Consider the following 72,089-nt stretch of genomic DNA (forward strand, 5'->3'; position numbering starts at 1 on the left):
CGCAGCTGGTATGGGACCTTGGTGCTCAGCCTGTCTGATGAAGTAGCAGCTTCCTGCTTAACAGCCTCTAAATCAGTGCAGATGCCCACAGGTGCTGTGAGAATGGTGACCCCGAAGAACCAGGTTTGGAGGCAGAGGCTCTGCGACTGTGCAAATCCATCACGTTGTGCTCCCCTTCTCCCATGAATGGGTCTCCGATTTGACAAGCACTGTTGTGGGCCTATGCTGTTATTTAATTCCTGGTTGCTCTTTGACTCCATTTGGAGAATATTAATGAGAGAGAGAGAGAGAGAGAGAGAGAGAGAGAGAATTTCTACCATAGTTTGATCCAGGCACCTGAGTTTGGTAATATTTGGATTCTGAGGGCCTTAATCGCAGAGTATTCTAGACTAAAAGGTTTTCAAGTTGTTTAAAGTGATAGAATCTTTATGCATCTGGTGGTTAGAACTCTGGGATGCTGTTCACCACCCTCCAGTGGTGGGGCAGCCTTCATGGCAGAGAATCCCTGGACTACGGTAGAACAGTGGAATGGACCCTTCATCTAGAGATGACAATCTGAGTACTGTCTGCCTTCTGCCACGACTGCTGAATTTGAGGACCAATCTTGCTGTAGAATACACTCTAAAGCTGGAAGAGAAAAATGCAACCAGTCTCAGAACTAAAATTCCTTAAAAACTTCAAAAAATATTGTGACATTGGCAAAATCATATTAAAACAACAGGACGTAAATACCTAAGATAAAATATTTCTTAATCCCATTGCCTATTTAAACAATCCCCCTAGCTACCTAAAATGTGAGGCATTCATAACCATCCAAATTATAAATGTATTAGTAAATATTCCCCTGACTCTAGGAAATGGCTGTGTAACCTTAGAGAACAAACAAAATATCTTAGCACATCGTTACAAGTCTGTTCAATTAAGGAAATAAACCAACGCCTGGATTAACTGGATCCCTGGCTAATTTGAACCGCTATAATTTTGTTTAACAGAAAATACAGAAATGGCAAGGAACATACATTCATGAAGGGATTTAATTGTGAGAGCAATTCCCAGGGCATTTTCTGGGGTCAGTACAGACCCTTGCACCCCTGTAGGTACTGGAACAATCTGGTCTATGATATAAGTGAGGAGCCTGGCGGGCCTTCAGTTTTCTTGGACAGACTTCGCTTGACTTTGCCAAGGCAGGAAAGTAAACCAAGAAGAAATTGTATCAGCAGGAAGGATTGGGGAAGAATGCTGCAAAAATGTTTTCTGAGGGTTCCACATTAATTGCCTGGAAAAATCAACACCTCAGGTGCTCGAGTTAGTGAATAGGGTTTTATTGCAAAACAGCCTGTATGTATATGTGAAAGAGTGAGTCAGAGGCTTGACAAGGATGCAGTGACTGCACATTCCAGCACATACTTTTATGGAAGCTAGAGTTTACTGCAAGAAGCTCAAAGAATCCATCCTCAGCAGCGCATCCTGGGAGGTGTTAGCTGGGGGATGTTTGATGACGGTCGTGTCTATAGTCCTCCCCCAAGCACACTCAGGTGGGGGCAAAGGATTTCTGCCTGTTGAGGAGGAGGTTCAGGGAGGTCAGGAAAAGCCCTGAGTCACCACTCGGCTAACCTATTTTTAAAAATTAATTATTTGGTGGTGGTGTTATAAAAATTTGAAATTCACAGAAAATTAAGAAACCCACTATAATGCTTTGAAAATTGTAACAAACCCTCACCTAGATTTTTCCAATGGTTATCATCTTGCTATACCACCTCCATATCACTTTCTCTATGTAAACACACCACCTTTGCGCCGACCAATCAAGCCATTCGTAAGTAGTCTGCACACATCACAGCACTTTGCTCCCAAATACTCCCGCATTTATCTCCCAGGCAAAAGAGAACTCTCATACGCCACCTGTTAACAAATATCAGAATATTAATAGAATATTATTAATAGAATATTAATATTATATTAATTAATTATATATATTATAATATATTATATTATATAATTATATTATATAATATATAATATAATATAATATAATATAATATAATATATATTAATTATATATATTATAATATTATATTAATATTATATTAATATTAATATTAATAGAATATTAATATTAATATAATAATATTAATAGAATATTAATATTAATATAATAATATTAATAGAATATTATTACCCAACAGGCAAATATTTCCAATTGTCCCAACAATGTTCTGTTTAACGTTTTGAGTATCTGGGGAGGATGTCAAAAGGCAATGATCTTTTTTCTCTCTCTTCTTTCTGTTTCATTGGTAAGGATGCATTCAGCTTAAAATACCCCTGTGATTCTTGATGGCTAAGAATAGCAGTTCTCAAACTTTCTGATCTCTTACTGTATAAAAATCACCAAGGAGCCCTAAGTAGTTTTGTTTATTCGGGGTTATATTTATTGATATCTGCTTAAAATAGAGAAAAATTGTAAATATTTACTAGCTCGTTTAATAGTAACAACAATATAACCATTGCAGGTTATCTTAAATAACACAATTGAACAAAAAGGACTATATTTTTAAAAAAATGAATGTGTAGAGCGGCTCCCTCTTTTTTTGTGTGTGCAAATCTCTTTTGTTGGTTGCTTAGAAGTCAGTGGTAATCTCATCCCTGCTCTGGCATTCAATCTGCTGCAATACACTGTTTTGCTTAAAGTCTAGTTGGTAGGAGCTCATATAGGTATGAAAAAGGGAGACTTTATTAGCTGTTTTGGATAAACTGTTCTTATTCCTTGATACTTCACCAAAGCTTAACAAGTGGTTAATGCAATATGGAATGTGAGTGGTCTGCCTAGAGCCAGCTGGTCGCAGAGAGATTATTGACTTCACGTGGGAAAGATTTCACAACACAAGGCCAGGTGACGGTGAGGGTGCCTTACTAAAGCTGGGTACCGTGAAATAAGGAAGGGTTCAGCATAAAAAAAGCAACAGGAGAGCTGGGCTGGCTACTTTAGTTCACAGGGAAATCAGGAAAAAGGGGGCCTTGGGGACAGGTTCAGGGGGTGAGCCCAGGGTGAGCTGCCGCTGCCCGTTGCTTCCCTAGTTGCAAGTCTCGTGGGGTCCCTTAGAGTTTAGGAGATGCATGCCTCTGAGGGAAGTAGAACGTGAAGGGAGGGGCACAGGCATGCTCCCCAGAGGGAGAGTATGCGCTGGGTCCTTTGTCTTGAGGCTTTCATCTCTCTCTTGGAGGCAGGAATCTTAAGGGAGGTCTCAGGGGGAGGGTTTCAGCAGAATATTCATCCGTTTTCTGGATGTGCTCTGTCAGGGCTGTAGTCTCTATTGATTGGTCGGCACTGGGGCAGGGGGTCATTGGTCATTGCAGCTGGTCCTGGTATCATCCACCGGGTTTAGCTGCTTTTCTGGGTCTGGAGCTGAAATACAATGGAGGCCTAGGTGCTATCTCTTGGGAGGTGACTTCTGTATCTGCTGTAAATTGCTTGGCCAGTTTGTTCAGCTCTCTCAGTTCCCCTATTCCACTTGTCCTGCCTTACTGGCCTGTCTCATTATCAATGAACTTTTTTTGCTCTATGAAATTGGAACTTATTGGTCTATCTTGAATTTCAGGAATCTTTATTCATGAATATGCATGGAACTATATTCTTTTTCCTGCATTGGTTATTTGGAAGATGTGAGTCACTGAATCTTGCACATTTTCCAAATGTTGATTTATTTCATTTAAAAAATCACACTTATTAATCACCAGCCTCACCAGAAATGTCTCTAAGTATTGGAAAGCTATCAAGCTCATGGCAGATACACGTTTTCTAATATTCTTATTTTTTTTGAAAGCTCAAATTTTACCATTGGCACCAAGCACTGATGACAGTTTCTCTTTATTTCTTTAAAAATATTTTTTATTGATTTCAGAGAGGAAGAGAGAGATAGAAACATCAATGATGAGAGAGAATATTGATCAGCTGCTTCCTGCACGCCCCTCACTGGGGATGGAGCCTGCAACCCGGCATGTGCCCTTGACCAGAATTGAACCCAGGACCCTTCAGTCCTCAGGCTGAAGCTCTATCCACTGGGCCAAACTGGCTAGGGTGACAACTTCTCTTTCAATGACAGTCTCACTTTGTTCATTTTCAAGAAAATGTCTGCCAAGTACTCAAATCTAAATAAGCATAGTATGGCCAAAACTGGTTTGGCTCAGTGGATGGAGCGTCGGCCTGTGGACTGGAGGGTCCCAGGTTCGATTCCGGTCAAGGGCATGTGCCTGGGTTTCGGGCTCATCCCCAGTGGGGGATGTGCAGGAGGCAGCTGATCGATGTTTCTAACTATCTCTCTCCCTTCTTCTCTGTGAAAAATCAATAAAATATATTTTTAAAAAAATAAAAATAAAAAATAAATAAGCATAGTATGATGGCTAGTGTTTTTTTTCCCAAATAAAAATAGTGCTGCATGAACTGTGTAGATAGTTCAGCTCAAGCTCAGCCACACAGATACTTTTCCTTGGGATAACCATTGAACAGAAGTGCTTTATGTATACTCCGCGTTTTGTCTCACTGGATATCCTAAAGACGTACTCTGAGGGCAAACTTTAATGACATTACTACTCTGTTTCTCCTCCTTCACCAAGCATATACCAAAGAGAAACTGCCATTTTTATTCCCTTACGTCTATGGAGTAGCATTTCCTGCTAATTTTTTTTTTTTATTGATTTTAAGTCATCAGAAGTTTTGTCCACCATTGTTATTGCACCATCACTGCAAGTGTTAACATAGTTAGTCCAGGATAAAGTATGAGATTTTTAAAAATTATTCAACACTTTGAGTATTTCAATGCCACTTGTGTTTGCTGAGTATTTCAATGCCACTTGTGTTTGCTGCCAAACACTCATAAAACATCTTTGATCATTAGTTGGTGCTAACAATACCAGGCAACTTCAAGCAAAATGACAAGTTTAGCCATATATATAGGTTCATCTATAACAAGACAAAAGTGCAATTCTGCACATGACATGCTAATTCAATTTTTATGTTTACACTAAATGATTAGTCAAGTTTTGGAAAGTGGCAGTGTCAAGGAATGGATGACCTCTGAAATGAATATGCTTTACTCTGGGTTCTTGTCATCTGAGTCTCACCTCCTTATTACAACTAATTAAGATGCCTCATAACTACCAACTCAAGATCAATTTCACCCCTGAATATTTGAACAATGTTTCTTTCTCAGTAGCCAATCATTCAATGATGATGGAGCATCTACTAGGAAACCTGCAAACTGCTGGGTGCTTTGGGAGATAATATGTCCTCAAATAGCTTAGAATTTCGACAAGAATAATGCACTTAAAATCTTGCCACCAATCTAATAGAGCAGTGGTTCTCAACCTTCCTAACGCCGCGACCCTTTAATACAGTTCCTCATGTTGTGGTGACCTCCAACCATAAAATTATTTTCGTTGCTACTTCATAACTGTAATTTTGCTACTGTTATGAATTGTAATGTAAATATCTGATATGCAGGATGTATTTTCATTGTTACAAATTGAACATAATTAAAGCATAGTGATTAATCACAAAAACAATATGTAATTATATATGTGTTTTCCGATGGTTTTAGGCGACCCCTGTGAAAGGGTCGTTCGACCCCCAAGGGGGTCGCGACCCACAGGTTGAGAACCGCTGGAAAGAGTGTATGTTAAATATGAGATGAATGGCATACACTTTAAACACTAGGCCAGTTCAGAGGAGGGAGGGATGTTTTCCAGCTGGTGTGACCCAGCTGTTGTGATTAATCAGCATGAGGGTGCCCAGGGGGGTGGTAGCTGGGTCTGTTTTTTGAGGCCTTTCCTGCTTGCTTAGCCATTCCAGGAGTGAAGAAACTGACTCCAGTGTAAAAATCCCAGTCGGGTTTCTTTTCTAGAAACATGTTGGCAAGTGGACTCCTCATTGTAATTCAATGAACAGCAGCTTGGAACAACTGTCACTGTGTCCTGTTTCTTTTTTTTTTCCTTCTTCTTTTTTTAATTAGTTTCTCCTAGGTGTGAATTAGATCATTTGGGAAACTGCAAAAATTCCTTAAGGTCACAAAAGAACCATTCTGATGTGCATATTACAAAAAGTCTCCTTATTAATTGCGTACTTGGGGGAAAATCTGGATTCTCACACTTCATATGCAATTTATGGCAATGGAAAGTAAGATCTGGATTTGAATGTCAATTATGTCATTTGCTAGCTGTGTGAACTTGGGGAAGTCAATCTCTCTGATTTTTCCTCAATATTTCCCTCTACAGATATTTGTTTTTACTTCTGAGTGTGTAATTTTTTTTTTTAATCCTCACCTGAGGATATTTTTTCCATTGATTTCCAGAGAGAGAGAGAGAGAGTGTGTAAGGGAGGGAGGAGGGGGAGAGAGAGAGAAAAACATCGATGAGAGAGAGACACCTTCTCTCAATTAGTCGCCTCCTGCATGTGCTCTTACCCTTACCAGGGCTGGGGATTGAACCTACAACCAAAGTACTTGTCCTTGACTGGGAATTGAACCTGAGACACCTGGGTCTGTGGGCCAAGGCTGTCCTTGATTGTGTCTCCCTTGCTGTCATTGGGCTTCCCTATGAACTCCTTCTCGTATAGAGTCTTCACCTTGCAGTTTGTTCAGCTATAATTCAGTGTTATTGTAATAAAATCCTGTTGGCGTGGTGGTAAGCGATGGGGTAAGGAAGCATTCTGTAATATTATGGTTAAAGCTCAGACTTTTAGTGGGTCTGTGATTCTGGGCTGTGACTTTCACCAGTGTTTCTTATTTTATTTATTTATTTATTTATTTTTACCACTCCTTAAGTAAGACAGGAAATATAGAGGCATCTGGAGTTGAGAATTTCAGTTCAGTTAGTGGGATAAAACTGGAGTGTTTTCCCCTGGAGAGTAGGACTTCATTATGAAGCTTGCTTTGGGTATATTTCGTAATGGTTTATTTTCCTCTCCTCCTGTTAGAGCCAGGAAGGGATTTTTCTTGACTCTTCACAGTGTAAAACTGGTGGAATACCTGGAGGTAAAATACATGGAAGTGTAGCAGGTCTTTCTATGGCTATGCACCCTAGAGTTTCTCACTCTCAGGCTGGTGCACACTCAGCCTTGAGCAATTCAATAACATTACCTTTAAAGTATTTATTTCTACTAGTTTATGACTTCAGCAGCTTCTGTTCCAGGTTAGCAGATGTTGGCAGATGTTGGCAACTGAGTCTCTGAATCTGCCTTTCATTCCTGATTTCAGGTGATGAAGATGATATTGTTATATTTTACCTAGTTGTGAATAACAGGAAAGGAGCAAAGGGGAGGCCAAGCACTATAGGCATATCATTTGGGCAGCTTTGCCAGGAAGCTGCAGTTTTACACTCCCCAGGGGGCCACTGGTCCATTCACCCCACAGATCCCTGGGAGAAGGGACTGGGCAGGGAGGAGAATAGACACATGCCCAATAAAATTGGGGTGATGTCAGGAATGTATTTGTGTCTCAGTCACACCTGGGAAGAGGTCATTGGACAGAATAGGTGTGGCCACTGCAAGGGTGCAAACTTTGAGATATTTAGTCCCCTAAACAAAAGCAATAGCTCTCTTAATTTCTCTTAGTTCTCTTGTGCTCCTATGTGATTGGCTCTTGGCATGTCGTGCTTGACTCCTGGCTTCCAGGACTCTCATGGTCCTGCTCCCTTGTATTCTCCCATGTGGACACCCTCCCGCCCATCCCCGTCCCCCCCCTCCCCTCCACACACACACATTGTAGATTGCAACTAGCCTGATGCTGAACTGGACCCAGATGTAACATGGAATGGAAATTATGGACACTGGCTTTGCTTTTAGCCTACTGAAACCCCAGTTACATTTCTTCCAGGATATTGAAGAATATGAGTCAACAGACATGAGGAAATACAGAGGGTGAGGTCATGAACAAAGGAGCTCTGTCCTCCTGGAGGTGGGGGCTCGACATGTTGGCTTGTGGAAGCATTCTGGTTCCCCAAACTGAGGGATCTCTATACTCCCTTCATTTGGGTTTTTATTGAGGCTCATTTGAGAGACATGATAGATTAAATTATTGGCCATTGGTGATTAATTCAAATATAAGCCCTATTACTCTGCCTGGAAATCAGGGGTGGGACTGAAATCAGGGGTTTGGTTCTCCTGGCAACCACCTACCCTCACCTTTAAGAATTTCCAAGTGTCACCTTATTAACATAAACTCAGCTGTGGTTGAAAGAGGCTTGTTATGAATACCAAGATACTCATTTCACCTTTATGGCTCTGAAGCTATTTCAGGAACAGAACAAGAGACAAAATATTATACAAAAAAAGCTCCCATTGCTTTTATCACTCAGGAAATTCCAACGGTTTTGGGAGCTATGAGCCAGGAACCATGGATAATAACCAAATACATATTTTTATAAATCACAATATCACACATAGTTAACGTTAAAAAAGAAGGATATAATTTGTCATGTACTGAATTGTGTTTCCCCCTAATCCTCAATGAGACTATATTTGGAGATAAAGCCTTTAAGGAGGTGATAATAGTTAAATGATGTCATAGGGCTGAGCCCTGATCCAATAGGACTGATGTCCTTGTAGAAGAGGCAATGACACCAGCGATCTTTCTGTCTCTCCCTTTCTGTCTCTCTATGTCTGTCTCTGTCTCTGTCTCTGTCTCTCTCTCTCTCTCAAGCAGGCACAGAGAGAAGGCCATGTGAGAACACAATGATAAGGTGGCCATCTGCAAGCTAGGAAGACAGGCCTCACCAAAAACCACGACAGATTTTGGACTTTTAGCCTCTAGAACTGTGAGAAAATAAATGTCTGTTGTTTAAGGCACCTGTACTATGATATTTTGTTATGGCAACCCCAGCAGACTAATACATCTATGCTGCTATATAGTCTGTAAATCATTCTTCCAATGGCTGCAATATTGTCCATTTTATTAGAGTTTTGCAGAAGATCATTGCATAAAATGCTAGTCATGGAGATAAGGGACAACGTAATATATAAAAATATATATGGCTAATATGCTAATTATCTGTCCAGGTAATGATGTCATGTAGCACTGCCCAGCTTCCTCTTCCCAGCGACTGGCCTCCTTGCAGTTTCTTCAGCCCAGGAACATGACTTGCTCTATAGCCCGGTGCAAACATTTCACACTTTAACCAAATGTCTGTGAAGCGTTTTCCCATGCCTCATCTCATTTGATCCTCACAGAAGTCCTGGAGTAGGTAGATAGGAGACTCAGTGGAATCCTATTTTCTTTTCAGTAGCCAGAAAATGGAGATTTAGAAAGCTTAGAAATTTGACCTGACTGAAAAGAAGTAAGAAATGGTGGACCTTGAAGATGACTTCAGGTTTTCTCACTGCACAGAATATAGTCAAACACTGCTGCAGTTAATTATTTTACCCTTTGTTCTCCCTGCATGATCTACAATAATAATCTGCTTCGTGTTGATATTTACTGCTGTGTTGCTGACAATTGTGTTGCTGAAAGAAAAGTTGGGGTGCTTCACTGGGCTGGAAAAGTTTAGCTAAACCAGAAAGCAGGTCTAATTAAGCAAGTTTATTCTATATATATAAAAAGCTAAGTTGACTCACACATGCATGATACATATAAAGCTCTTACTAGCGCCAATTGCACACATGTGGTTTTTTTTTTGTTTGTTTGTTTGTTTTTAAATATATTTTATTGATTTTTTACAGAGAGGAAGGGAGAGAGATAGAGAGTTAGAAACATCGATGAGAGAGAAACATCGATCAGCCGCCTCCTGCACACCTCCCACCGGGGATGTGCCCGCAACCAAGGTACATGCCCTTGACCGGAATCGAACCCGAGACCCTTCAGTCCGCAGGCCGACGCCCTATCCACTGAGCCAAACCGGTTTCGGCCACACATGTGTTTTGATCTGCCATTGTCGATCATGAATTTGGTTGACACTTTTATTATAGAGAAAGGGCGAATAGTGATATTTAAGTATTTCTTCTAATTAGTTTCCTTTCAATGTGCATGAATTCATGCACCGGGCCACTAGTAAACAAATAAACAAACAAGTTGTGCTCTGTGGTCAAGCAGGTTTGAAAATCACTGGGCCAAGCAGAATTAAGAAGTCTTCATTGCTTTATGGCATTCTGGAACCTATACTAAGACTCATTGTCAACCTTCAGGAGTCTGCACTGCTGTAGAGCATTTCTCTGAACTAATATTCTATGGCACATGGTTGTAAAAACTTTGTATTTTGCATGAACTATTTTTCTATTCAACATCTAAACTACTTTTGTTAATACACTGTGATGAAGGAATAAATTATTATTCTCTCTTTGCAGGGTAAATTTGGGTTGGAGTTTGTAATAAGTAGTGAAGCTATATGAAACCCATCTAAGGGTTTTTATACTTAACTGGGCTTTCCAAGATTATCATTTACTGGATATCTGCTATTTTCCATGAGCTTACAAAAGGTCCTGAATAAAGTGAGAAATAGAGGCTTTAAGACTTCCGTGAAATACTTTTGATATTGAAACAGTTTAATTTAGATATGTTCATTGGGAGATTGTAAGGGAGAGTGATATGGGCTTAACACTAGAAGGAGAAAAATAATGTAGTGTTGCTCAACAATCTGAATCCAAGAATTTGTTTGTGAATGGTGGTGTTATTTTTTTTAGTGTTTTTTTTTTTAGAATTTGTGTATTTGGAGGTGGATAACAAGGGGCAAAGGAAGGGTTGTTGTGAGGTCTATGGTAGGGGTTAATGTGTCACAGACCTATATTCCTTTCCCTTAGTTTTCTGTTAGGTGATGGGCACTTCGACCGAACAGCGGAATGACCGGTGGAACGACTGGTCACTATGATGTGCACTGACCATTAGGGGGCAGATGTTTAAAGCAGGAGCTGCCCTCAGCCTGCAGGCCCCAGGACAGCCAAGGAGGGTGCCAGTGGAGGCCCCCGATTGCCCCGCCAGTCACCCCGCAGAGGGAGGCAACCGGCGGCAGCTGTGGGGCAATCCGGGCGTGGGGCCAGCTGGTGAGTGGGTGGCACCAGGACAACCCAGGCGGGTGCCAGCGGAGTCCCCCAGATCACCCCACTGGTTGCCCCACAGATCAGCCCTGATCACAGGCCAGGCCTAGGGACCCTACCCATGCACGATTTTCATGCATCGGGCCTCTAGTGAGATTATAATGCAGCTGAAAAATTTCTATCACCTAGTGAGGTAATAGTACAACACATTACATTTGCCTGTAGTAATTGTACAGTAGCATGCTGTTCAGGTTTATAGCCCAGGAGCAATAGACTATACACCATACAGCCTAGGTATGCAGTAGGCTATACCATCTAGGTTTGTTTAAGTGTATTTTGTGATGTTCACACAACAACAAAATTGCTTGAGGATGCATTTCTCAGAATGTATCCCCTCATTCTGGTGACACTGGTTGTATATACTAGCAATGAATAGACTGGGGTTCTGTTTCTTTTTAATTAGGAAACTTTTAACCATAAGTAGCTACAAAAATAGTTTCTGTTTCAGTCTTATCCAATTCTCTTCTTGCATTGTCAAGATTTTGATAACTCTCCTTAATGTGAAGGAAATGATCAATAACTAATATGCACAATCAATCAAGCTTCACTTGCACTACTAGGTCTTTTTTGTTGTTAATCCTCATCTAGGGATATTTTCCCCCATTGATTTTTAGAGAGTAGAAGGGAGGGGAAGAGACACACAGAGAGAAACATAGATGTGAGAGAGAGACATTGATTGGTTGCTTCCTGCACATGCCCCGACCAGGCTGGGGATTGAGCTGGCAACCGAGGTACATGCCCTTGACTGGAATCAAACCCACCACCCTTCAGTCTGAAGGCTGATGCTCTTATCACTGAGCAAAACCATCCAGGGCTAATTACCAGGTCTTTTTAATAGACTTCAAGAGCACTCTCTATAAACCTGGGCTCACTTCTTCATTACTGTGGGATGACTCCCTCTGACCCAATGTGTTGAGTGTCCTGCACTTATATTTGCATACATATTGGTGTTCTTCTCCACTTCTTTTATAGTCTACTAGAGGCTCGGTGCATGAAATTTGTGCACAGGAGGAGGGGGGGGTCCCTCAACCAGCCCTGCACCCTCTTGCAATCTGGGACCGCTGGCTCCTAACCGCTTGCCTGCCTGCCTGCCTGATCACCCTTAACCACTCTGCCTGCCTGATTGCCCCTAACCACTCTGCCTGCCTGCCTGATCACCCCTAACTGCTCACCTGCCTACCCGATCACCCCTAACCACCTCTGCCTCGGTCCCCACTGCCATGGCTTTGTCTGGAAGGACATCCGGAATGATGTCCGGAAGGTCATTTGGCTGTCTGGTCTAATTAGGATATTATACTTTTATTATTATAGATTGCTCCTAAGCTATAAACCTGAACAGCATGTTACTGTACTAATTACTCCTCATGTGCCTTTTAGCTTGTCAGAAATATGAATCCCATGTTTCCTAGACATAGTTTATAGTGCCCATCCACCACACTCTGTTCTAAAGGACAATGCCTCAGCCCAGGTCTGAAAGGTAGCAAGCATGTTTTGTCCCAGGTACCCTCATCCCTCTAACCACAACTGTGTATTTGGGAACATGGCTCAAAGCAGATAGATGGGACACAAAACTTGGCTCTCCTCATACCACACACCTCAGTAAGTCACTGTTATTCTTATGTTGCACTATCACAACCTCCCTTTCAGATGGAGTAGTCTAGGGATTTAGTGTTGTTGCCTCACGGACATTCAGTCTACATTTGTACTGCCCCAAACAGCTATTCATTTTTAAAAATAAAAGGTCAATGAATTTCTCCATTGAATTGAGCAACTTTGAACTACTTACTGTAGGTTTTTTATTTTTACTTTTACAGCTAGTTGAATTGGGGCAAAATTATGGAGATGAAAAATCTTGTATTTATTCCTTCTCAGATCCTTTGTTTGAATTCCCCTATCTTTTCTGCATCTCTCCTCCACAGGCCCTAATACCTGCGTGTCATTAAAGTTACACACACACTTAGTTTTCATGTGTTTTCAAGTTTATCTAACCCCCTCAAGATACTAGTGTATCTTATTCTGATCAAGGAAAGAAGCTGAGCTGTTGATCAGTTTTACTCAGGAGTCAACAGGTTTCATTTCTCCCATTCCAGGATAATTTTCCACAAGAAAAAGAAAGGAAATAATAGTGCATAGCCTGAACAGGAAAGCGAATCAAGGAAGGAAGAAGACAGGTACCTGGCAAGTGCCACCAATGTGGCCAAGTGCTAGGTATGGCCCTCTTTTGTATTTATTCGCTTCCAGGCACATTGTGATTTGACTACCTTACAGGGTATGTACTAGACTCACAGAGATGAAAGGGCTTTTCCAAGGATACCCAGGTAGGAAGTGGAGGTGCTAGGATTTTAGACATCAAAGTTGTCTTTTGAGATTTGGGTGTGCTTGACATCATACCAGCTGGGCAACTGACCTACTCTGCATATGTACTCATGTTGGTGCTGGAGGCTTGAGGGGCTGTGATCAAAAGGTGCTTTTCGGATGTGCTGTCCTACTTTCTGATGGCAGTTATGGGAGATGAGATGGGAAAGGGTTAACAGATGGTTTGCAGTTCCTTCGAGAACCCTGCTGACTTTTGTACAGGAAAATAATAAAGTTCCAATTTGGGAGCAAATTTGCTACTGTGACACTAATACAGCTCCAGGCTATTAGAGGATTAGATGAGCACAAAGCTTTATGCGCCATCAGCTGTGGCACTGGAGGGTGATTCAGCATGTCGGCTGCTGGGAGCAGAGCTGCTAATTGGAACAGGAGAGAGAAGGAGCCCTGGTTTGGCAGATTGGGTTTAAATGGGTGGATTGTCTGACGGAGACCTTTTCTGTTTTCTTTGGCTTTGGTTCAATGCTTATAGCCAGACTGTCCTGCTCCCAGCTGGACTTTGCTTGCCTTGAAATGCTTAATGTCTTTTTTTTTTTTTTTTGTCAGTATGTAGCTCCAGATTTCACAAGGGCTTGGGTGAGTGAGAGGCAAGGGTAATATAGCCAACCATCATCATTTGACTGTGAATTCTCTGGAACCCCATTTTACTTCCCAGCTAATTTTCTTCTGCTCTCAGCATTGTCCGAGGTCCCTTCCTGCCCAGCCATAGAGCAGACACTGACTGCAGGTCCATTTTCAGTGCAGTCCAATTCAGCAAGTGTTTATTAGGCACTGAGAGCGAAGGAAGAAGCAGAGGAGGTGGTAGCTGAGGATCTGATTTCAAGAACCACTTTTATTACTTGGGTAAATGACTTGATTGCTCAACCTTAGCTTTGCCTTTTGTAAAATGGAAATTATGAAAAATAATATTCACATGGCACATTAGTCTTTAGCATCTAAGAGACTCTATACAACCAAGTGACAAAAACTCATAGAAACAAATATTCTCTCAATGTTTATGAAATTTATTAAGGGCCAAAACTTCTATGAAGCCTTAAAAAAATTTTCTCAGGCAGAAAGCGTCTCCTCCATTAGTTTCCTGAGCATGAGATCTCTGACGGCCACCTCTCATGTCCTCACGTGGATGGAGATTACAGACTGAGCAGTGTGAGATGGGGAAAGTTACTTTTTCTCCCAGAGACTCAATGTCCTTGTCTTTAAAACTCAGACATGTCATACAAGTTACTGTGAGGAGTAGAAGTGATGCCTTCTATAGAACCTGGCACATAGAAGGCCATAATAAATGCCCTTCTTGCTCTTCCATGCCTTTATTTTTATTCTTCTTATCCCTTTCCTCTCTATTATGTCCAGTAAGAATGGTTTACAAAATACTTCGTGAAAATATTATTTGTTTAGCAAGTTTCTTCCCTTAATTAAAAAATATATTTTTATTGATTTCAGAGAGGGAGGGAGACAGAGATAGAAACATCAATGATGAGAGAAAATCATTGATTGGCCGCCTTCTACAAGCCTCCTACCGGGGATCGACCCTGCAACCTGGGCATGTGCCTTGCCTGGGAATCAAACCCTGACCTCCTGGGTCATAGGTTGATGCTCAACCACTGAGAAGCACAGGGCATAATTTCTTCAAAAATTAAAGTTAACATAAATTTTTATATCATTTATGAGGTCAGTTAGGACGACAAAGAGTCAAACAAACAGTAGCCTTCTCTACCTCTGATTTTCAGTCCCCAGATCAATTCTAGCAACTCTCTCTTATGATGGTTACCTCTTGCATTTATTAGTACTTGCTGATTTTTTCATTTTAGACAAAACCTATTGATTTCCTACTGTAGAAAAAATTTTCCCTATTTTTCCATACACACCCCTGTATGAGTTTCCTGTGGCTGCTGTGACAAGTTTCCACAAACTTAGTGGCTTGAAACAACAGAAAACATGAATTCTTTCAAAGTTCCGGAAGCCAGAAGGCCAAAGTCAGTATTGCTGGGCCCAAATCAAGGTGTTGATAAGGTTGTTTTTCTCCAGAGGCTCTAGGGGAGAATCCATTCCTTGTCTCTCTCAGCTACTGGCGGCTGTGACATTCCTTGGCTCGTGGCCACATCACTCTGGTCTTTGCCTGTCTTTGTATTATGCTTTCTCCTCTGTGGGCATCTGTCTAGTCCAGTGGTGGCGAACCTTTTGAGCTCGGCGTGTCAGCATTTTGAAAAACCCTAACTTAACTCTGGTGCCGTGTCACATATAGAAATTTTTTGATATTTGCAACCGTAGTAAAACAAAGACTTATATTTTTGATATTTATTTTATATATTTAAATGCCATTTAACAAAGAAACATCAACCAAAAAAATGGGTTCGCGTGTCACCTCTGACACACGTGTCATAGGTTCGCCATCACGGGGTCTGTCTCCCTTTCATAAGGAGATGTGTGATTACATTTAAGGCCGACCAGGTCATCCAGGATAATCTCATCTCAGAAATTTTAATGTAATCTCATCAGCAAAGACCCCCTCCCCTTTTTTTTCAAATGAGATAACACAGGTTTCAGGGAGTAAGGCCTGATACCTTGGGGGGCATTTTCAGCCTTCTTTATGTTCTGCATTCATTATGGATTTATTGGATGCTTTTGTTCAATTAGTATTTTGTGTTGGAATTCTTATGATTATGTTAATATTGTTCACAGTTGAACCATGCAGTATACGATGATGGCATTTTACAGCTTGTGTAACGTGTGTCTTCTTTGGAGCGAATGTTTTTCATTTGTGCATTTTGTTCGTTTTCTAGGTGCCTTTCATCAAATCAGCCTCAGTCTTTGCAACAGAATCATAAAACTCCTGTCAATATAGATAAGTGCATCATGAATCTACCATGTTCCTTCTGTTCAATCGAATGCTCTTTCCAGGAGCCTTTCTCCTTCTGCTCCAGTCTGGACTGGCTGCTCTCTCCCGTGGCACCGCTGTCATACCAAGGCTTTTCTCCGCCATTGTCCTCGCCTTTCCTTGATCTCTTGCCTGTATTAGAGCAAGGGATCTCCTGGACCCCATGTCTCATCTCTTCATGGTTTTCTCCCTTGTCTTGGTAAACTCAAACTTACCAAGTTAAATGGTTTTCTGGGTGCATGAGATATGGCATTTTGGACACCCTTTATTTCTGAAAATATCTTTATTCCACCTTCATCTATGATTGACAGTTTGGGTGTAGAATCAATATTTTACCAAACAAATCCCAGAATTCTCTGAAAGCTTGTTACCTACATCACTCCTGGTACTAGCTCCTATATCAGCCAGGCTTTAGTCAGAAAACAGAAACCATAGTATTTATTTTAAAGAGATAATTTAATATAAGGAAAGTTAGATGGTTGCTGGAGAACTGAAGAAACGAAAAGGGAACACTAAGGTAACACAAAGATAATAACTGCAGGAAGCAGTGAGCATACTTAGGGCAACAAAAAACAAGATTGGGGTAATTAGAATCCAGAAACTTGAAAGAGGAGCCTCATGATCCTAAGATCCAGACCTCAGAGGAGGAGTTGTTACCGGCTAGTGAGGAGACGTGAGGTTGGTTCTAGAGTTCCAGAAAAATAACTTATTCAAAGCCTAGAGTGTAGCCAACTGCCACAGCCAGGGGAAGGGCTGTTACAGAGATGATGACGATAAAAATAGAAAGAAACAGGAAAGAGCATGTCCTTGTCCCGCCTTCAGACTTCCCTTCGGGCCACCTATTGACAGTCTCTAATAGGAAGCCGGCCAGTGAAGGAGAGATGTTTGGCAGAGTCCCAGCTGGGTGGATTGGGGCTGAGAGGCAATTGCTTAATGAATGGCATGGTTGTCTTCCAACTCCTAGTGTTGTTAGAAGTTTTAGAATCCTTCTCTGTAACCTGGGTATTATAAAATTTTACATGAGTTACCATGGGGTGGATTTTCCTCTTAATGATTGAATTAGGTTATTGGTGGGTCCTTTAGATCTGGAAACTTCTACTTTGGTAACTTTCACCCCTCCATTTTGTTTCTTTACCTAGGATTCCTACTGTATATATCATTTGCCTCTTGGAGTGATTGTCTAATTTTATTATAACCTTGCCTTGTATTTCTTAACTCTTCTTGTTCTGCATATTGTGAGATTTCCCCCTCAAATTTCCATTCTCTTTTAATTTTTGAAATCTCTGCAAAAGCATATTTTTAAATTTTCAAGACCTCTTTGTGAATTATGTTCTTTAAGTAACATTCTATTCATGTTTCATAGACCTTTTTAAAAAATAAATATATTTATATTGATTTCAGAGAGGAAGGGAGAGGGAGAGATAGAAACATTAATGATGAGAGAGCATCATGATCAGTTGCCTCCTACACACCTCACATGGGGATCGGGCCCACAACCTGGGCATCTGCCCTGACTGGGAATTGAACCAAGACCTCCTCCTAGCTTATAGTCGAGGCTCAACCACTGAGCCATTCAGGCTGGGCTTGTTTCATAGATGTTGATCCTGTTTCATTCTCTCTTATATCTATTATGCTACATTAAATATGTTTAATTTTTTTCTTCCACATTTATTGTCTTTATTTTATGTTATAGGTTTTTTTCAAATCTTGGATACCTATTGTTCATCCTCACAGGTAAATGGAATATTTGTGTGTCAGAGGGAAGGTGGGATCAGGGCTCTTTGACTGCTGGATCTCATTATAGGGTGCTCAAGTAAGACTCTGGAAAATTTACAGGTGATTGACCATCAATCTCTATAGGTGTTTTTGCTTCCCCCTCTTGGGCCTGTCAGGCTCCTCAATGAGGAGAGCTTTAGTTTCCAGCCTTTTCCACTTTTCTGGGAGTTAACTAGGGAAAGGTAGAGATATGGTGCCCCCGTTCCTTTTTTCAGACCTTTATCTAATGCCCCTGTGTTCTATGCAGTATCTCAACCCTGCCTGTAGCTGTACCTAGTACTCCTGTTCCCAGAGCTTCGTTGTTTAACCTATTTAGAGAATAATCTCCCATTATGTCTGCCAGGGTAGGCTCTGGCAACATCTGGCTGTACAGGCTGGGGAAGAAGACCTTAGAGATCATCTGCTCCTTACATGGATTTCCAACTGGTTCTTCTCCTTCCATCCTTCATCCTCACTCTGGCCTTTGGAGGTTCCTGCTGCTGCCACCTGCTGAGGCTCTCTGAGCATCCTTCTCCCTCAGGAAGACGTGAGAGCACATCCCTATGTCACCCAGTCAGAAATGAAAACTGTCAGGGACAGCAACAACATGACACAGGCCTGTTTTGATTAGAAAGGATGTTGTGGGAAGTTTACTACGTGCTTGTGTTATTGCAACAAGAAGGATTTAGATAGAAGCACCCCCAGGGTCTCCTCTGGCTTCACTTCATACTCACTCAGGACAGGAGGGTGTTGGCAGATCCTTGGTCATCATGCACTACCCTCCTCGTCCTTCCTTAAAGACCCGGATGACCCTCACATCTACCACAAAGCCTTCCTGACTGTCCTCTTTCACATTTTCATCTTCTTTCTAGTTCTAACTCTCCAGGGTGCTGACCCCTGTGCTTCCCTGGGTCCTCTTCTCACCTTGTGTCTAGTATGATTCGTTCATCTTTTTAGGTATTTTGCCCCACATGGATGGTGGGTGCTTTGGGGGTGGCGGCACTGAACTGTACTTGTTCATACCCCCACCCCATTCTGTGCAGAGTGTCTTCTTACACACACACACACACACACACACACACACCCCACATTCACACTTACAAAAATCCACCCATCACCTTCAAACAGCAGTTATTTGATTATGAATGAATGACTGAATTACTGAGGGAAATATTAATGTCATATATATATAGCTTTTTATACTTATAAAAAACCTCCACAGGCTTTAGGTCACCTTATTTTCATGACATGGGGAAGGAGTATGCATTTACTTTTTTGGTAGCTGAAAACACTGATGCTCCGAGAGGTGAGATGATGTGCAGGACCTTGCAAGCTGACCTTTCTGAGAGTCACATACTCTTTATATTTTGTACACAAATATTCAGAGCAGCTTTTCCCAAAGTGGAAACAATCAAAATATCTATCCATCTGCAGGAGAATGGACAAGCAAATTGTGGTAAATCCATGCAATGGAGTGCTACCCTGAAACAAAAAGAAATAAACTACTGGCTAAATCTCAAACTAAGTGCACCAAGTGCAAAAAGCCAGACAAAAAGGAGTAGGCACCATAGGATTCCATTTATACAAAATTCTTGGAAATGCCAACTCATGTATAGCGACAGGAGATCATATAGTTGCTTGGGGTGGGAATGAGAGGCAGATATTCTTTGGTACAAACTATAGCCGACTCTCTCACAAAAGGAGGGCTGGCCGGGCACACACAGGCTCCCTTGCAGAGGAGAGGCCGTCGGACCCCACTTCCTCTCAGACGAATGTGGGATTGTTTTGTCATAAAAATACCAGTGCAGTCATAAAACATGTCTTTGTGGGGGAAAAAGTTCCCAGGCCCAGGAATGCATGTGCATATGTGAGACAAGCTAGGACAGGTGTCCCTCCCCGCCCCAGCCTGGCCAGTGTGGCCAGGTGTGATCCATGCTGACCTCCAGCACGAGGGAGCCCCGAAAGGCCAGGGCATCTGATACCCGCAATATCAGCCCCAGAGCAGTGTTCCTACAGGCTCTGCATTCCCTGGGTCAAGAGCTCCCCCCCTCTCCCTGCACCCCCCTCCAAAAACATGTGTATTTCAGCAGAAATTTAATCCCTGGGGTTCCGACTCCTTCACACTTACATCAGTTACCATGGCATTTCTGAAGGGACATGCGATCCCGCGGGAGCCTCCAGGGACTAAGCTCAGCTTGGTCTCCCTTCTCGTCTAGTGACCTTAAACAAAAAAAGAGGAAGTCACGTTTCGTTTCCAGACGATCTTGACAAAGTCTTGCCTTCAGATGGGCCTGGATTGAATCTTTTTCTCTCATGGATTCTTTTGCCACATTGTCCTCTTGCCTTGCCTGATGGAGGCAGCTGTGAGCCCTCAGGGGGAGCAGAGAAGTTGAGTTCTGAATGGATCTTATCTTTCAGTTCCTTGCTCCCGCTTCTAGAGATGAGGAAACTGATGTCCAGGGAGGAATACTTTCCTAGGATACCACAGTAATGAATAGAGATTCCCATTTTTTTTTTTTTTTGAGGACCTAAACTGCCATACATCGTGCTCAATGTTGTACATTCATTAACATTTATCTGTTCAGTAATTCATTAGTAAGTCATTGTTATCCCCATTTTAGGGATGGGAGAAATGAGGCCTAGTGAGATGAGGCAATTTGTCTAAGGTCACACAATACCCTGGGCAGGATGGAGATTAGAACTATGTACCCACATGCGCTGCCTTTAACAAGTGTACTATTTGGCTCCTGCAGGAGTGGGGGCTAGGGACAAAGACCCAGGGCTTCCAACACCTGTCTCCTAATGTCTTTTGTGATTTTGGCCTTAAGAATATTTTACATAACCACTAGGCTTCAGTATGTATGTCTAGTGCCTAAACACTTGAATTTATTTTTGCCTGATTTTGGTGTTCTGAGAGCTTATGCCAGCTGATGTTGAGTAGGTTTTCAACACAGCTGTTTCCTTTCTACCCCATCTTAGCCCTTCCATAGCTTCTCTCTCTGTCTTCCATCTCTTGCTGGCACCTGGTTCCCTCATCCTTTTAGAAAAAGTTTTCAAGAAAGGACCTATTATCGCTGATTAATAACTCAGTATGAACTCAAACCAATTGGGGCCTCTTGTAGGGGTGTTTGTCTTATTGCTGATGGTGGAATTGAGAGCTTTTAAGAGAGAAGGAAAGAAAGCAAGGAAGTGACAATCACAGGCATGTATTTTGAGTCAGATATTGTGCTAGTTCTATTATATAACTTTACTTATAAAATGCTTCCCCTTCCCCTGCTCCCTTTGTATTGAAGCATAGAGAGGCGAAGTAACTTGCCCCAGTCAACAGGTAATGACTTTTGTTTGTGGGGTTCTTTCCACTATACCATCAGCTAGAAGGGGAGGGTTTTGAGGGTGATAAGGTCAGGAGGGAGGGGCTTCTCTGTGTCGTTGGATCATTTGTGAGAGGCTGACCTCTACTGGAGCACCTAGCACTTGAACACCAAAAGGAAGAAATACTTTTCTTAGCCTCAAATGATCTTTTAGTACATTTTGGAGAGGAATCTATTTCACATAGGTATGCCAAGTCCTACTACCTATGAAACACTCGACTAAATATCAAGGTAAAACAAATAGAAATTGATTGGCCTGTGTAAGTCACAGTAGGAACATAGCCATCCTATACCCAGTGTGTTCAGCATCACCAGGGAGGCGTTTCCAAATAGTTCAAAGGGCAGTGTTGTCTTCCTGAGGGACTGGGGTCTCAGGACTCCACTAGCAAGGCGCAGGCCTTCTCTAGCTATATTCTATTCATATCACATTCCATGTTTCATGGTATGCACATCTGCCTCCTGTGTCATTATTTCTGTCCCATTGCCCATTTTTTTATTGATTCTTTAAACAGCCACGTTCATTGAGAGTCACATAGAGTGGGTTTGAAACACAGAGAAGTGACTCTTATGAATGTTTTATTTACTTATCTATTATTCTTATCAGTGGCCTTCTCGGCTGGCTCTGGTTACCTTTTTCACTTAGCTGGCCAACTGAGAATTAGATGAAGGATGGAAATAAACTGGCAGATTGCCTTTAGCTGCTAGACAAGGGTTCTTTCTTTCCATGGCTTAGTTTCACAAAGGGTTTGTGGGCATTGGGCATTTTGGTACAAAGCAGCAAAAGGTTGCAGCCCAGAAGGGTGAATGAAGGGGTCAGTGTCCTTGGCTTCATGCAGCTGTTTTTTAATGCGATGAAGTCACTTATACCTCTTATTGTTTCTTTTCTGCACTTGAAAAAATTATCTTGAATCATGGTAGATTATTATTGCTTTACATTTTATTTGAGAATAAGTTCTAACTTATTGGAGAATGAGCCTAAGGGAGTTGCACAGCACACAGCCTGGGTGGCATCATTTAGCAGCTCAGGATCATGTATAAATCCCTTGCAGATAAAAGAAACAATTTTCAATTAATTTATAATGCTTTTATTGTGCTTCTCTTAATGTAAAGTATTTCATGCAGAAATTTAAGAATTACAGATAAATTTAAAAGATAAATACATAGCCCTGACCAGTTTGGCTCAGTGGATAGAGCGTCAGCCTGTGGACTGAAGGGTCCCAGGCTCGATTCCGGTCATGGGCATGTACCTGGGTTGCGGGCACATCCCCAGTAGGGGGTGTGCAAGAGGCAGCTGATCGATGTTTCTCTCTCATCAATGTTTCTAACTCTCTATCCCTCTCCCTTCCTCTCTGAAAAAAAATCAATAAAAAAATAAATAAATATATCCTATCTAATAAAAGAGAAACATGGTAATTAGCGTACGACCGCTACTCTTCCCATTGGCTAATCAGGGCAATATGCAAATTAACTGCCAGCCAAGATGGCGGCCGGCAGCCAAGCAGCTTAAAGCGAACATGAGGCTTGCTTGCTTGAGTGACAGAGGACTCCAACGTTACCCGCCTGCCACTGCAGGCCTCTGAGCTGCAACTCTAAGCAACTATGTTACAAATATAGAAGCTAAACAAAACCCCAGAAACCTGCTTTAGTCTGCCAGGCTTCAGCCAGCAGGATCGCAACATTGTTTCAAATACAGAAGGTAAACAAAGGCCAGAAACCTGCTTTCAGCAGCGGAGGCCTAAAAGCTGGAGCCAAGCCTCAAAGCTAAAGATGGCCCAGAATAAAAAAAGAAAAAAGAAAAAAAGGAGTGGTTGGGAGCTTCAGTCACCCGCCAGCCTGAAAACAGCCCTCAGCCCCTCACCCAGACTGGCCAGGCACCCCAGTGGGGACCCCCACCCTGATCCAGGACACGCTTCAGGGCAAACCAGCCAGCCCCAAACCGTGCACCAGGCCTCTATCCTATATAGTAAAAGGGTAATATGCCTCCCAGCACCAGGATCAGCGGAGCCGCGAGGCCTCCCCGCACCGGGATCAGTGTGACCAGGGGCAGCGCCCAAACCCCCTGATCGCCCTGAGGCTCTGTGTGTGACAGGGGGCAGGGCCACAACCTCCCTATCCGCCCTGCTCTGTTCGTGACAGGGGAAGGCGCCCCAACCCCCTGATTGGCCCTGCTCTGTGCATGACAGGGGGTGGCACCGCAACCTCCCCATTGCCCCTGCCTTGAGTGTGACGGGGCGGTTCCCCAACCCCCCAATCGGCCCTACCCTGAGCGTGACTGAGGGTGGCATCGCAACCTCCCAATCCGCCCTGCTCTGTGCATGACAGGGGGCGGTGCCCCAACTCCCCAATCGGCCCTGCTCTGAGCCCGACCAGGGGCTGCACCTAGGGATTGGGCCTGCCCTCTGCCACCCGGGAGCAGGCCTAAGCCAGCAGGTCATTATCTCCCAAGGGGTCCCAGACTGCGGGAGGGCACAGGCTGGGCCGAGGGACCTCCCCTTCCCCCCCCCGAGTGCACAAATTTTTGTGCACCGGGCCTCTAGTGTGTATATATATATATATATATATATATATATATATATATATGATAAATACACAGAACACACTTGAGTCTTGTCACCCAAAGGTATCCACTGATAACAGTTTATATTATCCTTTGGGCTTTTCAAATGCATATCCTATAAAATAAAAGGCTAATATGCAAATCGACCAAATGGCCAAATGACCAGTCGCTATGATGTGCACTGACCACCAGGGGGCAGATGCTCAATGCAGGAGCTGCCCTCTGGTGGTCAGTGTGCTCCCACAGAGGGAGCACCACTCAGCCAGAAGCTGGGCTCATGGCTGGTGTGCATATCAGTGGTGGCACTTAGGACCCCTTGGGGGATGTCCAACTGCCGGCTTAGGCCCGCTTCCCGACACTCGGACATCCCCTGAGGGGTCCAGAACTGCGAGAGAGCACAGGCCAGGCTGAGGAACCCGTCCCCCCACCCCCCGAGTGCATGAATTTTGGGCACCGGGCCTCTAGTTTTAACATAAGCAGTATTATGCTGTTCACAAGATGTTTTCAATTCCTTTTTCTCTCAAAAATATATCTAAATATTTTTCTATGTCATAATCTTCTAGAATATAATATTTCTTTGTTGCATGTATTTTGTAATACTTTGTTGTAATTTATTTAATTACTAGAAGCCTGATGCACAAAATTAATACAAGAGTAGGCCTTTGCAGCTGCGGCTGCCTCAATCCAGTGACTGCAGCCCTGGCTTTGTCCCGGAATGATGTCTGGTCTAATTAGCATATTACACTTTTATTATTATAGATCCCTTTTTTTAGGAATATGTAACTTATCTCCAACATTTTGTCATTTTAAACACTTCTGTCCTAAATATCTTTGCTGTCAAGTCTTTGTGCAAATTCATAATTTATTCTTTAGGATCAAAGTCTAAGGGTACTAAAATTTTAAAGGTTTTGATATTTGTTGTCTTATTGACCCCAAGAGAGTTGTGCCAGTGTGTACCCTGCCCAATGAGTAATACCTGGACAACTGGAGATGATAGATTATTTTAAAACTTTGCCAATTTAAGAGATTAAAATAGTGTCACATATGTATTTAAATTTGTTTCATTTTTACTGAATTGAAGTTTTTGGATTTTTACAATATATGCTCACTGATTTTTTAATGTAAAAATGCCCTTTATTTTAATTTGTATATATAGGGTGTCCCTCCAAGAATGTATATATACTTTGAATAAGTATAAAGGTGGTGCTTATTAAATACATTTCATTTTCAAAATGTAGTAGAATCAGCTGTTAAAGTGTAAATACATTTTTTTTGGGACACCCTGTATTTACATATTGAAGTATATAAGGCATGGGCCCTGGGAACAGCCCAAGCTCTATCATTTTTGGTAATGTTTAGAATTAGAGGTATAAGGCCTACCCCAAGACTATATGAATATTAATTCCTACTTTTTCCAGATACTTTTAGGTACAATTTCTGCATTTCTACATTTAAAAACCTACCTTAGTGGCTGCATTGGTTATTCTCCATTTTTCCTTCTAGATCCCCTTTCTATCCTCTCCCAGCTGCTCTGTGCCTCAAGAGGCTGCAGAAATGGGCTGCCTCACCTTCAGGCTTTTGGTTGGTGTGGCCAAAGGCCGGAAGTGAAAGGAAAGGGGGAGCTAGAGTATTAGATTACAGAGAGTAGCATGTGCTAGGCTGTAGAGTTTGCATTTAATTCTATACCTAGTGGGGGACTGAGCAGGATTTTCAGTACAGGAGAAGCTGATTGAAGTTGCAAATTAAGACAGCTGATTTGATGACTCTTGGCAGGTCTGGGAAAGGCTGACAGCAGGAAGCCATGGAGACTGTTAGGACTGCAACAATGCAGCTGAATTTGTATCTGGTGACTGCAAGGGAGGAAAATAATAAGAAAACTGATTTAATAGTCATTTCTAAAGAAAATGGACTGGTCTTGGGAGTGAATATTTTAAGTAAGAAACTAAATAGTAACACTGCTCATCTATAACGTCTAGTCCTGACGTTACGCCTTTCTGGAGTGACATCTTGTGTGAATATTTTAAGTAAGAAACTAAATAGTAACACTACTCATCTATAACGTCTAGTCCTGCCTTTCTGGAGTGACATCTTGTGTGGATCTTTGTAGAGTGAGCCTACCTGACGGCTGATAAAGAGAACAGTCTTGTTTGTCATCATGTGACAAAAACCAAACAATGGTTCTGCATTTTATCTTTTGTTTGGTTCCAGGCCATAGAATATCATAAGTTCTTGAAAGTATATACTTAAAATGACAACAACTAGCATCTTTTTTTTTTCTTGGCATATACATATTATCTCATTTGATATTTTTATTCCTATTTGGCCTAAACATTATTGAATAGTCAGTTGAAAATCCTAGCAGAAGGCAGACTGAAATAACCAGGAGTATGGGCACAGGCCTGGCAGAGCTGGCTCCAAGCCAAGTGGTGTAGCGATGTATGTTTTTCCTCTATAGGCTTTCCAGCCTGCTCATGCGTTGTACTTTGGTAAGTGATTATCCTCTAAATATTTTCCTTGAAAATATTATTTCATATAGGCAAAGTATATAAGAAGGTGACAAAGATAGAGAATTTAGTTACTTTGAGATTTATGGTAGGTTTGGCCTTCTTTACCACCGACACTACTTTCTCTCAGACATTTACCAATATATAGTTTTGGTAAATGTCTAAAAATTTGACTAGTTACATCGGTAGTGGCTTTAGATAGTATGTAATCCAATCCTTTTATTTTGCCTACAAGGAACCCAAAATTCAGACCCCCCTTTCCATCCCTTTGGTATCCTCACACTGGGAATCTTTGGTTTCTGTGAATAACCTCCATTAAGTACTATTTGAATAACTAGAAGGTGCTGAGTAAAATGGGACAACCCTCATCATGAGCCCCAAGGCTCTCTTCCAGCCAGTTCTTCTCCAATTTGAAAACACCTAGTAGATTTTATATTTGCTTTTATTACTGGGGGTATTGATTAATTTTTAAATTTATTTATTTATTTACTTATTTATTTATTTATCCATTTATTTATTTACTAGAGGCCTGGTGCATGAGAATTCATGCACTGGCGGGGGGTCCCTCAGCCTGACCTGCTCACAGTCTGGGAGCCCTCAGGGGCAGGAAGTGACCTGGCCATCAGGGGAAGATGACACCCCATCACACCTCTGCTGCTGCCACTGCCGGCAGTGCAAGCCTCGGCTAGCCCTGGTTACCTGAGTCTTGGGCAGCCACCATTTGAGGCTTGCCTGCGCCTCGGGCCAGCCCTGGGTGGTTGAGGGCGGGTCTTGCTGCATTGTGCTCCTGCAGCCCCCCTCCCCCCGAGCAGGGCTGAAAGGACTGGGGGAATCTAAGGGGGTTGAGGGGACTGGGCGCTGCCATCTTGTGGCTATGGTCGCCACCATCTTTGTGATGGTGTGATGGTCAATTTGCATATTCTGTCTTTATTAGATAGGATTTACTTACTTTATTGTTGACAGTATTACAGATGTCTCCAATTTCACCCCTGTATCCCCCTCCCTCCACCCAGCCCTACCCCCACCTCCAGGTCTTTACCACCCTATTGCCTGTGCCCATGGGCTATGCATATCCTATATAATAAAGAGGTAATATGCAAATTGACCATCACACCTTCACACAAGTTGGCCACCCCCATGTGGTCAAAGATGGCCACCACAAGATGTCCAGCAGGGGAGGGCAAGTTGTGGGCAATCAGGCCTGCAGGGGAGGGCAGTTAGGGATGACTGGGCTGGCAGAGGAGGGAAGTTGGGGGCAAACAGGCCTGCAGGGGAGGGCAGTTGGGGGTGACCAGGCCTGAAGGGGAGGGCAGTTAGGAGCAACCTGTGGGATCAGGCCTTAACTGGCAGTCAGGCATCCCCTGAGGGGTTCCAGATTGGAGAGAGTGCAGGCTGGGCTGAGAGAACCCCCCCCCCCCCGCTCTGCCCAGTGCACAAATTTTGTGCACTGGGCCTCTAGTAAGTATATAAGTTCTTTGGTTTATTATTCCTCATTCCCCACCCTACATGGGGGTATGTCAGTCTATTCCATGCCTCCATGTTTTGGGTCTTATTTTGTTGGTCAATTTGTTTTGTTCATTTAATTCCACAAATAAGTGAGCTCATGTGATCTTTCTCATTTGATGAGGATTAGAGCATGTTGGGGCTATGTAGGGAATCAGTGATCTTTGCTCAGTGGTGTTCAATAGAGGAAGTGGAGGAAGAAGTACAACTGTGACCTTTTGTGACAAAAAGGCAAGATTCATCTGGAAAGGTCTCTCCAAGTAGCAGAAAATCTGCAGGATTCACTCTTTTGTAATGGAAAGTGCTTGCAGGACTGGAATGCTATTCACGTTCCCATGGTTTTAAATTTTCCACTTGGTATATTTCTTCATTCTCCATTATGACATTTTCTGTCATAAATGTCTTTTGGACTCAGAGAAATGTATTTTATATGTATGTATCTATAGCTACATCATCATTTCTAAAGGAAATAAAATGACAGGGGGAAGCAGCTCTGAAACTTTGGGGGAATTTTTAAGAACAGTGAAAGGAAATCTCTAAACACAATTCCTAAAGTGTTCTGTGGGAAGTAATCTTGGAAAAACCGTTCCCTGGCCAAATACATTTGGAGTCATGTGCTCCAGCCTCTTCTTGGAGACTTATAATGTCCATTAAGGGCTCCGAAACTTTCTGCAGGAAAATAAAACAAAACACAAATTCTGTCTCAATTCTTTTAACTCAATGTTTCTAAACAAATTTGACTTAGGTTACTTTTTTGCATCTCAGTATTCCAATAAAACCAGTGTTTTGTGAAACATACCTTGGGAGAGTGTCCTTAGGAGAGTTTTCCCAAACCTCTCTGGAAACCTTGGGTCTTCCTGAAGGAGAGCCTTCCGGAGCCTGAGGCACACTGAATTGTGGTGTCTCTTCTCTCTTCTGCTGTCCAGGTGGACATTGGGCCTTGCCTTGAAGGAGAAGTCCGTCAACCATACAGCTTGGAGTTGGAGGGGAAGTGTCTTAATGGGGAAAGGTCAGACTTGGGGCCTGCTGGCAGGGGCTACACTTGCATTGGTATAACTGGGCAGGCCTTCTCTTCCCTTCTTCTTGGCTGACTTCCCGAAGGAGCGTGGATGCAGCCACTTCCCCAGCCAGGAGGGAGCTTGTCTCTTCTCTGCTGGAGGCCACAGAGAAGTGGAATCTGCATGCATGGAATCCGTCCTACACATACAGCACTCTTCTAGGCACCCAGGGGCCACTGGAGGAGACAGCCTCACTCCTACCTCACCGAGCTAACAATCTAGTTGAGGAGAGGAGGCATATATACATATGATGCGTTAGAAAATACAAGATTATGATTGTGTGCTTTGTATGTCCATTTTAAGGTATGGCAGGCATTTAGAGAAGAAGAGGATGTCAGTGAGCTGGAGTGATTAGGCTCAAAGACTTGCTTTGGGTGGGAAAAGAAGCTATAAGAATGGATAGAATTTGAGAAATAGAGATGTCAGGGGAAAGCAGCCATGTAGGGGTAACGCCTGGAAAAAATGCATGATGTGTCCAGGGGCAGGGCTACCAAGTCCCTGCAAGAAGCCTCAGGCCACTCTGGAAGGTACCACACTCGGCAGAATTTTCCGGTTAGATTATAGGTGTGACTGTGGACCTGAGCATCTGCACCATGAATTCTTCCTTGACCATCATGGGCTCCGGCATGGCAGTTAGAGCCAACTAGCCCACTTGTTATTCAGTTATTGGCTTGCTCTTATGTACTATGTATGAGTTTATTTCATTTTCTAGTCGGGCCTATGAGCTCTTTGAAGGGGTGAGCATATGGTCTTACTCTCTGCTTCTGCTTTCCCTCCTCCCATCCACATACCACACAATGCTCAGCATAGAGTATGCGCTCAGCATAGAACATGCGCTCAGCGTAGAACATGCCTCAGCGTAGAATACGCGCTCAGCAAATGTCTGCTGCAGGATCAGTCGGATTCAGAATAAGACCTGTTGCTGAGATGTACATCTGTGACCTCATTATGTCATCACTGAGTGTCCGTGTCCCCATTTCACTGGGAGTGGAAAGGGAGGAAGGAGGACCCACAGGCAGGCCAAAGTTGAACAACCTCAGGTAGTTCTAGAGCTCATCTAAAACTTAAGACTCTTTTGATGCTGAAGAGGCCCTTGCCTGCTCAGTTCAGTGTAGCTGCAAGCATTTATGGAGTCCTGTCCTCAGGCCAGCGTGGGAGGGCAAGGGTGTGAGTATGTGCGCACACACCTGTGCGTGAGTAAAGGCAGGAGTGGAAGGGGAAGGAGAAAGTGCAAAATGACCGAGATGTAGTCCTCCCCTCAAGAGGTTTGCACTCTGGAGGAGGAGCCAGGGTGAGCACTGCCATTTAGAAAGGGCCTGCCAGCCAGCCTTTTGGGGTGTCAGGATGGGTGGGGGGCAGCAATTCGGTTGCATGTAGCTTATTACAAATTGTTCAAGGAAGATGAGTTGGGGTCCTTTCTGTTGCTTTCCCTAGTGCCTCTTTTGCCATTGATGCTGACTTGCCTGCCAGCCACCCAGGCCTTACCTCCCTCCTCTTCCGCCCTGGAGCAATGGCTGGCAGGTTCTACAGCTGTTTGGCAATTCCAGGGCAGACGCTGTACCTCCAGGCACAGTCCACCAGATGGTGCAAAACAAATGAAACACCCGTCCTTGTGGTCCATTCAGCTTCTCAAACCTGAAATTGGACAGCTGAGGAGCAACTCTCTTTCTGTGAATTTTCCACTCTGAGTTCAGCCAGAATGGTATGAAAATCTACCCCGGAAACCTGTAAAGAAGGTCTGGAATAGCTTTAGGGATTAAGAAGTATTCTACATGGGCAGACAGGAGGCACTTGCCTCCACATGGACTCTAGGAGACCTGCTGCTCTCACCCCAAATATTCTTCCACCTCCTGGCTCAGAGCTAAACTTTCATTCCACAAAATGGTAAAGGAGTTCAGACGTTAATTCCCTAGTGAGAAGAAATAATGTCTCATATCTATTTAGAGCAGCGGTTCTCAACCTGTGGGTTGAGACCCTTTTGGGGGTCGAACGACCCTTTCACAGGGGTGGCCTAAACCATCGGAAAACACATATATAATTACATATTGTTTTTGTGATTAATCACTATGCTTTAGTTATGTTCAATTTGTAACAATGAAAATACATCCTGCATATCAGATAGTTACATTACGATTCATCACAGTAGCAACATTACAGTGATGAAGTAGCAACGAAAATAATTTTGTGGTTGGGGGTCACCACAACATGAGGAACTGTATGAAAGGGTCGCGGCATTAGGAAGGTTGAGAACCACTGATTTAGAGCCTTGCATGTACTTTCATAACTTTGATTTCATTAGAACAGCCTAACAACCCTGTGGAGCAGGTGATGTTATTTATTGTCATTTTGTAGATGAGGAAACCCAGGGTCAGAGACAGTGAGAGAGTCCCAGGACTACGTACACAGGGTCAGAGACAGTGAGAGAGTCCCAGGACTACGCACACAGGGTCAGAGACAGTGAGAGAGTCCCAGGACTACGCACACAGGGTCAGAGACAGTGAGAGAGTCCCAGGACTACGCACACAGGGTCAGAGACAGTGAGAGAGTCCCAGGACTACGCACACAGGGTCAGAGACAGTGAGAGAGTCCCAGGACTACGCACACAGGGTCAGAGACAGTGAGAGAGTCCCAGGACTACGCACACAGGGTCAGAGACAGTGAGAGAGTCCCAGGACTACGCACACAGGGTCAGAGACAGTGAGAGAGTCCCAGGACTACGCACACAGGGTCAGAGATAGAGTTTCTAGGTCATGGAGATGGTCAAGTATTGAACACCTTGCTCCTTTTACTCTACTTTTTACTCCAGTTGTCTCTTTAAATGATTAGAATCCAGTTTTGTTTTTTTTTTAAAGTGGATAGAGGAAAAGGCTGCATAGGAGAGGACTAGGGGCCCAGAGACCAAATGTACTTCTCCAAGTTTTCTAGCTTTCTAGGTGTGAGTGTGTGTGTGTGTGTGTGTGTGTGTGAGAGAGAGAGAGAGAGAGAGAGAGAGAGAGAGAGAGAGAGAGGGAGGCGGCAAACTCACATGCACATACATGCATACAGTGAGCCTTACCTTCTGTAGATACCTTTTAATTCAACTTGGTTGCACTGGACTTCTGCTGTGGCAGTGAAATATATTAGAAAAATCAAGTTCTAAACAAGAAATGATAGAAAAGAATAGATAGAAGCTCTGTGCTGGTTAAATCAAAATTACACCAATGCCCCAATATACCACAGTGCTGGGCCAGGAGAGTTCAAGTTCATGCCAAGTGTTCAAGTTCGTCCTTAGTTTCCTTTCTGAGCTGCCCATGCTGGTCCCCTTCTGGTGACCATGTAGGCAGCCTGGTGTGAACCCATCACTGCACATGCTCTGCACCTCTCATTCTCACCTTTCCCTCCACAGAGCCCACCAGACGGTCACAGTGCTCAGAGCCTGCCCGGGGACCAACAGATCCTTCCGAATCATCTGTGCTGAAGGCATGAAGGAATGGTCACGACTTAATGGGCTGCCCCTTCTGAGTAACACAGAAGCGAATGTTTTATTTTAGTCAAAGCTTTATACACAATGTAAGACAAAGCAATATGGAGGCCTCAGGCCTGATATTGGCCAGGTCTGCAGGGTTTCTAAGAATCCTGCCCACCACACGAGGAGTCTGTGCAGCCCGTCCGTGGAGTCAGCCTGGCAGCGGGCCCTTAGAGGTGTTTTCTGCTAGGGGTCATCTACTCAGGCAAAGTCGTTCCTATCTTTCCCCTTCTTTCTCATTTTAGTGCCCTTGGTCTAGCTGAGAATTCCAGGACATCCAACCTGGGTTATTGTAGTAATCTCCCTATTGGCCATTTCTTCCCCAGCCTCCTTGTACTTTCATCCTAGAGGTGGCTGACAACTTTTTTAAAAAAAAATAAAATTCAGATTGGATCATTTTACTTTCCTTCTTGAAAATCCTAAATGTCTCCCCTGTTTCTATTTTTTAAATGGTAGCTTTACTGAAATATAATTAACATAGCACAACATTCACTTACTTACATTGCACAATTCAATGGTTTTTATTATACTCGAAGTGTCCTACAACCATCACCATCGTTCTGGACTGAATTGTGTGTCCCTAAAACTCTTATGTTGAACTCCTAACCCAAGTCCTTCAGACTGTGGCTGCTTTTGGGGATAGCCCCTTTAAAAGTTAATTAAGATGAGTTCATATGATTCAGTATGACTGGTGTCCTTCTAAGACAGTGGTTCTCAACCTTGGCTGCACATTAGAATCACCAGGGAATTTTTTAAAAATCCTGATTTCTGGGCCTCATTCCGGAGGAATGCAGCCAAGGTTGAGAACCACTGTTCTAAGAAGAGGAAATTAGAACAGACAACTCAAGACCAAGGACTTGAACCCAACTGTGCTGATACCTTGATCTTGGACCTCCAGAACTGTGAGAAAATAAATTTCTGTTGCTTAAATCACCTGTGTATCTTGTTATGCCAACCACAGCAAACTATTGCATCCACAATTTAATTTTAGAATATTTTCATCATCCCAGAAAAAAAATCTATATGCACTTTAGTCATTTCCCACTTCTCTCCATTTCTCTAAGGCATCGGTGGCCACTAATCCACTTTCTGTTCTATAGGTTTGTTGATTCTGGGCATTTCATATAAATAAAACCAAATAGGGTGTGTTTTTTAAAAAACTAGTTTCTTTCACTTAGAATAATGTTTTCAAGATTCATCCATGTTGTGAGCATGTATCTATAATTCATTTCTTTTATTGCTGAATGACGCTCCATTATGTAGACATACAACATTTTTCCTATCCAATCATCAGTTGACAGGCATTTGGGTTGTTTCCATTTTTTGGTTATGAATAAATCTGCCATGACATCCATGTATAAGCTTTTATGTGTGTGAACATATGTTTTTATTTCTTTTGTGAACATATCTTAGAGTGGAAATGCTTGGTCATATGGTAACTTTATGTTGAACATTTTGAGGAATTGCCAAACTGTTTCCAAAGGTTATACCATTTTACATCTTCCTCAGCCATGGATGAGATTTCCAATTTCTCCACATTCTGGAGAATACTTGTTATGGTCTGTCCTTTTGATAATAATTATCTTGTGAATGTGAAGTAGTATCTCTTAGGGTTTTGATTTACATTTTTCTAATGGCTAATTTTTGTTTTGTTTTATTTTGAACGTCTTTTCATATGACTATTGGCCTTTTTTATATCTTTTTTGGAATAATGTCTATTCAGACTTTCAGACTTACACTTTTTAAAAAATCCTCGCCAGGGGATATTTTTTCATTGATTTTTAGGGAGAGGGGAAGAGAGAGGGAAAGACAGAGAGAAACACTGATGTGAGAGAAACACATTGACTTGTTGCCTCCTGCACTCACCCTGATCAGGTCCTGGGCCGGGGAGGAGCCTGCAGTCGAGGTACATGCCCTTGACCAGAATCAAACCCGGGACCCTTCAGTCCACAGGCTGACATACTATCCACTGAGCCAGATTGGCTGGGGCCAGACCTATACATTTTTAACTGACTTGTCTTTTTATTATTGAGTAGTGAGGGTTTATTATATACTCTGGATATAAGTCCCGTATCAGATACACAACTTACAAATGTGGCAAACTCCCATCTTGTGGGTTTTCTTACTTTCTTGATGGTACTTTGGCAGCTTGATTAAGTTAAATCTATTTTTCTTTTGTTGCTTGGACTGTTGGCGTCCTATCCTCTAAGAAACCACTGCCCAATCCAGGATGACTAAGATTTACTTCTATGCTTTATTCTAAGAGTTTCATACTTTTAGTTCTGACATTTAGGTCTATGATCCATTTTGAGTTTATTTTTCTGTATGTTACTAGGCAAAGAGTTCTATTTCTTTTTTTCTTTCTTTTTCTTTTATTGCTTTTAGATATGTAGCTGTCCCAGTACCATTTACTGAAAAGGCTTCCTTCTCTGTTGAATTGTCCTGGCACACTTGTTGAAAATAAATTGAGCATCAATCAATGTAAAACTTTATTTCTAGACTCTCAATTCTATTGATCTATATGTCTGTCCTTCTGCCAGTACCACACTGTCTTGATTACTATAGCTTTAGAGTAAGTTTTGATATAAGGAAGTATAATTCCTCCAACTTTATTGTTATTTTTCAAGATTGTTTGGTTATTCTAGGTTATTGCATTTCTATCTAAATTCTAGGATCAGCTTGTCAATCAGCTTGTAAAGAATCCAGGTGAAATTTTGATAGAATTGTACTGAATCTTCCCTAACCGGTTTGGCTCAGTGGATAGAGCGTCGGCCTGCAGATTGAAGGGTCCCAGGTTCGATTCCGGTCAAGGGCATGTACCTTGGTTGTGGGCACATCGCCAGTAGGGGGTGTGCAGGAGGCAGCTGATCGATGTTTCTCTCTCACCGATGTTTCTAACTCTCTATCCCTCTCCCTTCCTCTCTGTGAAAAATCAATAAAATATATTTTAAAAAATCAATAAAATATATTTTAAAAAAAAGAATTGTACTGAATCCATATAACAATGCGGGGGGTGTTGCCATCCTAAAATAGTGAAAATAAACATGGGGCTTCTTTCTACTTATTTAGATATTCTTTAATTTTTCCATTGATATTCTACAGCTCCCAGTGTAGGTCTTCCACTTCTTTTGTTGAACTTTCTTTTTTTCCTAAGTATTTTACTTTTTAAGTCCTATTATATTTGAAATCGTTTTGAAATGTTGTTTGTGGATTGTTCATTGGTAGTTTACAGAAATACAACTGACTTTGCATATTGCTTTTGTAAACTGCAACCTTGCGAACTTGTTTCTTCTAATGTGGCTTCTCAGGGCTTGCAGTGCACGTGAGCGCGCCTTCTGAGACCGGGAACAGTGTTACTGCCTCCTTTCTGATCTGGATGACTTCTATTTATTTTTCTTGACTCATCATTCTGTCCAGAGCCTCAACTACAATGCTGAATAACAGTGGTAAGCAGACATCATTGCCGTGTCCCTAATCTTATGGGGGAAACATTCGCTCTTTTACTATCAAATATTACACTAATTACGGGTTTTCCATATATGTTCTTTATTAGGTTAAGAAGTTCTGTTCTATTCCTAGTTTGTTGAGTGCTTTTATCATTAGAGGTTGCTGAGTTCTGTTAAATGCTTTTTTTCTGTGTTTATTGAGATGACCATGCGGTTTTTGTTCTTTATTTTAGTAATATCATGTATTACATTAATTTTCAGATGTTAAAGCAACTTTGTATTCCTGAGACAAAACCCACTTACATGTTGCTGAACTTGGTTTGCTAGTATTTTGTTGGATATTTTTGCATCTATGTTCCTAAGAAATATTGATCTTCAGTTTCCTTGTTTTGGGACATCTTTAGTTTTGGTGTCAGTATGATCATGGCTTCATAGAATCAGTTGGGAAGTTTTTCTCCCTTTTCTATTTCTGGCTGAGTTTGTGAAAGATTGGCATTCATTCCTCTTTGAATGTCTTACAGAACTTAAAAGTGAAGCCACCTGAGCCTAGGTTTCTTTTTTGTTGAAAGTTTAAAAATTATTAATTAAATCTCGTTTTTATAGGCCCATTCTGATTTTCTGTTTCTTCTTGACAATTTTTGTAACTTATGTTTTTCTAGGGAATTTGTTCATTTCATTGATGTTACCTAATTCGGTAGCACATAGTTGTTCATAGTGTTCGCTTATACTTATTTTTATTTCTGCAAGGTCTGTAGCGATGTCCTCTGTTTCATTCCTAACTTCAGTAATGTAAGTCTTCTCTTTTTCTTGTTCAGGATAGCTAATGATTGGTTAATTATGTTCATAATATCAAAGAACCAACCTTTGATTTTGTTAATTTTCTCTATTGTTTTTCTATTTTTCTACTTCACTCATTTCCACTAATATTATTTTCTTCCTTCTTGCTTTGAGCATAGTTTGTTTCTATTTTCTCATTTCTTATATCAAAAATGAAGCTATTAAATTGACATCTTTTTTTCTTAAAAAATATATGCATTTACAACTATAAATTTTTTTTCTAAGCACTCTTGTATCCTGTAAGTTTTGGTATGTTGTATTTTGTCATTTTTCTCGAAGTATTTTCTATTTCCCTTGTGATTCCTTTCTTAACTCAATTGTTATTTAGGAGTGTGTTGTTTTAAATCCATATATTTCTACATTTTCCAAATTTACTTCTGTTATTGATTTCTAATTTCATTCCATTGTAGTCAGAGAACATACTTTGTATTATTTCAGTCTTTTATATCTGTTGCAGCTTCTCTTAGAACCTATCAGATGTTCTGTTCTGGAGAATATGTGCTTATGAAGAATGCATATTCTGCTGTTGGCAGTGGAGTGTTTTATAGGGTAGATGTCTCTTAGGTCCAGTGAGTTTAGTGTGTCCACATTTTTTATACTCTTGTTGATCTTCAGTTTAGTTGTTTTATCAAGTATTCAAAGTAGGGTATTGAAGTCTTTAACTATTATTGTTGGATTATATATTTCTCCCTTTAATTCTATATATTTTTGTTTTGTGTATTTTGGGGGTCCCCTGTTAGGTGCATATGTATTCATAATTGTTATATCTTCCTGATGGCTTGAGTCTTTTATAATTGTACAATGTCTGTCTTTATTTTTAGTAAAGTTTTTCTTTGTTTTAAAAACTATTTTGAAAATAAAATAAAGAGAAAAATGTCTATTTTTGTCTCATAGACACAGTATAGCCAATCTAGCTTTCTTACAGTTGCAATTTGCATGATATATTTTTCTATCTTTTTACTTTCAAACTACATATATTTCCATATAAAGTGTTTCTCCTCTTGTCTTTTTTTTCTCATTCTGGCAATCGTTGCCTTTTAATTGGTTTGTTTAATTCATTTGCACCAATGTTCATAGTGACATGGTTTGATTTATGTCTGCCATTTCGCTTTTGTTTTTTATATTTCTATACTTACATAGAGTGGATATTTTCTAGTGTAACATTGTAATTTCTTTAATAGTTTTAAAAACTAATTTTCAAGCTAATTTCTTAGTGACTACCCTAGGGATTATATTAAAACTGTTTCTTTATCAGAAAATATATGTTTATATATCAGAATCAGATTTGTACTAATATAATTCCAATGAGATAAACTTTGTCCTTATATAGCTCCATTCCTCCTTCCATATTTTGCTATTATTTTTATAACATATCACATGTATAACCTAACCATCTCTTGTTGATATTATTACTTTATATATTTTAGTTTTTTAATGAGCTAAGAGAAAAGAGTAAATACATATTTATATATTGTTAAAAGTATTTACCTATTTATTTACCATTTCTTCCTGTGTTACTTATTTACTTGAATGCAGTTTTGTTCCTACAAATATTTGTCAAGTGTGTTACATTTCTATATTTTGTAGGTCTAATAATAAATGATATACATATTGTTATATGCAGTTGCTTTCAAAATCATTTCGGAGAAGAAATAAAGGAAATAGGTCTGCTAACAATGAATTGTCTCAATATTTCTAATCTTGGAATGTCTTAAGTTTGCCTTAATTTCTAAAAGATAGTTTTGCTGTATATAATATTTTGTTTCCCTTTTTTTGGTTAATTTCCATAGATTTTTAGAGAGAGTGGAGGGGAGGAAATGGGGAGGAGGGGGGAGAGAGGGGGAGAGAGAGAGAGAGAGAGAGAGAGAGAGAGAGAGAGAGAGAAATATTGATGTGAGAGAGACACATTGATTGGTTGCCTCCCATACATGCCCCCAACCAGATCCAGGGATTGAACCTTCACCCCAGCTAAATGCCCTTGACCTGGAATCAAACCCTCAAACCCTTTGGTGTGGGCCAACATTCTGACTACTGGGCTACACTGGCCAGTGCTGGTTGCCTTTTTAAATCAGTACTTTGAACATATCATCCACTGACTTCTGGCCTCTCTTGCTATTTTCTGAGAAGTAAGCTGTTAATCTCACTGAGGCTTTTTTCTGTATATTGCTGTTTTCAAGATTCTTTTCTTTGTCTTTGTCTTTGAACATTTGATTATTTTGGCACAGACCTCTTTGCATCTATCCTACTTTGAGTTCATTGAGCTTTTTGGGTGTACAGATTAATGTTTTCATAAAATTTGTAGAAATTTTAGCTATCATTGCTTCAAATATTTTTGTGCTCCTGTCTTTCTTCTCCTAATACTTCCATTTGGCATATATTTGAGTGCTTAAATACTGCCCCATATTTTTCTGAGGTTCTGCTCATTTCATTTCATTCTTTTTTCTTTTCATTTTCAGATTGCATAATCTCATTAATCTATTTTATAATTTTCCAATATTTTCTTTTTCCAGCTTATATCTCATATTTAGCCTTTCTAGTGAATTTTTTATTCCTGTTATTGCATATTGTACCTCCAGAATTTCCACTGGGTTATTTTAAAAATAATTTTCATCTAATATTGATAATCTATATTTGATGAGACATTGTCACCATGTCTTTAATTCTTTAGATAGGGCTTTCTTTGGACATATTTCTAATCGCTGCTTTTAGAGCTGTGTGTTAAGCTTTCGTACAAGTAGTTTTGTTGCTTGCTTCTTTTCTTGTATGTGGATCATATCTTCTTGTTTCTTTTCATGTCTCATAATTTTTTGTTAAAACTTTACATTTTAGATAACATACAGTAGTAACATTTCTGGATACTCATCTCCTTCTCTCTTGGAATGTAAAAATGGGCAGTGAGATGAATGTACTGTTAGATCCAACTTCTAATCTATTTCCTTGCATCATCTTTCCCAGAAAATAGTCATTGTGGGTGTTGAAGACATACTGAAGAAAGAGAAGTAGAGAGGTATCCAGGAAAGAAAAGATTGAGAAGAGGTATAAACATTCTCCATTCTATAGGATAAGATATATACCTCTTTCCTACCTCCCCAGGTTGATTATTACTGGATGTTTGAAGTGAAAGAACAGCTGGAAGGAGAGTCAAAGTGAGGAGGGAACTGGTCTTGCAAGGCCTGTCAGGACATAAAAACTGAACAATGCACTGCCCTGGGGCGGGGGAGGTCATTATCGCTGGCCCCAGGACAGATCATCTGATATGACCTGGGAGCCCCCAACACCTGGGGGTCTTCCTGTAGACCCACAAGGGGGTGGAACCACATCTGCAAGACAAAGACCCCAGAAGATTATAAAAAGCGAAGCCTCTGTATGTTACTTCACTCTGACTTGGAAATTATTTCCAGGAGTCCACTAGTCACTAGTGTTAATAAATGGGTTCCTCCCTTTCTCTAGGAAGTGTGCTTGGTATTTCTTTGCTCTTCTGTAACAAAAGGAAATAGAAAATACTACTCTGTATTCTTTTTTAGAGAATAGTATTTTGATTCTACACAGAACTACTCCTCCTCCTCCTCCTCCTCCCCTCCTCCTCCTCTTCCTCCTCCTCCTCCTCCCCTCCTCCTCCTCTTCCTCCTCCTCCTCCTCCTCCTCCTCCTCCTCCTCCTCCTCCTCCTCCTTCTCCTCCTCCTCCTCCTCCTCTTCTTCCTCCTCCTATTTTTCCTTCTTCACCCCATGAACTGTGTGCTTATGGAAAATGAATGAGGGAAGACAAAGCCCAAGGGGGAAGAAAAGGAGCTATGACTACTTAGCATCTATAAGAACTGGGGCCATGTGTTTTCATCTAGTGTAGGTAGCTAGAAAAGCAAAGCACATTTTAAAGAGCAAAACCTCTACTCATTAGGAAGAGTTTGAACTTGAATGCATTGTGTCCCCTGTGTTGTTCTGGTCTGACAACATCCCTTGTTTTTCCATAATATCACCCCCCGTTCATTTGGAGGAACATCTTCTACATTTCTCGTGTTCAAGGAGAGCAGTTAATTACAGTACTTACCCACCTGTACTCACAGATGTGGGCCTGTGACCCTGCTTGTTCAGTTCTTCCTCCATATTTTATGAATATTACTGTATTCATGTAGTAAACTTTTTTTCCATTCCTAGGTCAAAGTCCTCCTCTGACACTGCACTGTTGATTGCAATAAAAATAAAAAAAATACCTAGACACCCAGACTTATGTGGTAGATGATTCTTTAGAACTTGATTGTAGCTGATGACACCCCCTAACATGATAATATTACTAGTCCAATAACATGGATAACAAAGCAAATTTTTAAATTCAAAAATATTAAAAAAAAGAAAGAGAATGATTCTGAAATGAAGATTTATTTAAAAGAGCTTGAAACTACCCCCCTCCCTCCATTTTTGTTTTTTGTTTTTACACAGTACTACAGAGGAAATATTGCAAGGGCAGCTGGATGCCAGAATGCCTAGATTCAGAATTTGGACAGAGGACTGAAAGGGAAGTGGAAAGAGGCCAAGCTCTTTCTTTAAATTACTTTAAAGAGGAAAACAAAGAGCTACCTGTAACGCAGAAACACTATAAGAAAATCCTGCGCATACCACCAAAGCCAGTTCTGTACCTTAGCTGTTTCCTCCTTAAATCCCTCTCCATTGGGACTTTTCTGCACCATCTGTGCGCTGTCTGATACTGCACTTCATATTAGCACCTGAGCCTGCCAGTTAGAGCGCCTCCCGCTGGAGGGGCTGCTGTTGCCACCACCAGTGCAGGCCCTGTTGGCAGGTTCCACAGTGGTCCTATCCAGGGGCTTTGTTTTTTGTTTTTTTTTTACTGTCATCTGTCATCAGTCTGTCCTTCCAAGCCACCCTCTCACCGCTGACTTGCCCTTTGTGCTCTGTTGCTGGGCCCTCTGCTAATACTATGCCATAGCTCTCTGATACTGTCCCCTTTTTGTTCTGATCCTACTGTAGTGTCTCCCAGAGATGACAGGACTCTGTCTTCCCCACTGGCAGAAAAGGTAAATTCTTCAACACCTCTTTCCACAATCTCCCTTCCAAACAAAGGTCTGACCTTGGTTCACAAACATGAATTCTGTTGGTTAGCTTTTTCATTCAGTGCTTCTTGAGACTCAGAAAGCAAAGATCTTTGGATAAAACACAGGTTCCAATTTCATAATGTCAGGCTTTCTCCTTGCTCTTTCATGAGGATAAGAAGGGACATACTCAGTACTCTGACATTCCCTGAAGAAGCACTGGACCCAGTCCCACAGCTTTCTTCTGCTTTTATCTTAATTTTTCAATTACGATTTACATTCAATATTATTCTGTATTAGTTTTAGATAAAGTGGTTAGACAACTTAACACCAGAAAAACAAGCAACCCAATGAAAAAGTGGACAGAAGACCTGACACTTCCCCAAGGAAGACATATAGATGGACAATAGACATATGAAAAGTTGCTCAACATCATGAATCATGAGAGAAATGCAAATCAAAACCACAGGAAGACACCACTTCACACCTGTCAGAATGGCTATCACCAGTAAATCAAAAAAAAAAGTGTTGGTGAGGGTGTGGAGAAAAGGAAACCCAACTGCACTCTTGGTGGGAATGAAAGTTGGTGCAACCACTATGGGAAACAGTGTGGAGGCTCCTCAAAAAGTTAACAATGAAATTGTCTTATGATCCAGTGATTCCACGTCTGGGAATACATATGAAGAAGCTCAAAACATGAATTTGTAAGAATAAATGACCCCCATGTTCATTGAAAGGTTATTTACAATAGCCAAGATGGGAAAGCAACCCAAGTGCCCAATAGATGAGTGGATAAAACAGCTGTGATATATTTACATAATAGAACACTACTTTTTGATTCCTTAGTGGGAGACTACAATCAGCTTCATACTCTTAGGGTTATAGCTCTATAATGTCCTATCACATCTAGAAAATATGCTTTTCTTTCATCCTCTTCCCTATTTCTATTGAAGATAGTCCCACCTGTCTTTAGGAGGAAAATCCTTTTTATTTCTTCAATGAACTTGCTTTATGACTCCAGCTGTCCCTCCTTCCCCTCCCCCACATATGCAGTTACACGAAGTCACATCATCAAGGCCTCACTCATCATGAGCAATTCTAGACTATCAGCCTTTCATGTGACAGTACATTTTGGGGGACTTTATATAGTGAGAAGACATAATGATCCTTCTATGCAGAGCAAATTTGACACATCTCCAACAAATCTATTCATCTCAACAGATTCCCTCAGCTCTAAAGTTAAAGGCACATGCAATGTATAGGACATTACCCCTCCTCAAACATCCAGTGTTTGAACACTGGGAGACTGTCAACTTTACTTTTCCTTCTGTTTTTCAGAGACATTCATCAACTTGCACATGTTAATCTGTACACTTCATATTTATTAGAGAAAAATGAGGGAGAGAAAGGGCAACAAGTAGGAAAGAATTGAGAGAAGCATTTCAGAGTTTAGGAAATAAATCTTAGTACTTTATTTCATTACCTTTAAAGATTAAATTCAAGAAAAGGGTGAAAAATGATAATGGACAAAATTTGACAGATTTTAGGAAAGCATTTTTAATATCATGAGGCTGTATAAAAGGTCCTAAGGAAACACACCACCTTTTTGATCATGAGGAAAAGATTTTTAAAAAATTGAAAGAGCAGCATTACATTTTTTAAAATCAGAATGAATGACACACATGCCTCACATAAAATAAGTCTGTGTTGGAAAGATTCCAAATACTTCAGATAGAAGCTCAGTGGGTATTTATTGATTGCTTACTACATATAAAGGTTTAGATCTCATCAAACACCCAAAGTAATTTCATAATATTGCCATCATTATTTCCATTTTACAGATGAGAAAACTGAAGCTTCAGTCAGTTAAATTATTTCCCCGAAGTCAAAGTGGAGAGACAGATGGAATCCTTCCTAATGTTCTTCCCCCACGCCCTTTTGTAGGTGGTGGGAGCTGCACTAGGTGTTAGACCCATGGGTTCAGCAGAATGGACCTGGGTTCAGCAACCTTAGTATTTGGGTTCTGGCTAGGAAAGAATTCAGAGCCAAGACTCAAACTGTAAGAGAACATTTACTGTATTTTTTCATGTATAAGGCACTATTTTTTTCTAAAACCGTTAGACTGAAAATCGAGGGGCATCTTATACACAAAAGTCAGCCGAGGAGGGAGCCATGTGGGTGTGTAGCTGCCCACACCTTGTCTAACAGGCTTTCTCCAATCACGAGCCTTATTGTTACTGACATCAGCTGATGCCGTAATTAGAGACAGAGGTGGAGCGTGCACAAATGCAATAGGGACCACCAGAGTGTTCTGAGCCCATAAAGATATCAAAAAATAAAAAGATAAATACCAGTAAGTGATTGTCTTACTCTGAAAAATTCAAACTGAATGTAATCAGCTATGCAAAAGAGCATGGAAATAGAGCTGCAGAGAGACAATTTGGACCTTCTCCCGCTGAGTGTATGACCAGACAGTAGAGAAAACAGGAAGAACAACCCCTTAAGATGCCAAAAAAGAAGAAGGCCTTAAGAGGAAAGCCAGCAAAATTTTAAAAATATTGATTTCTTAATTTTGGGTTGGAAAAATGTGTGTGTGTGTGTTGGGGGGGATCTTATACATGGAAAAATATAGTATTTGGTAAATTACAGAGATAAAAGAGGTAACTCCTAGAAGAAATGGGCTTAGAAGACAAGTTATAGAGGAAAAGGAAGGACACTTGGAGTCTGGGAGTGAGGAAGGTATTGGTAACTGCACCCCAGAGAAGGGTAGGGCGTAGGGGAAGGTGCAGGCGTGCTCTTGGGAGGGAAAGTACACTGGGCCTCTGTCCTAAGGGTTTTAATGATGGAGATTTTAGGGGAGGTCCCAGGGGAAGATCTTAATAGAATATTCAACAGCTTTCCAGGTGTGTCTTTTCAAGCTCTAGGTCTCCACTGATTGGTTGGTCAGCACCAAGGCAAGGGGTCTTTATCTAATGCAGCTGGTCCTGAGGGTAGCCATGGGGTCACTGGTTTTGCTGCTTTTCTGGACCTGGAGATGAAATACAACTGAGTTGTATGTTATCTCTAGGGAGGAAAGGCCAGGGGGTCCAAAAAGCATGACCAGCAATATGCTAGGGGAGGAAAGGTCACCTTAGGGGTGAGGTCCCAGCCTACAATTGTCCTTTGCTAGTCACCCAGGGCTTTCCAACCTGGTGACCTTCTGTACCTGGCCCATCATCCTTGCTCCTCTCATGTCTGTCTAACTGCCCACCACACCCAGCTTTAGTTAGGTATATAATTTACAAGTAAAACTGTAAGGTATTTAAAGTGAGGACCAAGTTAATACATCCATCACCTCACATTTTATCATCATTATTTTCTTTTTGTGTGAACCTTTGTTCTAATCTCATAGTAAATTTCAATTACATAAAAAGTTTTAATTAGAAATATAGTGTTTCAATTGCAAAATACAAAACACTGTTAACTATAGGCACCATGTTACAAATTAGATCTTTAGATGGTATTCAATCTCATAACTTATATTTGAACCCTTTCACAAGCCTCTCCCTATTTTTTCCGTATTCCATCCCTGAAAACCACTTTTTCACTCTGCTTCTATGAGTTGGACTTTTTTTTTTTAGATTCCACATATAATTGATACCATCTTCCTAATGTTCTTGAACTGTTGCAAAACCAGTACAATTACTAATACCCAACAGAAGACAAAGGGAGTGACTGACGATGAGCAATGAGCACGAGAGGAGAACTCGCAGGCAGGCCATTCTACTGTTGTCTTGGGGGAAGCAGACACTTTCTCCAAGGATGGTACAGAGTAGTTGCCAAAGCTGTGGGGTTTCAGAGGGGCACCACATCCAGGCCTGCGATTACATAGACCCACCAGGCAGAAGCTGGGCACTAGCAGAAGGGCTCGTGCCCACCACCTCACAGAGAACAGTATTCACAACTGTTGGAAACGTGACAGAACTATGAAAAACACATGAATTCAACCTCAGAAATTGTCGTGTCTTTTTGGAGACTGTGTCAAAGGGGCAAGTTTTTCATCAGGGTGAAAAATGAAAACAAAGTAAAACTACGAACACTTGTATAACTCAGGCTGTGATGGCACCAGTATTCTGGCCATCCACAACCTGAGATGGTGGGCACAGGCTGGCCCCACACCATGACCGGCAGTTCACCGTGATTGGCACACAGGGGCCTTACTCCTCTCCCGGTGTCCTTCCCTGACTGGTAATGCCCCCTCATGGACAAACCCCACTTTAAACAGCTCTGAGTGCAACCCTGCCTTGAAATGAACATTATATCCATACTGTTTATGGCCCTCCCCACCTGTGGGGGAGAATCCTTTTAAAGCCAAGGAAAGCTCATGGTGGTAGGTTAGTCTGTGAACTCTGCTGGCCCAGAAGTCAGGAGATGGAGATGCCAGGTCTGGCGTTCAGGGTTAATGGGTGCTTTTGAACAAGAAGCTTCTATAAAGTGGATCCACCTGACAATATGATTGAAGAAATAGGTAATAAAAAATGTAAAAGGTATGGAACCTGGATTATAAAACCTGAAGGCACTGATGAACAGACGATGGGTCGGAAGTGGCAGAAAGAGAGAACGGGCTCAGAGAAAGGTGGGCCGTTGAAGACCTATTCACCTGTTTGGTGGGGTTTTCAAGGGTAAACTCCAGGGGACTCAGAGATGGAGATTTTCAATATGGGCTAATTTCCTTCCTCTTTCGTCAGTTGAGTGAGCTTGATGGCCATGGATGACATTGATTGCTCAATGACACATTTGCTTTGGTTTTTCCTAAAGAAAGACAGGGTGAAGACTGATTCCTTGTCAAAGTCTACCTGATGATGGAAGAGGACCAGGTGGTTTCCTTTCAGGCAGAGTATGATTCCCCCCAGACTCCTGGAATACTGCGGAGTACACTGGCTTGATCGCCATAACTGCAGACTTAGGAAAGTGAGGTCACTTTTGAGAAGGCTCAAGAGGAACTTTGAACATCTGGGAATATCAGACCAACAGCTATCTCTAGCTTCACTGCCACCTTTCCTTCTTTTGGACAATCCAAAGGAAGAGAATTCAGTAGAAGAATTCAGAAAGAATTACAAACTGCAAAATTCCGTGATATCAAGCTGGTGGGCAGAGTTATAGGGAAGGAAAGGTTTAAAGTTACGCTGGAAAGTTTAGGCTGCTGAGACAATACATAATTGACTTTTGAGACAGTGATGGGTTTTTCAACCACAGGTGAGCTCTTAGATTGAACTTTGCCTGAGAGGGAGCACCAGATGAGGCAGAATTGACTCTGGAATTTCTCCACTCCACAGGCGAGGCCATGGGGAGCAGCCTACAGCAAATAAGTACAGAAGCCAAACAGCAGGGTTAAAGTTAAAGTACAGTTTCTACCTGAGATGATTGCTACCATACTTCACTAGCTCTGCCCAGTCTCACCTTAGGCAAATCAGACTCTCCTCTCTTCAGATGCTAGGTTCGTTATGTTTAAAACGAGGGAAGTTATCTAGATTAGCAGTGTCTTGTAGAAATAGGATGTGAGAACCATAGGGAAGTAAACATTTCCTAGCAGACACATTAAAAAGTCAAAAGAAACAAGTAAAGTTATAGTGATCTGTTTAACTCCATATAGCCAAGTTATTATTTTAGCAGGTAACCAATGTAAAAATTATTAATGGGATATTTTACATCCTTTTTGTGTTAACTCTTCAAAGTCCAGTGTGTAGTTTAGACTTGGCACATCTCAATTGGACCGGCACGCTGTGAGTGCTCAGTGGCCCCGCGTGGTCAGGGGCTGCCGCATTGGGCAGTGGGAATCCAACCCATGTCTGGGTCACATTATGCGATCCCATGGCAGGTCGTTCCTGGACAGCTTTGTTTTTATCTTTGTCATCCTTCCTCTTCTGGCTTCTCAGCGCTCAAGGACGCCGGTGTCAGGCCGAGCACAGGGAGAAGAAGTCGTGACTAGATCCTCCTCCCGCAGACAGGCTGCAGACCTCCAGGGAAGAAAGCAGTCAACTCCCTTACTCACGTTGGGAAATTGCGGTGTGATCCCGTGTGAAAGGAGATTATGCATACAAATGCGAGGTAATTAGTCCGTGAGCATTTCTTCTTACGCAGTCACTGACGTCAGTGCAGTCCGGGATGCAAGTTCCCGCCCGGAGCCTCCGGAAGCCTAATTAACCATCTCCCGAAAAGTGCTGCAGATGAAAGGTGGTCCAGATGAAAGGTGGCCAGCGAGAGCCAAACACTTGATTGCGCCCATCCCCAGGCTGCTCCATTACAAGCCCGGACTGACGTCACTTCCTGCAGTTAGCAATCCTTCTGCCTGGGGAAAGACGTTAGGGAGTGTTAAGGCTCCATCAGGTGACCCATTTTAAAAAAGGAAACACCCCCCAGACATTTGCTCCTGAGGCCGTGCTTGGTCATAGATTCTAAGAAGGAGATCCCCTTTGCCCCAGATTGCATACTGACAGCAAAATAGAGCTCGCTTGTAAAGCCGAAGCCACCTTGGGTAGTAGACCAGTCAGAACTGGCAGTGTGGTTTTACTGTCTTCAAACGCAGTCTTTTGTTTTCCCTTCTTGTCAAGTTGAGTTGGTCTTCAGGACAAATGTATGAAGAAAGTGTAGTTTTATCTTTAGCATGTGCCTACTTTATCTTTCCAAGGCCGGTTGTTCTTCCTTAGGACCTGGCCATCTAGTAGGCCACCCAGGTCCTTGCTTCTGTCCCTTGACCTCTCCTGTCCTGTCCTTCCTACACCAGGACCTTGACTCATTGTTCTCCCCTCTCATCTTTAGAATTGCTTTCTCACAGTTGGTATCTTATAAAAATCTTATCACACTCATCCTCGCAGTTGTGAAAGGGGAAGTGGTGTGTCTCATCCGTTCTTTCCTGTATTGAGGCGTTCATGAACTCAGCACCTCTTAGGTACCAGTTAGTATGCTTGGTAGGCAAAGCACAGGGCTCCTGGGGTACGATGTGCCAATTGTGATCCTTTTTTCCATCTGTCCTCCACATGCTGATGTTCCTCTGTTTTCCATCTTCCTCATTCACTCACAGAAGAGTCTCCTCATTCACATGCTCTCCTGAGGGCAGCTCTACTTGGCTGTGAACGGTGGTGAATTGCACGACCCCAGGGAACAACAATGGAGTTGAGTTCTACACCATTGATTCTGCTTTCCCTGAAAAGTCTCATCAAGTTCTAGGCCAATGACTCCCAAACCTGTATCTCAGGCCCCACCTTACTCTTGAACCCAAGGCCTAGATTTCTTTTCTTTTCTTTTTTAAAAATTGAGTTAATAATACTTATAGTAAAGTGTTCCAAGGGCACTGTCTTAATCAATTTGGGGTGCTATAGCAGAACTACTTTAGACAGGGTGGCTTCAACAACAGAATTTTTTTTGTTGTTATTAATCCTCACCTGAGGATATTTTTCCATTGATTTTTTGAGAGAGTGGAAGGGAGGGAGAAAGACACAGAGGGAGAAATGTCCATGTGAGAAAGACATATCTATTGGTTGCCTCCTGCATGGGCCCTGATCAGGGCCAGGGATCAACCCTGAAGTTGAGGTATGTGCCCTTGACTGGAATAGAACCCAGGATGTTTCAGTCTGAGGGCTGATGCTCTATCCACTGAGCCAAACCAGCTAGGGCTACACAACAGAAATTTATTTCTCACAGTCCTGGAGGCTGAGAAACCCAAGGTCAAGGTGCTGACTGATTTAATTCCTGGTGAGAACCCCACTTCTGGTTCCTCTTCTCATTGTGATCTCAAATGGTGGGGGTCAGAGAGAAAGGAAGCAAGGTCTCAAGTGCTAGCTTCTATGGGCACTATTCTTATAAGGAGGCTCCACCCTCATGCCCTAATCACCTCCCAAAGGCTCCTACTTTAAATACCATCATAAAGGGGATTAAGGTTTTAACATATGAATATGGGGCTGCATATATTCAGCCCATGGAAGGTATTAATCTTGTGTACAGTTAATGAACTTCCACCTATGTGTATTCTCTATAGACTTCAAATAGAGATCTTATCCAACACTTTGGGAAGTCTCATGCATCTTCTCAGTTGGTTCCATCTTCCAAAAGGAATCATTTAAAAAATTGCCCACAGACCAGTTTTGCTTGTCCTTGAATTTCACATACTTAGAACATAATGTTCGTATTCTTTTTTGGTCTGCCCATTTTTGCTAACACAATGTCTGAGAGATCTATCCTTGTTGCATAAATCATCATTCAGCCCTGACCGGTTTGGTTCAGTAGATAGAGCGTTGGCCTGCGGACTGAAGGGTCCCAGGTTCAGTTCCGGTCAAGGGCATGTACCTTGGTTGTAGGCACATCCCCGATGTGGGGTGTGCAGGAGGCAGCTGATCGATGTTTCTCTCTCATTGATGTTTCTGGCTCTCTATCCCTCTCCCTTCATCTCTGTAAAAAAAAAAAAAAAAAAAAAAAAAAAAAAAAAAAGAATCAATAAATCATCATTCAGCAGGATATTCTTACCTGTATATACTACTGGAAAGTCCAATGCTACAATCCAGAACCAAACACATTACTTCTACATTTTTAAATTGAGAGTCACCTCATCATCAAAATAATTAATACTGCCCGGCCAGTGTTGCTCAGTGGTTGAGTGTCAACCCATGAACCAGGAGGTCATGGTTTGATTCCTGGTCAGGGCACATGCCTGGGTTGCAGGCTTGATCCCCAGGAGGGGATGGGCAGGAGGCAGCCTATCAATCAATGATTCTCTCTCATCATTGATGTTTCTAACCCTCTCTCCCTCTTCCTTCCTCTCTTTGAAATTAATAAAAAAAAAGCTAACAAAATAAAACTGACTTGATAGAATTGCTAGAATATTTCAATGAGATAATGAATATAAATCATCATTCAGCCCATATGTCTAGTAGAATTTTCTCACCTGTATATACTGCTGGAAAGATCGATGTCACAATCCAGAACCAAACACCTTATTCTTAGCATAGTTCTCAAATAGTTAAAGTCAAAAATCTATTCAGAATTGGGGGAAGAGTGATGTCCTTATCGAGCCATTTTAATCTTAGCTGTTTACTTTCTGTTTATGATAGATGGGCCCTGAGCATGTTATTATCTTCATAATATTTTAGCCTTTAATAAGGCTAAATAAAATGATTATTTTCTCTGAAGGTTTCGAAGTACATTGAGGTCTACTTATTTTTTTACTTGAATGTGAGTTACTCTCTTAGGAACCACGCATCAGGCTTCACTCGTGACTCAACTGACACTGCAGTTGACAAAAATAATCTAGATGTTTTGTTGCCCTTAAGCATAAAGTGACACCTTTAATCATAGAGGGAATCTTAATACAAAGCAATAAATAACTTATGAATGCTCCTATTTTATGGCATGCCTTCATTCCCAGTAAATGTCAGATTTTATGTATTTCTAAAGTAGACAATTATTCACTTTGCATAATTCACTGGGGTTCTATCCAACATTAAAAATATCTTGACCCAGGAAAGAAGGAAACAAAATTCTGGAAATTTGGAGAGTGGAGTCAGGGAATCTCCCACTATGGAAACAAATACTAGGATCTGTGAAAGCGGATGAACCACAGATGTCCAAAGTCAGGAAAGAGTTGGGAGTTGCTAGGAATTCTACAAAGGAAAGGTTAATGCTAAGCAGGAGTCAGAGTTCCACAAGTCTCTGATGCTGTCATCCTAGTCGTTGCAGCTCTACTGCTGTGGCACGCATCTAACCTGTCATATAACTGGCCAAATTCTAGCCCATTCCACACCAAACATTGTCAGTTCAGCCCATGTAAAACTTTTATCATATAACACAGTAGAAACAATAAGGAAATGAGATTTACTTTACACAGATGTTTCCCAGATCATTCTGTGGTTACAGATTTAGTCTGTGATATAGAGGATGCCTGTAGTGAAGGGAAAGCACTGATCTCTCCCAGCCCCAAAACCCATTGTTTCTTTCTTTCTTTCTTTCTTTCTTTCTTTCTTTCTTTCTTTCTTTCTTTCTTTCTTTCTTTCTTTCTTTCTTTCTTTCTCTCTCTCTCTCTCTCTCTCTCTCTCTCTCTCTCTCTCTCTCTCTCTTCTCTCTTTCTCAAATATAAGAGTGACACCATGATGGGAATGGAGAGTCTTTTGGTTGCCAAATACATCTGTTGGCTGCTGAGGCTTTGGGGTGGCAACAGACTAGCTGAGTGAGCAGCTGTGACAGAGGGGACCAGGCTTCTTCTGAGCAGAGGCTGTGAGGACCTACAGGAAAAAGATATAGAACTATCTCTCGGCAAGGCAGACACAAAGTGGGGAGTAAGCAATTGCCCTAACCTCTCTGTGCCTCTGTTTGCTTCTACAAGTTGATGATATTAATGGTATTCGCTTCACTAGCTATTCTATTAGTCACTTATTGAATTTTTTACTGACTATGTCTGGGAGACTGTGCTAGTATAGAGCAATACAGACATGAAAATATCATGGCAACTCCTATGTTATAGCTGCTCTTCCTTTATCAAGAAGATGACCTCTTTCATGGCAAGAGTTGTTGGCTTGGAGATGAAAGAACCAAACATGAGGGCTTTGGATCATGGCTTTGTGGGCAAAGGTCAAGGAGAAAGAATGTGTAGTGGAGGAAACGCAGCATGGTGTAATGCTAGAAATTTGACTAGTAAATCAGGGTTTAAATCTCACTTCTATGCCTTCCTAGTGAGTGACCTTGGACAAGTTACTTGCACTCCTGGAGCTTCCTTTGTAAAATGAAGATGATAATGCTTATTTCCTAGAACTGAGATGAGGGTCAATGAGGTAATGTATGGGTGAATGGAGGAGGGGAAGAAAAGTGACAATAATGATTTTTAAAGTTCATTTATTAAGCACCTATTCTTTCAGTGATTCTTTTTTTTCCCCCCCACTTACTATGTGTTAGGGCCCAGTGTTGTGGCAGAGAACAGGACAGTTCCTGCAGAGTGAAGAGGGGCCAGGCTGCTGGAGCACGGCTCAGGGTAAAATGTGGCTCTCTTGGGTCTGGGCTTGAAGCTACTTTCTACCTTGATGGCCTGGGGCCAGATCCGTGTTGAATGGCAAGTTAAGAAATACGAACCATAACAAGAATTATCTTCACTCAATTCACAGAAGTTGGCTTATGTATTCTTTACCATCAAGAGTATTCTGGGGATGAGTGGTATAAAACAGGGAGGGAGAGAATGACTAATATGTCAATTTTTAGATATCTGTTTAGTTAACACGAATATTTCTACAAAACCGTAATTAGCTTTCAGGGAAGTCTCTATCTCTCAGATAAACTTGCAATTGCAGAGGCTTTACTTTGCACAGCAGTAGGTTTCCTAAGAAGTAGCATGCATATTTTAAAAAAAAAAACACACCACATAAAAAAGAATCTTATTTACCCACTAGGGCAGTTGTGGGTTATATATATGCTTAGGAAGTTGTAAATATATATAAGTATTCAGTCCCTAATTTATATTAACCTGGTAAAGTTAGATGATGGAATCTTGGATTTTCTCAAAGTGAGAGATATCCTTGTATTTAGTAACAAAAATTAATAGCTACCACGTGGGCTTGCTGGGGCAGTTGAGAGCAGGTTATTCAGCTCCTGCTTTAGATAAACATTGGATAAGAATGTCAAGTCTCTAACAACCCCTCCCCCCTTTTCCGGCTCCCAACACAGCCACCCCAGCTCTCCCAGATGTTTCAGATTCCAAGAATGTTTGCATTGATTAAACGTTCTATTTTTTGCTTATTTCCCCATCCCAGACCTTGGAAATGTTATCTTTACTTTTATTACTTGAGATCAGGGCTATTTCTGGAAGGTGTGGGGTTTGGGGAAAAAATCACATTTTTGCTCTTCTCTTTCCTGGTTCTTTTCTTTCATACAGGTGGAATCTAACAAGACTTCAAGGGCAACTGTTATAGGTAGAAATTATCCAAAGTCTATCCTTGAAGAATTCTGCTAGAATGTTCGCTGAGAGATGGGTAAAGAAGTGTTCATGAGCTTTTTGTACATGATGGATTCAGCCATCTTGGTTAGAACCTATAGCCTTTCCTTAGCAATTTGGAGAGCAGGGTGAATCTCTGTGTGTGGAGTGGGATGGGGCATGCGAGAACGGTGAGGATGGTTATATCCCCATATCCTGGGGAAGGAAGTAAAGGGCAACATTGCTGAGGAGCTGCATTTTGGAAAATAAGCATGATCTCTGGTGATTAGCCTATCAGTCATCTAGTAGTCTAATTTCAACTCTAATTCACTTCAGTGATTTGGTACCTAGGTCATTGCCTTCAAGCTATGTTTGGGCCAGCAGTTAAAGGCAGCTATGGGTCCTAATACAACACATTGGGGACCTCAAGCCAGGAAACTTAGAATAAAACTGAATGCTGCCACTTCCTAACTCTACAGCTTTGCTCAACTCAGTTAACCCTTCTGAACCTCATTTATCTACTAAAATATGGATGGACAGCATCTGCTTCACAGGATTGGCATTTCAGTGTTCTTGTGAGGATTAAATGGAATAATAACATGCGAGGAAATACCAATCTAGTGTTTGGCACACAGTAGGTGATTTGAGCTTTCAGGAATTTTGAAGTTCATAGGGTACCATTTTCTGAGGACATAGTGATTCATGGGGCATCTTTGCTCCAATATTTTCTTTTAAATAACCCTCACCTGTCTAAAAGTGAAACTGATTTGGAAAATTCTGGGTCAAGTCTCTATCAAAATGGAAATTTTTAGTCATTTTCATTAGTAAAATGAAAGAGCTTTGCTCTTTGTAAAGTTTCCCTCACTCACTATTATGTAAAATAGATGGGGTTTCCCAAGGCGGGTCATGGTTTAGCAATATGGGGAAGTTTAATTTTCCCAAGTCTGGAGCATTTGTGGGAGTCCATGAATTGCCTAGAAAAGGTGCCTATGCTCAGGCCCACCACAGATGGCTGCCTCAGCCTATCTGAAGATGGTGCCTAGAAATCTGCATTAAAAAGTCAGGTACCCGTGATGATTCTGCTGCACACAAAGCCCCTGTTTAAACTGCTACCAGTCATTCTTACTTAGGCTGATCATGGAGTTTGAGTGGCATGGAAGGAAGCTGGGGAAGGAGAGTGGACCCAGGGTAGGATGAGAGTTGGGAAGTTGAGGTAGGAATCACTGAAGAACAGTTTTGCTGACTGTTGGTTTGAGGCTCAGTTCTTTGATTCACTAGGAAAGGTCACATTCTATGAGTGAGAGCAGAGCTGATTCCCAAGCTCTTATGCCTAGAATGAATCAATAGATTAACTTGCATTTTTTTTCGCTTGATATTTTCACTTTGCACAAGGTTCTGGCAAGCTCAATGTGATGCTTATGGGTACACTAGAGGCCTGGTGCATGACATGACATTCGTGCACTGGAGCAGAGGGTCCCTCAGCCTGGCCTGCACCCTCTCGCAGTCAGGGACCCCTTGGGGGATGTGCAGATATCCTCTGAGGGGTTCTTTAGCACTGCCACAGCAATGGGAGATGTTCCTGCCACCACTGCTGTTCTTGCCAGCCATGAGCCCAGCTTGTGGCTGAGAGGCGCTCCCCCTGTGGTGAGTGCACTACCAGGGGACAGCTCCTACATTGAGCATCTGCCCCCTGGTGGTCAGTGCATGTCACAGTGACCAGTTGTTCCACCATTGGGTTGATTTGCATATTAGGGTTTTATTATATAGGATGATTAGGACTAGAGAATGTACTCTGACCATGGGTTGTGCCAATGGGAAGTTTTTTCCTGTCTGGTAACTTTTTTGAGCCTAAATCACATGTTTTCTGGCAGCATAAGAAATAGGCATGAATTAAGTTACTGTACTTCCTGAATTTAACTCTGCCTTTGTAACACTCAGCCCACATGAGTAAGGGATATGTTTTCCTCCCAGGGATATGTCTGCAAGTTCCTTCTTCTACCTCCCACCCAAACATCCTTCAAGAAAAGGAAGAGAGCTTTAGCACCAAGCACAATGCAGGTTCAGACAATTTAGTAGGCTGCAGGGGAATTCCTGGAATGGAGTAGAAAGCCCAAAATAGATATCCCAGAAGAAAGGAGGAAATGGTGACAAGGAACTTACTTTACTATTATAGGACCCTCCTTTTATTGCCACAACTGAGCCATGTGAATTTTTGGTCTCTGTCATTAAGAGGGGGTATTCCCACAGATTGATTCATGTTCCTTGTTTTGAAGAAGAAGAAGAAGACGAAGAAGAAGAAGAAGAAGAAGAAGAAGAAGAAGAAGAAGAAGAAGAAGAAGAAGAAGGAGGAGGAGGAGGAGGAGGAGGAGGAGGAGGAGGAGGAGAAAAAAACTACTCTGATGATCTGAGAGATTTCAGCTATCAAAGTAATAGGAACTCATTGATCTCAGGTTCACACAGAAATCTCAGTGCTGGCTTAGAGATTCTGTTCCTGTTTATTGAATGCCTACTGTATGCTATCCTAAGCACTGGGATACAGAAACTAATAAGAAACTTCCCCTGTCATTAATAATCTCTTTGTCTATGAGATAAAATGCAAAGTAATTGAGAAATGTTATAAATTATGAACCTAAAGGACAATGGTGATTTTCTCTGTGCCCTTCACAGGGCTACAGTCCTGTGAAATTCAACAAGGAGAAGGGATTAACAGTTTAGTTGCTATGGAGGATGGGTTATATAGTGTCCTCCCAAAATTCATGCCCACCTGGAAGCTTAGAATGTGACATTATTTGGACATAGGGTCTGTGCAGGTATAATTAAGTTAAGACAAGACCCTACCTTATTGGGGTGGGCTCTGAGTTCAATGATGACTGGTGTCCCTATGAAAAGAGGAGTGGGTACTCAGAGATATCCAGGGAGAAAGGCCGTGTGAAGATGGAAGCAGAGATTGGAATGATGCTGCCATAAGCCATGGAGCATGATAGATTGCTGGCAATCACTGGAAGCTAGGATGGAGGCATGAACACATTCTTCTCCCGGGCCCCCAGAAGGAACCAATGTTGATGACACCTTGATTTCAGACTTCTGGCCTTCAGAACCAAGAGAGGATACATTTCTGTTATTTGGAGGCCCCCAACATTTGCCATGGCAGCCTAGGAAGCCAATACAGTTGCTTTTCAGAAATTCCTTGCTGTTGTCCACTTCTTGCATATTAAAATTCACATGTAGTGTTCCTCTTGGTATTGGAAGAGTGACTGCTCATAAAAGGAAGAAATAAACAGGAGAACATCCAGCAATGCAAAAGTTCCCATGGTTACTTTGTTCTTTGTCTTATACTTTGGTATTTTCTAATCACATTCTTACTAGTAGCCCCTAAATACTAGTAATTCCCTTGGCTGTGGTTGTCTTCCTTTCATTTCTTACCTGCTGTCCTTCTCCACTCTACAGTTTAGAAACATCCATTTTAGAAAAGTCTTTGTTTCTTATAACACTATCTAGTACCCATCCACTTGGATTCATGTTCCAACAGGGATGCCTTGACCTCACCTTCTTGACAAAGATTAGAAATAAACAAGAATTTTATCCCTATAGACTTCTGGCTCTACTTGTAAATGTAAAAATGTTAATGTTGGGAGAGGTAAATCTAATGAATTTTTCTGTTGTATTGATATAGACTTTGAGGTGAGTGTTGGTGGTTTGTCCAATATCTCATAACTGGTCAGAACCAGAGCTGAGATTGAATCAAAGGTCCTTCCATCCACTTCCCACTCTGTCAGGCAGAAATGAAGTGGCCATTATTCCCCAGATTCCAGTGGCATAGATGCTGGAAACAACGATTTCTGTATCAGGTTGGTTTATCTGAGAAAATTTTTAAAATTCAACTTCTCTTCCCCTCCCCCAGACTCATTATTAAGCAGATGCCAGATGGTGAATTGCAGATTGTATTTCAGTTTTTTCATCCACTCAGAAATTTTATGACCTTGGTTTTATATCCACAGGAAAAAAAATGTTTCTAAAGAAGCTTAAAAATTATCGAGGGGATTGAATGTCACCTCCCCTCCAGAGACCTCTGGGATATATCCAAGGGAAAACATATCTTTTTTAATCTATTCATTTGTCTTATCTATAAGGGCTACTGATAATGCAGTTTGGAAATAAAAAGTAGGTTAATTTAATCAAATAAATGGTCTGAATGATCCCCACTCTCTCTTTTCACTCTCCCCAAATATGATCATTACTGAATCTTGTGCTAGAAAGAGATCCTTGGATTGTTAATGGGCCAGTCACCTACCTTACTTCTGTTTTATACCACCAGCACCCATATCCCTCTGCCAGCTGAGAAGTAGGCCAGTAACACCTCAAATCATCACAGCAGCCATAAACACCCATTCCCACTGCCAAGCATATGCCTGAGTGGAAGGATGGGGTCTTGGGAGCACTGCTACTTATCAGAGGTGCCCCTGTGGGAAAGTTACTTAACCTCTTTGGCCTCAGGTTCCTAATCTGTCATGTGGCGATCATTCTGTCCACTTCTCAGGATTATTATAAGAACTAGAGATAAGGTATATAAAGCAGTTCTTGGCAAAGAGTAAGTGCTCCATAACTAGAAACAATGTTTATCATCATCATCATCACCATCATCATCATTATTTTTAATCCTCACCTGAGGATATGTTTTATTGATTCTAGAGAGAGAGGAAGTGGGGAGAGAGAGCAACATGGATGTGAGAGAGAAAAATTGATGGGTTGACTGGGGATCAGACCTGCAATCTTTCGCTGTGTGGGACGACACTCCAACCAACTGAGCAAGCCAGCTGGGGCTTTATTATTTTTTAAATTACTCTGGTCATTTGCATATAGTATTTGTGTATAGCCTTGATCCCTGTGAAATCTTAAATGGGAAGAAGCTTTCCTTAGGCTTATTAGTGTATTTAAGAGGTAAAACACCTTTGAGTTAACTTCAGTTACATTTGTTTTATTTTCTGTGGTTCATTTGCTTATCAATGTGTCTGCATTTCTCAAGGGTCCAACGAAACTGGCTAGCTGAAGGTCCCACGGCCTCTGCCCAGCCTCAGGAGCCTGGTGGCAGGGACTGGGTGGGGAAAGCAGGTGCCCCTCTTCAAGGCTTGTTGCACACGTGGCTGAGTTGCTTCAGCTTCAAAGGCCATGTGCCTTTCAGGGGACATCTCATCCACAATAGAAGAGAAGTTCATATTAAAATAATAGGACATCTCACTGTGGTGTCTGACTCTCTGGTAAAGACATTCTCTGCCCTGCAGAATCACATCAGTTCTCTTTGTAGCTGTTTTAGATGCTGTTTAGCCTCCTGCCCTCCATGTTTGTGTGTGTCTGATAATACCAGGCCCTATTCCCATGCTCACCTAAGAGGAATTACAGTTTGTGTCTCTGTGCTTAAAAGAAAGAATATGGAGAGTGTGTTATTAGGCTTGCTAGAGATTTATATCTAAGATTAAAGGAGCCCTTACTTACTATCTCCCTTAAGAAACCAGTGTGAACAAAACACTGGGTATCTAATTATCAAAAATTGGGACTAGTGGGGAAGATGGAGGGAGTTACAGATAACAAATGAAGGGTTATAAATGAAATGGTCATATTATCTGCAGGCATATGAGTTTCAGTTTGAGCCTCTGGCCACTGTGATGTACTGGAGAGGGCATTGCATTTGAGAGGAGGAAATTTAAGTTAGTTTCAGCTCTGCTTATACTAGTGCTCTTACATTGGGCAAGGCCTGAGCCTCATTGTCCTCATCTATAAATCTATAACACCTGCCCTACCTGACAGACTGGTTGTGACATCAAATGAGTTTAATACCTGTGAAAGTTCCCCATCCGCCACAAAATGCCACATTAATAGCATTATCTGGTTATGGCTTAATAAAGAGGGGCTTCCTGTGTGTTTATATATACCCAGTGCAGAGCTGATCTTGATCTCCAAGGAAATTGGGATCAGCTGATGAGTTTATATGGAAAACGAAAGGAAAGTGTCTGCAAAATTCAAATTGCTGTATATGGCAGCCTTTTGTCTTTTCCAATGTATTGAGGAAGAATTTAGTGGCTGAAGCAGGTTCGCTGCTTTGTTTGCTTTCAAAACCTCAAGTCATCTGGAAAATTACCTGGTTAGAGTGGCTAGGCATGTTAAGCCACCGAGGAAAGCGTTTCTGGAGAACCCAGTGGTCTGGTGCAGCCGAGTTCTGCGGTAAGCACCGTGAAGCTGGCTGGTCCAACCAGGGGGTGGGTTTGAAGAAACATAACAACTGCAGGAACCTTTCTGTGTTCAATTCCCAAAAGCCCCGGGAGGAAGTCCATTTTCTCAAGCTTGCTCAGGGCCTTTCTGGAGTAGTGGGGAAAAGGAGAAAAAAATCCTTCATGAAGAGAAAGAAGTAAAAAGTGAGAATTCTGGAAACTCTGAATTGCGGAAACAAGAAGGATCCACTATGTGACATGGAGAATCAAAAGTGTCTCTCCCTGGGCTCCGTTCATTGATCCCCCTTCCTGGCAGGATTTACAGAAGTGTCCTCCCTGATAGAGCTCTGTGGAGGATTTCAGCCAACCGGTGGGCTCATGTCGGAAACATGTTCTGAGTGGTTTTCCTTCATTACGTGATAGCAGTGGATTTATGTGAGGACCAGGAGGTATGCCCCTCACAGTACATCCAGTTGAAGGGATTATGCTAACATGAGTTGTTAAGTTGGCAATGGTTCCCATCTCTGAGCCTTGGTGTTAGAGCCAGAAATGTTCTCAGCCCTTCAAATTCTGTAGGATTTCATCTGCCTGGAGGTGGGGGAGACGGCTGGTGAACAGAGAGCATGCCCCAAATCACAATAGCTTCATTTGTTCACTGGGTTCTATGCTTTATTCACTGTGTTTTGCATGCATTTTTCTCATTTGATCATAACAGCAAATTTATGAGGGAGGTATTATTACCCCATTTTTCAGAGGACAAAACTAGTGCTGACAGAGGTTACAAACTAACTCAAAGTCAAAGTCACACAGAGCCAGGGCTTGAACTCTCTCAACAAAGATTCCTGAGAATTCCTCACTCTGTGTGGCCCCATTGAAGGTGCTGTGTGGTGTCACTCATGCCTTCAGTGAATTTTTCATCTCACAGGATAAGCAAAAAGCACAGATACCATAATATAGGGCCTAACGTGGTAAGTGACTGAAAGATGGGTCATTGTCACCAGATTGTAATAATAGGCAAATGATCAATCAGAAGAGGTTCTGGCATGAAAGAATTGGTCCCGCTACATACCAGATGTTCAAGCAGTCCTAGTATGGTTTGAAAGCCATATTCACTACCAACAGTAAAAGAGGGACACAGAAAATCATGGTTATGAGGCCACATCTAGAACATAAGTTAAATATGTTGTAACTCTAATTGTAATTCAACAAAAATCCATGGAATTGCTTTGGGAAATCCTACCCCAAGCATCCCCCAGATACTTCTGAGAGCACCCCATGTAGGTCTGTGTAATGTTCCATGGGGTTTTCATCTTTGGACCTCCAGACTGCCAGGCACAGCTGCATTTTGGTGACTGCCATCACAATGGATGCAAAGGAGAGGCTGTGTTCTCCTTCACCTGACATAGGCCATCATCTTAGGAGCAGGTCTGCTCACAGACCATTTTCTGTTTAGACTCTATTTTATTCAATTTTCAGGGATCTTTAGTCTCCCTTGGCTGTCCCAGAGAATCCTAGCAACATGGTCTAACTCTAGCATCATCCTTTTAAACTAACTTTATAACTGGACTAAAGGAAACTTTATCTTTCAGCCTCCAAATCACATAGTGCATGCTGAGCTCCTACTGTTTACCCTGTTAGGTGTGTTTTAACTCTTGAAGAGATTTTGACCCTTCCTAGAAAAACAAGATTGATGTGCATACATGCTCTGTTGGGGACACAGCATTGGAGAAATAACTTAGAAATCAGCTCTGTCCTTTGTTACTGGTGTGACCTTGCTCAAGTCACTCAACTTCATGTTGAGCTTTCATGTCCCCATCTGAAAATAAAATAATTGGTTCGGATAATATTTCATTGCCATTTTAGCTTTACTTTTTTTTCTGATTTCATTAAAACACAAGACAACAATGCTAAATGATTTATAACCTATTGTGAGAATAACACATGGGTTATGTGTGTTCCAAGAAGGAAAAGAATCATGGTGAGCTGGGGGTGTTCCTGGAAGACTTGATGAATGAGCAGGGACTCATTTGGGTATTAAGAGTAATTAGGTTTGGATTAGCAACAGATAGAAAAATGTTGGTCTATTTCTATCCAGAGTATAAATAGATTAGGTTTGGAGAGATACTATCTAAAATACAATTTTACTTTGTAGAGATGGCATGTGGTTGGGTGAATTAAGTGTATATGGTGTATACCTTGATAAATTTCCTATATTTCTATCCCCAATTTGATTTTCTAAAACACAAAGGGTGAACTTTATGGCAAATTATATCTCAAAAAAACTATTCCCAATTTCTTGTACTTTTCTAGCCTCTAATCAAAATATAAGTGGCAGCACATTATGTATGTGTGTGAGCACATTTCACCAATTCTTGCTCCTGAGTTCTAAGGGAAAGAAAAGTTTCTGTGTGTATTAATAACTGTCTATTGTCTTTCTTTCTGGACCCCCTTCCAGTATCTTCATATTAGCCTAAGGGTTGCCTCAGGGGTAAAGAGTACAATGGTAGTTAGTTTTCAAAGATTTGCCCCCTCAGAGAACCACACCTCACCTTGGTCATACCTTTGTGTAGTTCTCTCTTCTTGAATCTGGACTGTCCCTGAAACTCATTCAATAATGAGGTGATTGCTGCATGACTCCCTAAAATAAGTCAGGAGGAGTCTTTATGAATCTCTTGGAACATTGTCTTGAAAACCTCCCTGTTGAAAAATAGCCACTATGAAAGAGGATAACAACTAGTATATTCTGAAACCATAATGCTGTGAAATGCTCAAGTCATTGGAGGAGCCCAGGAAGGTTGACAGGCCATGAGCAGAGAAAGGCCAAAGGGCATCTAGATGACTGACATGTGGCAAAGAAGTCACCTTCGAAATAAATTATTCGGCCTCGTTGACATCATGTGGATCAGAGACAAGCCAATCAAATATTTCCTAAATTCCTAACCCATAGAATCATGATTAACAGAAGTGGTTGCTTAAGTCATATGTTTTTTGGATAGTTTTTAAGCTGCAATGGATAATGGGACAATAAGCCATATACTATTCTGGAAATGTTTGCTGCATGAGCTTGGAAGATATAAAACATGTTCATGGAGTATAAGTTTAGAAAGATAATTCAAGTTGGACTGTCTCATTCTAAGATATTTGGATTTTTTTTTCCATTAGTAATGAAAAACTATTAACATTTTTATTAGAAAAATAACCTATTATTAGGATAAAATTTTACCTAGAAGTCTGACGGATGCATCAGAGAAGGAAAAAAAAAAAATGGAGCCAGAGAAATCAGGTAGGAGGCCCCGGAAAAGAGTAAGGAGATTGTGAAGTTGGAAAACGGCAATGGGAATGGAGAGAGAGGGATGGGCAAAGTGTACTGCATTGTCATTATAAACAGGTCTTGACTCCTGAGAAGATCAAGGGTGCAAGGAATCACGGAGGAGATTCAAACAGGATCCTGAGTAATTTGAAAAGATTGGCCTATTAATAGAACCAGGGGACTTTAGAGAAGGATTCAGTTTAGAAATGGGGGAGGGGAGGGAAGAGGAAGGATAATAATGAATTCATTTTCAAGATGTTTTATTAGTTATCTCTTGCTGTATAACAAAGCATCTCAACATTTACTGGCTTAAAACAATAAACATTTATTCTATTGCAGTTTCCAAAGTCAAGAATCAGGGAGTACCTCAGCTGGGTGGTTCTGGCTCTACATGTCTCCTGAGGTTTAGTTAAGTTGTCAGCAAAAGCTGCTGTTATCTAAAGATGTGGCTGGGTCTGGAGGATGTCCTCCAACTTCAGTCACATGGCTGTTAGCAGGAGGTGATAGCTTCTTGATATGTGGACATCACCTTAGGACTCTCACAGCATGGCTGCCCCAACGTCTCTGTGGAAAGAGAGAGGCAGAAGGAGATGGGGGTGAGACTAGGAAGGAGAGGGAAAGGGAAAAGGAAGTGATGAGGGAAGGGGAGAGGGAGGAAGAGATGTAAGGCCCGAGCCCAAATGGAAGCCATAGTCTTTGCTGAAACCTAACCTCCAAGGTGATGGTATTAGGAGGTGGGTCCTTTGGAAGGTGATCAGCCCTCGTGAAAGTCCTCACCCCTTTCCACCACATGAGAATACTGCGAGGAATCTGCAACCCAAAAGAGGGCCCTCACCTGACCATGTTGGCATCCTGATCTTGGACTTCCAGCCTTCAGAACTGTAAGAAATAAATTTCTGTTGTTTATAAGCCACTCAGTCTCTGCTATTGTGTTATATCAGCATGAACAGACCAAGACACTCTTTCTATAGACTAACCTTAGAAGTGACATAGCAGCAAGTCCTGCTGCTTTCTGTTGTTAGAAGCAGTCAAAATCTAGCCGGTAATCTAAGGGAGGACATGAAGCTCCACCTCTCTTAGAGGGAGAATGTGTGGACATATTTTTAAAACCACCCTAGATGTGGTATGTTTTACCAGCTGAAAGCCTATCTAGGTGAAGATAGTGAGTGGACCCTAGTGTGCATATGGAGCTCAGGATTGAAATTAGAGTACAAACCAGGGATTGGTGAATTATTATTTTACTAGAGGCCTGGTGCACAACATTCGTGCACTGGGGGGGGAGGGGTCCCTCAGCCCGGCCTGTGCCCTCTCGCAGTCTGGGACCCCTCAAGGGATGTCTGACTGACTGCTTAGGCCCACTACCCGCCTAAATCGGACATCCCCCCAAGGGGTCCTTAGTGCTGCTGCAGAGGCGGGAGAGGTTCTGGCCACCACCTCTGTGTTCACCAGCCATGAGCCCAGCTTCTGGCTGAGCGGCACTCCCCCTGTAGGAGTGCACTGACCACCAAGGGGCAGCTCCTGCATTGAACACCTGCCCCTTGGTGGTCAATGTGCGTCATAGCCGTTCAGTTGATTTGCATATTAGCCTTTTATTATATAGGATTCCTTTCACAGCTATGTTTTCTTGAGTATCTCCAATGTGTCAGGCACTCTGTTGAATGAGGAGAATATGTTGGTGAATAAAGCAAATGAGGTGCCTGCCTTTATTAGGCTGAGAGCCTAGAGGGAAATTCAGATAGATATGTAAATAGGAAATTAAAAATAAGAAGTTACAGTACCCTGGCGAAAGGAAATGGGGAGTCAGAGAGTGAAGTTTAAGGTGAGACCTGGAGGATGTGTAAGCGTTCACTGGTTGAAAATGGGGTTAAAAGGGAGACCTAGAGGGCAGGGTAGGGATGATGTGAAAGTCAGGAAAAAGAGATGTTGCCTAGGAGGTGGGAGCGGGGTGAGGCAATGTTTTCTACCTGGCTGCTTATGAGCAGAATCTGGCCTATACACTTATTTTATTTGGCTGACATTCTGTCTTTTTTTTTCTAATGAATAGTTGCCAATGTTTATTTTCTATTTCTATTTTCTTCAGAAATTTGCATTGTTAGGTGGCATATCGTGCTGGTGCAGAGATTGGGCTCCCTTCCTCCGAGGGGTGTTCAACCTGGTCGCTCACTCTCCACCACTCTTAGTTGATGCCACTTGCCATTGTTGACTCATTTCACTGCCAGACTGGCTTGTTTTGTTTGTCCACACTCCCTGCCTAGCTCTTGTTGACCTTTAAGGTTGCAATCCTTGATTTGAGGTTTGGATGTGCCACCATTCATATAAATGTTTAAATCATACTAGAAGATGGCAGATGTTGGACTGGGAGAAAAGTTTTCCCATAGGAGGGGATTCTAGGGGGCATGGAAGAAAGGTCTGGACAGGAGGGAGGCTTGGCAAAGTGGTCCAAGGAGCAGAAACATTGCGCCACAGGAGGGTCAGATGCTGGAGAGGACAGTTTCTGGGCACTGTAATCAAGGATAACCAAGAACAGAGCTGCAAGACTGTAGTGGCCACAATCTCTCCAAAAGACTAGGTCCTGGCCAAACCCTGAAAGTTGATGAAAAGATTGAGTACTAACTATATCTTAGGCTCTGTTTTAAGTGCTTCAGATGCCTTATCTCTGTTCACTCATAAGGTGTTACTAGTACTATATCTTTTTTTTTTCTTTTTTTGCAAATGGGGAAACTAAAGCAGAAAAAAGTTAAGCTACTGCAGATAGAAAATGGCAGAACTGTGATTTTATTCCAGGCCATCGGCTCTGAAGTCTGGGGGGTGAAATCTGAACGTATTATCAGAATGAGCCAACTGAGATCTGGATTAACTGCACGTATGAGGACACCTCTTTCCTGGTGGACGTGGAGACACTGTCTCTCTGGAAGGAGGAAGCTTCACTCTGGGTGAGCGTGGTGTCCTCGGTTTTAGTTTGATGTTTATTTTTGGGAGGCTCCAGGGAAAGGCTGTCAGTCTTACGCTGCTAGCAAGCAGATTTCCAGGACATGATGGGAGGACTAGTCTTAGGTTCGAAGGCAGTGTCCCAGCCCCAGCCCCCGGTGGCTGGGTGCCTAGTTTCTCAAGGCTGACCTAAGGGCACAGGCCAGTCCAGGATTCTTGCAAATCCATATTTGTTATTAGTCACATGCACTCTCAGACGTGGGCCCAGCCTTGAGCTTGGTCAACTGTTGGGGTCTTGTGCAGCCAATCAGGATTTGGGGTATGCAGCCAGCAGTTGGGCATTTGGTGGGCTGTGACAGAGCCTTGGGGTGTGTCCTGGCCTTGGTCATGCCAACCTAACTGCAAATATTCAGTTCTTAGAGACCAGTTCTCTGCTTCCAGCTCTGTCTGTAGTGATAACTTTACTATAGAATGCAAATCCCGAAATGTTATGGCAAACACTTCCTTTCTCCTCCACCAGGTTGCTCACTGAAGGCCTAGTTGAATTTACAGAAACATTTCACTTCAACTGCAAACACAGTTTATCAATGCTCATCTTTGCAGTTTGGTTTGGTTTATCTCTTGGCCCATCCTGGGGATCCTCTGAAGAACAAACCAAACCCTTTGGCTCCTGAGTTTTGCAATTACCCTTAGCACTGGCTGCCAAGATTTGTTCTTAGTTGTAGGGTGCCAGTTTTCTTTCTTGTTTTTCCTTCTTTTGCTGAATCAGAAAAAGGCTCAGCATAGGGAACTTCTCTATTGCAACATTTGCCCAGCATGTATATGCATTTCAGACTGACAGCAATATTGCTGGGGCAGTTTGGACTTCCTGGAAATGGTTTTTTCATAGTTGGAGACATGCTTAAACAATAAAAAATGGCTGTCATCCTGGGTTCTGGGTGAAGGAGCTATTTATAGAAGAGCAAAAACCCCAATGTGATAACTTACATTATTGTACAAGGACAATGGAAAATTCTCCAGGAGACAGATAGCATAAAAGGGATTTAATTTCATCATGTTTTATTCATAAAGACCTTAAGTTCTCTTATTTTTTTATGAAGGCAATATAATTTTTATTCCATTGCTGCTTCTATAAAAAGAACAAGTCATTTAAATAACTATGGCAGGTCACAAGCTCTGGTCCTATGGTCCTACCCCACCTAAAGACTTATTTGTTTTGTTCAATAAATATTTTATTTTAAAAATTCAACTTAAGTCCTTAGGCTGGGGTTGGATTACTTAGTTCCCTCAAGTCCACACTGTTCCACACTGCAGCACCCTGACCACTTCACTCTGGTCTTGCACAGTGTGCACTGCTCCCCACTGCAGCACCCTGACCACTTCACTCTGGGCTTGCACAGTGTGCACTGGTCCCCACTGTAGCACCCTGACCACTTCACTCTGGTCTTGCACAGTGTGCACTGCTCCCCACTGCAGCACCCTGACCACTTCACTCTGGTCTTGCACAGTGTGCACTGCTCCCCACTGCAGCACCCTGACCACTTCACTCTGGGCTTGCACAGTGTGCACTGCTCCCCACTGCCGCACCCTGACCACTTCACTCTGGTCTTGCACAGTGTGCACTGCTCCCCACTGCAGCACCCTGACTGTCACTCTGGGCTTGCACAGTGTGCACTTCTCCCCACTGCAGTGGCCTGACTGTCACTCTGGTTCTGCACAGTGTGCACTGCTCCCCACTGAAGTGCCTTGACCACTTCCCTCTGGTTCTGCATAGTGTGCACTGCTCCCCACTGCAGCACCCTGACTGTCACTCTGGGCTTGCACAGTGTGCACTGCTCCCACTGCAGTGGCCTGACAGCTTTGGCTACCCAGGGGCATTCAAGAATGTGGCCCTGCCCTAAGTCTTCCTATGAGCTTGGCAGACCTTGTGTAATCTATGCCACTGCCGTTTGTGTTCTGCTGGGTCAACTAGTGTATCCTCCTTACCCTTTACTTCTAATTCAAATCTTATGTATTTCATACACTGCTTCCAAGAAGACTTCTCAGGCTATTTTGGCTTATGATGATCTCTCCTTCTTACATTCTCAACACATGTAATTCCCAAATATTGGAGAATCAGAGAAAATGTGATCATTAGGAAGTGTTATAATACTATTATAATGAGATCTAAGATCCTTGAGGGCAGGTACCATGCCATCTAGTTGAAAATGCACACCTTGATTTCAGGCACACTCTTGCACCTGGGAGTTGTGTGATTGCATTGCATTGCTTGGCTCCATTCTTTTAACACTTCAAATAAGGAACCAATAGGTAATGACATAAAGAAAAAAAAAGTAAGTAAAGAAAGGAAGAGGGAAGGCAGGAAAGAAAAAAAAGGGTAGGGAAAGAAAAAAAGAAGGAAAAATGAAGAGAGAAAGAGGAGAGAGAAAGGAATGAGTGAAATGGAGTAATATAATTCTTAAAGAAGCATCAAGATTAACCTTTGATCAGACCTTAAAGAACATCTAGTGATCCTCCCTCATTTTAGTACAGCGTTGAGGTGAGAATTCAAGGTTATCCTGCTAGTTAATAGAAAGGTGGAGTTAGTAATGCAGTCTGCTCATTCTTGTTACAATGTCATTTCTCTCTGTACTTCCCTTCATCCATTCCTCTCCCCAAACCCGTGTATTTGTGTGTGTGTGTGTGTGTGTGTGTGTGTGTGTGTGTAAGCACATGCACAACAGTATACACAGAGAATGCTTTAGATGCTCCTCCATAACAAAGGCACACTGATACATCTTCAAGCTTTTCATGTTGATGGATACTGGGTGACCTGAAGGTGGAACATTAGGAATTTATGGTTAATTTGAATTGAGAAATAGAATCCAAGAACACATAACAGAAAAGCTTTCATCTGTAGCAGTTAAATAAAAGTCCATGCTTAAATGTGTCAAAACCCTCAACCAACTAGAAAGCTTGACTGTCCAGACGTCTCCTTTCCCAAAGTTTACTTACAGTTAAGCTTTTATTGCAATTGCATTAGTTAGGGAACGTGGCGCCTCAGCCTTCCTGAACCTTGGGATCCAGGGAGGGGGCTCCAGGTGGAAGGGGTGCCCTTGCAGAGGCTCCTCCAGCCTTCCTGCTCTGTCTGTTTTGGGGATTGATATGCAGATGTTCTCCAGATGTGGGCTAGACCCCAGAAGCAGCTGCGGCTCAGCAGGGGCCCCTTCTATCAATGTGACAACCTGCTGAGGGCTTTGGCGCTCTTCCAGATGTAAGGCATGTTGAGGCCATAAAACGTAATCATTAGCATTATCTCCATTTTCGTTTTGGAGCCTCAGCTGTTCAAGTTTCTTGTGCAGATTTAGGGCTTAATTGTTCTCATTTTTCTTCATAGGTAGCTTCTTTTCGACAGCATGGGATCTTTCCTTGGAGCTGGATTTCCTAAAAAGAAAGAAAGAATAGCTATGAGTCATGTTCCTTGCTCCTGGCAGGCTGAGAAGGCTGTGATTAGGGAGCAGTCTTTTCCCAGCTGCAATTAGATGCGTGTCTGTGAGCTAAACATAATGGTGCATGGCTTTCTTTTGCTGAATCACAGGCTTTCTTTTGCTGAACTCACTGGGAATCGATTTCTTCTTTCTTTTCTCTTTCCTTTTCTTTGGTTAACACAGCTTCTATCTTAACATATTTACTGTAGAGAATCTCTTGTTACTTTGTTCTTCTTGGGATATCTGCTCTGTTTAAGAGGGGAGTATATTTTTGGGTGTTTGTGTATGTAGGGGGGCGTTACTTGAAGATTAAAAAGCTAATGTTTCTTTGCAAAAAAAAGAGGCGGATTTGATATTGAAGGCTGAGAAAACTGGACACATGGAGCTTGAAGGTCAGTGAAAATGTTAACAACAACAACAACAAAAAACCCCAGATACGATAATGACCTTGAATATATTTGTCCATAGAAATTCATCTTGTTGGTTTATACTGTAGTGGTTTTGCCTTGGAAATCAATTCTCAGCGCACAGCCTCAGAGTCACACTGAGTTTCAATGACAGGATTAGAAATACTCGCACAGCTCACGCTGATCTGCACCGGCAGGCGATTATGGCATCAGCAGTAGGCATCTCGCGCCAGACACTGCTGAGAAGCATTTGCTCACACAGGGAGCTCAGTAATTGGCCAGAAGACAGAGACTTATGCACACTGATATCTAAATTCCCCGCAATGTTTTACAAGTTCGTATTAGACATTCAGAAGGTTTGATCAGTTTCCCAGACAGTTTACAAAATGCTGGGCACACTCACGAGGGGCTCCTGAACTGCAGACCTCTCCTGGGGTTGGGTCCGGGGCGAGGTGGCCTTGGCACTACTGTAAGCCTGTCTTCTCCCAGGAGCTGCAGTCTCTGTGGACAAAGATGTATAGACTGGGCAGTAGGCGCTGAACTTATTTCACTTAACAACATTGTCAGATCCCAATTTTTTTTTTTAAGAAAGCACAACACACATTGCTATCTATCCATAAAATATGTATTTAAAGAAGATTGTAAGACACACATTTTTGTCTGGTGATAGGATTATGGATCATCTTTTCCTTTGTATTACAAAGAAATGCAATTTTGAATTTATAAAATAGCCCTTTGTATTATCTTTTAAAAGATTTGTTGGTGTTTTCTGATTTTTGGCAAGAAACATGAGTTATCCTTATAATCAGAAAGTATCTAAAGTTGTATTCAAATCTAATAAATATGTGAACTACAAATTAGGATTGGACTTGGACAGGACTAGTATTGAGATTCTTTTCTCCACAAACCTACTTGAATGTCACTGATGCAGGAAACCCCCGTATGCCACAAAGGCAGCTCAGTGGAAGCCGTGTAAACCACACTTGCCATCTGTCATCAGTGCTGCTAATGGGTTGCTCCAACACCTGTAATTTTATATCTTGTTTCAGCTGGTTGTATGGTAAGATGTATGCATTTTACTGTGTGCTAATTACGTACCAAAACAAAAGAAATAAAAATCAGTATAAGATGGAATGTGCTCTTTTCAGACCTTTGTATGGCCTATGAGCTTCTGTCACCAATGGAATGACCTTGTCAGAAAAATGCCTGATGGGAGCAGAGTATTACCGTTATTTATGCTGAGCCAGAACCAAAGGGCGAGATGTAGCTAATTTCCCTAAGTTGGGACATGTGATAATAGTAACATTATGAAAAGCCTGCCCAGCCACTATGGCTCAGTGGTTGAGCATCAACTTATGAACCAGGTGGTCACGGTTCGATTCCCAGTCAGGGCACATGCCCGGGTTGTGAGCTCGATCCCCATTGATGTTTCTATCTCTCTCTCCCTCTCCCTTCCTCTTGAAATAATAATAATAATAAAATAAAACAAAAAGAAAAAGCCGTTAGACTACCTTTTCCCCAAGAAGCAAAAGTCTAAGGAATGTCAAGTCTCTTCATGGAGGACATCAGTGTCAGGGAAGGAAGGTGCTGGCCAAAGTCCTTCAGTTTTCACAACTGGGAGAGTCGGAAAGGAGAGCAGATCACAGGCCAAGTGACATGAAAGTGTTTGAAGGACACGAAGTGTCACCGGGAATTAGAACACTGAAGAGGATAAGAAACAACATAACTGACATGGGCTACCTTTTATTTTATATGTAATAAGCTAACCTTTGAATTGTGACTTTAAGGCTCTCATGATGTGTGGGGCATTCCAATCATGGATAACAGGCCTTAAACACGGTAAGGCCAAGAGCTTATTTCTTAGGCCGTATTTTTAATTTCAGCGATGCAAAGTGAATTGGATAATTAGTCAACTATGTTTTGTTACAAATATATTTAGCTAAAAAGT

The sequence above is a fragment of the Myotis myotis genome, unplaced genomic scaffold, assembly GCF_014108235.1.
Source record: "Myotis myotis isolate mMyoMyo1 unplaced genomic scaffold, mMyoMyo1.p scaffold_m19_p_6, whole genome shotgun sequence".
NCBI classification, from domain to species: domain Eukaryota; kingdom Metazoa; phylum Chordata; class Mammalia; order Chiroptera; family Vespertilionidae; genus Myotis; species Myotis myotis.